Source organism: Cnephaeus nilssonii, assembly GCF_951640355.1.
Source record: "Cnephaeus nilssonii genome assembly, chromosome: 9".
NCBI lineage: Eukaryota > Metazoa > Chordata > Mammalia > Chiroptera > Vespertilionidae > Cnephaeus > Cnephaeus nilssonii.
Window position 1 is genome coordinate 70,809,913 of NC_137080.1, and position 72,089 is coordinate 70,882,001.

Below are 72,089 nucleotides of genomic sequence, written 5' to 3' on the forward strand. Positions count from 1 at the left end.
CAGGTGGCTGTGGTGTTAGAAATGTAAGAATCTGATATTTTTAGTTTGTGTAGTGAGAGCCAGTTTATTGCTTCCTCTAGGACTCTCAGCATAGGCATCCTCTCTCCTCCCCCCACCCCAAACACAGGAAGGGGTTTAGATGCTGGGCAGTAAACAAAATAAAACAAACAAAATAAAATGGCACCACCATCCATAATAAGGGGCTCATTATGAATCTAGTTGAATTGTTAAAGCAAGTGGTAAATTAAATATTTGTATTTTTAATATTCACTGATCATAAAATTTTAAATGACCCTAAATCTAAAAATTAAATTTCTATGTGGGATATTACACCATATTTTGAAATATCTTGGTTGTTTCCTTTTTCTTTTGGGTTTTTGAAAAATAATTGGGCAACAGTGAGGGCCTGAAGAGCAGATAGTTGCTATCTGAAGGCTCTGCCCTCACCCCCACCGTCTCAATCATGGTGATGTAACAGTACCCAGAATGCCACCTTCTTTATTTTTTTTTGAGATAATTTTGAACTTACAGAAAAGTTTCAATAACAACAGAGTTCCAGTATGCTCCTCTCCAAGCTTCCTCTTATGTTAACATCTTACATAATCATAGAACATTTATCAAAATTAAGCAATTACTCCTGACACAGTACTAGCAACTAGTTTTCCACTACTGTCCCGTTTCTATTTTAAATCTCACATTGCATTTAAGAAGGCCATTATTTAAAAAAAAATTATTTCAGATACTCTATACTCAGAAACTTTGCAATTCCTACCTGGCCTAATCACTAAAATAGGTGCTTAGTTGGAATTAATTTATAAAGTCAAATTCCTATTACGACAATTACAGCGTGGGAGTAGAAGTCACATAAAACTTGAATACCGCAAGGAGCATAAATAAGTGAGGGAACTGAGGGGAGTCGCCCTTTCTTTAATATTTTACAGACTCACAGAATATTAAAATTAGGTGGACCCTGAGAGATCATCTTTACCCCAAACCTCGTTTTACACATGAAGGAACTGAGATCAAGAAAATTAGGTGATTTACCCTTAAGGAGCAAGTTGTCATTTAGAACTCGGGCTTTTAATCTGCTCGCTGTTCCACTACAGCAGCAGTTCTCAGTGTCCCCTGGAGATCCCCAGACCCTTTGAGGAGACTGTGTGGTCAAAATTATTTTCATAATAAGACATTATTTGTGCCTTTTTCAGTTTCATTCTCTCGTGAGTGTACAGTGGAGTTTTCCAGAGCCTGCATGTCATGTAATGTTGCAAAAGCAGATATGAAATTCTAGTGGTTTTCTATTTCTAGATATTTAAAACAATTGTAAAAATTTAAATGGCATCAAGCTTCTATTACATTTCTTTTATATTTTGAAAAATGTAGATATTTTTCCTTAAAAATATGTTATTTATGATAACATGTTCTATGTTTATTGTCATTCTATTTTAAAATATAAGTATTGATTGATATAACCCACATAAATGAAAGGTTTTGGGGTTCTCAATAATATTTAAGCCCCGTGCCAGTAATTAGAATGCTGTCATCAGAAAGAGAAGAAAATACGGACACCAAGCATCAAATCTGTTAAATCAGTGATGTTATAAAATGTATTCCGTGGCACTTCCCTTCTTTTCCTAAGTATAGCACTAGCTGTTTTGGAATAATATTTAACTCATTACATGTGAGTGCAAACTCCTTATATGCCTTGGAACTCAGAATTTCATGCTTTCACAGTCATGACTGATTTCATTTAACTTCATGAAGTTTGTGCTAAATATATGAATGCTTGTAGATATGTGCCAATAATTGAAATGCTAAAGTAAGGTGACTTGAACTAGTTATTTATTTTATCAACTCTGCATAACTGTCATGTACTTTTTTCAAGGAGTTACATTGTTTTCTACACGGTGCTTAAGTTTATTGAAGGGGCAGATGGCAGGAGAAATTCCCCTCCAGAACACATGAGAAGGACAAAACACATGCAGGTGCAAACACACACACATACCAAAACAAGACAAAACAGAAAAAACTTCTCATGTTCTCTGCCAATGTGTATTTCTGTTCATCTATGAGTTCACTGATACTCTACTCAGTCCCATCCAAGCGTCTTTTTACCCCCCAAATAATGGGTTTTAAATTTCAATCTTGTAGACAGATCTACCGTTTCCTTAGAAAATGAGCTGTTTTTAGGCAGAATTGGGGAGAGGTGGTGCTGGGTATGTGAGGGGACATCTGGGAGCTTTTGTTATTAGCCATTCCAGAACCACCAGGAGAGCTCAGTTACTCTTCACAATTTTTTTTTTTTGTCATATTCTCTACAATAAAGGCTGTCAGTCGCAGTCTTCCGGGTGTCTGTCACAACTGGAAACATGTGCAAGAGAAGGAAACCCATGCAGCTTCCAGAGCAAGCACATGTCTGGAGAAGGACAAAGTGGGAGCATCCTTCTGTCACTGTTGTCATGGCCTATGTTGACCTGAAATCATGCATCTGTGATTGATGGAGGTGGTGAGAAAGACCATTCTTTTTTATGCACTGATTTTCACAAATCGGTTTATGCCCTTAGTCCCATTGGGCATGTGTTATCCTTTTGAACTTTGCGTCTCAACATATTGTTTTGTAACATATAATATACATAAACATGAAATAAAACCAGAGTCATTATGGTTTTATTTTCTCCCACTGTTTCTCCTACAATGAAAGAAAAAGTTTAATCTTCATCCTTTGCTCCTCCAATCCTGTTAAATAATTCATTAGAAGGCAGTAACTTTGTGTTAAACAACATACTGTTTCCCTTTGTTGGTACTTAGTAAACTTTAGCTTGTGCAATCTGTTCTCATAAAATGAATCCCATCATTTGTTTAATCATTTTAGTCACTCTTCTTTGGATCCATTCAATTAGATTACATATTCAGGCAAGAGAAGTACTTGAGTTTAAGAGTCTTCCCATATGCTATCTTGGGAAGTGATAGGGTAAAGACTTGAATCTTATATTCATGGCTCAATCATTTTGACAGACAGCCTGAATATGCTTGTGAATGAGAAATGTTGAATATGGATTTATTGACAATTTATTCCGCCCCCCCACAAGCCTTTTACTGACATTTGGTGTCTTGAAAACTGATTTTAAATAACAGTAAGACTTTTAATATATCTCATGTTAATATCATGGATTTGGTTATATACCATATGTCTAGGCACAACCAATGATTCTAATAACTGATTGTGTAGTTTATGATGCAGTTTTAAGCCATGCATATATTGAACTGACAACGTTGACAACATGAATAAAGCAATGAAGAATAAACTAGGAAAGTGGCAAGAATTTTCCAAAAAGTCATAAAATATATGCACATAAATGTGTAATAAAATAGTAGACTTTATTATTCACACGATTTGTTTCTACTTTAAAACTTTTAAGAGTGAAATTTAACATTTTATAAACTCTTAATATAATAAAATTCCCTGGTTAAAATTACAATTGTTCTAGAGAATTTGATTTCTTGGACCTTAAATAATACATTTTTAATCAATATTTTAAAGAACAAATCATAAATCACTCTGAGGGGAAAAACGTATAAACATTATAAAAGACACAAAGCATATCAGAAGAAAGGAAATTGCATTTAGCATAGTAGTTACTCTTGTTGCTGACTCTAAACAGAATGCGAGGCAATGTGTTAAATAAGAATTCTATAAGGCCCTAACTGGTTTGGCTCAGTGGATAGAGCATTGACTGAAGGGTCCCAGGTTCGATTCCAGTCAAGGGCATGTACCTTGGTTGCGGGCACATCCCCAGTAGGGGGATGTGCAGGAGGCAGCTGATCGATGTTTCTAACTCTCTATCCCTCTCCCTTCCTCTCTGTAAAAAAATCAATAAAATATATTTTTAAAAAAGAAAGAGCTGTTAAAAAAAAAAAAAGAATTCTATCAGGAATATGGACCTTGATGAAAGGAGATTTTATAAAAAAACAAATTTAATTTTTTTTATTCATGTATCTTCTCTAAACATTTTACATTTATTTAAAAAGGGTATATAATATGCATGGGCTACATTACATACTTTTAATTTAATAGAAATGAAAATAGAAAGTCTCAAGGGAGAGATAAAGTGTAAGTGTATATATTTGTGGATCAAGTCCTCTCTATCAGAGGTTGGCGGCCACTGGTTAGTCTGCTGCCTATTTTGTAAAGGAAGTTGCATTGAAACACAGCCATAGTAATTTGTTCACATATTGTCTATGGCTGCTGTCATCCTCCAACGACAGAGTTAAGTACTTGCAATGGAGACCACATGACTCACAAAGCTTAACCTTTTGCACTTGGATGTCGAGTGTGACGGTTATTGAATGTATCAATAATTTGAAATATAAAAAAATCCAAATAAATAAGTTTGTATGAAAAGAAACGCCAGTTTTTGCTTCTTCATATTTCAAATCTTTGACTTGATTCTTGGGATCCTCCATTCTGCAGTTGAATCTCTGTATATTATTCTTTATTTCAGTCAGTGCATGATTAATTTCTGATTGGTCCTTTTTCATATCCTTGAGGGTCTCACTAAATTTCTCGGAGGTTTCTAGAAGATTCTTGAGTAACCTTATAACCGTGGTTTTGAACTCTATATCCAGTATTTTGCTTTCATTCATTTCTTTCATTTGTGACTTGTTTCTTTGTCTCCACATTTTGGCTGCTTCCCTGTGTTTATTTCTATGTACTGGTAGCTGTTAAGTCTCCTTGAGTTGATATAGTGGCCTTGTATAGTAGGTGTCCTATAGGGCCCAGTGACTCAGCCTCCCCAGTCACCTGAGGTGGACGCTCTTGGTGCATCCCTTTGTAGGCTGTTTGCGCAGTCTTGTTGTAGCTAACACTTGATTGCTGTTAGTATCACTGGGAGGAATTGACCTCCAGGCCAATTGGCTGTGATGACCAGCTGTGTCTACACTGGAAGAGCTACTGTGAAGGAGACACCCTTATGGGGAAGGACTTGCCTCAGTGGGGTTTTGGTGCTCACTGAGTCTGCCCCTTGAGTGTGTCTCTTATGGATGTGAAGAGTTGTAATCCGGTATGGTCTCACTCTGACTATTGGATACACTGGCTCTTGGATCTCCAAGGAGGTGCAAGGTCAGGCACTGTCTGGGGCTGACCAGCAGGCGCTACAGAGACATCTGCAGAGTCCTCCTCTTTGTATGGGGTTTAGAAGTGCCCAGACGAGGCCCAGCTGTGAAGCAAGACAGGTTGCTGCTGCTGGCCCTTGGGCGTTCTTTTGGAAGCTCTGGGGCTCTCTGACCCAGCTGCAGTTTGATAGGTTTTAGGTAGAAAAAGGACAGGCCATTCATATGCAAAAGCTACTGTGCACAGCTTGGGTGGGTTGTAAATTGGGTGGGGAGGGGTCTCTGGGAATCACCAGGGCAGAACAAACAGCAATGGCTGCCAGTCAGCCCTGCACCGAAGAGGTCCCTGGGTCTCCATGTCCTGTGCCCCCGTGCAGGAACAATGATTGCTGTGAGCACCTCTGAGAGAAAGCTGCCCTCGTGTTCCTGTCCTGATGCCAGACAGTCCAGTTTCTACCCGTATGTGTCTGGGTCCCCCAGAGTCTCGACCGGAACTGGAGTTCAGAGCAAACGGGAGCTTGTATCTCCCTCCCAATTAAAAGGGCAGCACATCCAGGTGCCAGCACTTTCTGCGCCTCTGCACCTCTTACCAGTCTCAATGCGCTTTCTTCACCTCTCTAATTGTGGAACTTCCACTCAGCCAGCTTTCCTGCAGTTCTGGGTGGTAGTTGTTTTGCCTTTTAGTTGTAGTTTTGATGTGGTTGTGAGAGGCTGCAAGTATAGGTGTTTACCTTTGCCGCCATCTTGGTTCTCCCTGATGGTGTTCTTGGTTAAAAAACACACACCTAGGTTTTCAATCAATGTATCTCTCTCACATCGATGTTTCCCTCTGTCTCTCCCCTCCCTTCCACTCTCTCTAAAAGTCAAGGAAAAAATATCCTCAGGTGAGGATTAACAAAAAACAAACAAAAAACAAATATAAACAACAAAATAAAAAAACCCAGGTTTATTAATTTATTTTTAAATTAAAAACATTTAACTACAGTTGGCATTCAATATTACATTGGTCTCAGGTGTACAGCATAGTGGTTAGACATTTACATAACTTACAAAGTGATCCCCAGATAAGTCTAGTACCCAGCTGGCACCATATATAGTTACTAGAGGCCTGATGCATGAAATTTGTGCAGGAGTAGGCCTTCCTTACCCCAGCTTCCGGCACTGGCTTCCCTCTGGCACCCAGGACTGGGGCTTCCCTCCAGGTGCCGGTAGGCACCTGGGACCTGGGCTTCCATCGCAGCCCCGGCTTCGTCTGGAAGGTCATCTGGTCTAATTAGCATATTATGCTTTTACTATTATAGATTATAATATTATTGATTATATTCCCTATGCTGTGCTTTACTACCAATTTGTATTTCTTAATTCCTTCACCTTTTTTACCTATCCTCCAACCACCCCCTCCCATTTGACAACCATCAACTTGTTCTCTGTATCTATGAGTCTGTTTCTGTCTTTTTGTTTGTTTATTTATTTATTCACATATAAATGAAATCATATGGTATTTGTCTTTCTCTGTCTGACTTATTTCACTTAGTATAATACTCTCTAGGTACATCCATGTTGTTACAAATGGTAAGATTTCATTCTTTTTTATGGCTGAGTAATATTCCATTGTATATATGTACCATCTCTTCTTTATCTAATCATATATTGATGAACACTTATTTCCAAATCTTGACTATTGTAAATAATGCTTCAGTGAACAGGGGTGCGTATATCTTTTTGAATTTGTGTTTGGATGAATACCCAGAAGTGGGATCGCTGGGTCATATGGTAGTTCTATTTTTAATTTTGGGAGGAACATCCATCTGTTTTCCATAGTGGCTGCAATAATTAGCAATTCCACCAATAGTGCACAAGGGTTCCCTTTCCTCAGATTTATTTTTAAATTCACATGTGCATGTTAATTATATTTCAATAGCTTCTTTTAAACATTCTTTTCCTTCAAGGATTTTTTCTTTCTCTTTGAAAAACTGAGAAAAAAAAATCAAATTAACAATTTTTGAAGAAGATGAGAAAAATATGTGAAATACATATTGGTCTCAAATTCTTTATAAACATCATTCTAAAGTTTTTCCTATTTCCTTGTATCTTCAGTTATCACTCACTTTCTACAGATGAAGGACCATTATTATTATTAAAAAATATATTTTTATTGATTTCAGAGAGAAAGGGAGAATGAGAGAGAGAGATAGAAACATCAATGATGAGAGAGAATCATTCATTGGCTACCTCCTGCACAGCCCCCATGTGTCCTAACCAGGAATTGATCCGTGACCACCTGGTTCATAGGTCGACATTCAACCACTGAGTCACACCGACTGGGTGAAAAACCATTATTTCTTTTATTTGAAGTCTTCAGTATTTAGGAATACTAAATATATGATATCAAACACCACTCCAAAAAAACTATAAACCACCTGTGCCCTCCTAAAATAGATTGACAATTTGATTTTTGTTGCAAGTGGTCACATAAGTTCCTCATTCACATCAGACAATTTTAGACCAAGCAATAAGACCAACAGAATTTTCTTTATCCTGTGTGGCATCAGATAGGTTCTCACAAATGCAAAGGGACAAGGGTTATTGAAGTTTCCTCATATTATTTATGCATATATTTATGTTTTCTTAAGTGCTGCTTTTTTTTTTTTTAAAGCATGAATTCCCTCCCATCTTGTCCTTCTGGTTGAGAGTATGGACTTTGTCCAGCCTATAGGAGTTCAGATCCTCATTTGTCCACTTACTAAGTTGTGGGGTGTCAGCAAGACATTTAAGGTTTCTGTGCCTCTGCTAGCCCATCTGCAAAATGGGAGTATTAATAGTAGTACCTCATTGATTTTTGGGAGATTAAATGAGCTAGTACCTGTGAAGCACTTACAAGTTCATTTGTACACACAAACCACATAAATGTATACTATTTTTACCTACTACAATAATGTAGTAGTGCTAAATACTTGTAAATTTTGTAAAGCTTTTGTTGTAATTACAAATTTTACAAGTAGAACAGAGGAAGCGGTGTGGACATTCCAGCTTTATCTAGGTCACAGTTCAAAGTGAAGAGATTGATACACATTGTCTTGGCACAAGGACTTTAATTGAAGAAGCTCAATTAATGAGGCAAAGAAAGTTATTTTTGAAAAATTTTTCATTTCTTTTTCTAAAGTATATCTGCTTAACAAAGACATGTTACTTTAAAATGTATGCTGTCAACAGAAGTTTATTTATTTGTGATGGAACATAAAACATACCAGTGGAAGTGAGATATATACCATTTAGATTATCACCCACCTACCCTTATTATACCCAGTATATAATAGAAACCAATTTTTCAAATGAGCTTATGCCTTATTATTCTAGTGTCTAATATACTTATTAGATTTATTTTATTTTGTATATAGATTATAATTTTCTCTGTTTTACAGAATAAAATTATTCATAAGTTATCTAGAATCAGGTAGAAGATACAACTTATCTTTAATTTTGTCCTTGATCTAGGAGTAAATGTGGTGGGAATATTGTGTTTAGTTTGTGAATCTTTCTTTCTTTCTTTTTTTATTTTTTATTTTTCAAATCTGTTTTTATTTTACAAATGAAGAGTCACATTCTGCTTAAAAATTCAAGAGGCGTTTTTCCAAGATACTAACAAGAGGAAGTAAAGAGACACAATGAAGGAAGACCACCAGGAGGTTCAGAGATTACTTACAACTTCTTCTTAAAACATTATTTAAAACTATGGGCAACATTCATGTTCATCCATATAAAAAGGCTAGAATAATGGATGGTGCAAAACTCAGACACTTTCCTGACTGTTTTCTCAGAGTTTCTATTGTGCCTTTCCCTTCCATATTCTTTATGTATTAAGTGCTCCATGTGAATCATTCTGAATTGAGCACCCCTAGACTGATTCTCAACAAACCTGAAATAGGCATAAATAATATAGATTACGTTCTGAAATCAGCTATGTTTGGTATATAAATTGTGTGAAGGGCTCTGACTTTACCTAAAAAAGAATCATGAATATAAATTGTTATTTATGGGTGAAGATGTCTGACAAGAGATGTTTCAGTCCTTTATCTAATAGAAAGAAAGCACTCATGTTAGCTTCAGTGGCTGCGCTGATTGACAGGAGCATAGCGGATATCACTTGACTCTAAGCCATCATAAAAATTTGATTTAGAATGGCATAAGAGACTATATGTTCTTTGGCAATACATACTTAATTCTTATAATAGAAGTCTGGGCATTTTTTCCCAGATAATAAATTTAATCTCTCCCAGATATCATTCACTCATTCAACAGAAGTATATTGATCTCTTATTATGAAACAGGCTGTGTTCCAGGTGCTTGAGTTACAAAACAGAATAAAAACTCTCTAGGCATTCATAGCTTAGGTGGGAGATATAAAGACAGGTAAAAAACAGTACAACATGGTAAGCACTGTGTAAAGTTTTGTGAAAGCCAGAGGATAGAGTGACTAACTGTATATTAAGAAATTAAATATGACATTTAAAAAAGAAAGAAAAAAGAAAAGATCAAGTAAATACAATAATATAACTTTTTGAAGAAAGAATATAAACAATTCATGTCACTCCTTCCATTTTCATGTTTATTAAAGTTATATATGGCCCAGCTGGTGTGGCTCAGTGGTTGAGCAATGACCTGTGAACCAGGAGGTTGTGGTTCCATTCCTGGGTAGGGCACATACCCAGGTTGTAGGCTTGATCCCCAGTGGGGGCATGCAGGAGGCAGCCAATCAATAATTCTCTCTCATCATTGATGTTTCTAGCTCTCTCTCCCTTTCCCTTCCCCTCTGAAATCAATAAAAATATATTTAAAAAATTAAAGTTATATTTGCTTATAGTTTAAATAGTCAAATTTCCCCACTCTACTACCCCCCCCCCCCCAGGCAACCCATTCTCAATTTCTTTAGCTGGATTTCTTTGTTTTAACTCAATATCTCTAAAAATGATACCTACATTACTATTATTGACTTTTCACATTGAATTAATGAGGCTTTAACATGCTTTCCTCCCTCTTCCTTGAATGCACACTTTCAATTGTCCTAATCCTCCTAATAAAATAATATTGTAATTTTAATATGATCAATATTTAGTATTTACATTATTATGATTATGTAAAATTATTCACAGTTGAGCCATGTAGTATTATAATATTATTTTTCTTGCCCATGTCATATTTTGGTTTCCATGGAGTTAAAAATTACCTTTTATGCAGTTACTTAGTATCCTATGTATATATTAGAAAGTTAGTCTCAATTATTCCCCAAACATTCCAACATAAGAGTTATTTTATTAACTTATTTTTCTTGAAAAATATTTCTTGGGCCTTCTTTCCTGAAAATACCTGACTACTTTTCGTTTAGTATTCAGCTATTGTTCTGAGCTCCAACCTTATCAATTTCTGAGGGATTCTCTTTAATCTCCCCATGTTAGATCTTCTGGTACTTGGATCTTTGGCTTCTCTTTGTATTAGTTTCCTATTTTGGAGAACCATAGTCTTCATTAGTTTTCTGAGAAAGGGTTTAGGATTGGTATGTGAAACATCTCTCTCTTTTCACTTGATTGACAGTTTTGACTCAGTATAGAATTATGTGCTAAGTATTTTCCCATGGGATTTTAAAAACTTTTCTCTGTTGTCTTCCAGCTTCCAGCTTCCAGTGTTGACATTAAGAAGTCTGAGTTCATTCTGATTCCCCATTCATTGTATGAGTTAGTGTTCTAAGGTTTTATGATGGCAAATCTTGATGTGTATTAATTTTAATCTTTTCAGTTAGGCACTCAATGTACCCTTGTGTTCTGGAAACTTGTGACTTTCAATTCTGGGAAATATATGTATTTGAATATTTTCTCCTCATATTTGTCTGAAACTCCTATTATTCATATGTTGGATCTCCTGGACTGGTCTTTTGTTTTCTTTTCTTGTTTAATCCCTTATTTTGGACCTTTATTCTTTTTCTTCTTTTTTTTTTGGTCTTTTTTTCTCCACTTATTTCTGGGAAGTCTGTGATGTACACTGCATTGGTTCTTGTCCACCCCCCCCCCCAGGGGGTGGGGGAGCAGTCAAAAGTTAGTGCATGTGTTAAAATCTGATACCTCTCCCCAAAGGGCTCATCCACTTTTTAAAGAAAATTTTATGAAAGTAAAGAAGCTGTTCTCCCTTAAATAATCAGGCAAAAATTGATTGGTTAATCAAGAAATCCAGCTGAAATAGGAAATCATAAAAAAGAGTACATCCTTTACACATATTAGTTTAAATTAAGTCATATAATTTGCATTTATTGGCCAATCTATTGATTTTGAACAATGCCTTTTTTGAGCATGTATCCATTGATTTACATCCCATATTGTCCTTTTTTTATAAACCATTATCATAGGGCATCATATAAGAATAAAATTTTTGTAATGCAAAATCATAAAGACCATTGTAAGACAATCTGAAAGAATAAGCCTTAATTAATTTTCTTAAATTTTTATGATTGTATCATCTAAACTGAATTTAACAACAATTATTAGACATGTATGGCTATAGACTGAATTCCTCATGAATGGGATTAGGATCCTTATAAAAGAGACTTCAGAAAGCTTCCTCACATGTTTCCCACATGAGTACACAATGAGACACTGAATCTGATAGCACCTTCATCTTGGACTTCCTCACTTCCAGAAGTATGAGAAATATATTTCTGTTGTTTATAAGATACCCAGTCTATGGGGTTTTTGTTATAGCAGCTCAAACTAAGACATGCATCATTTTTAAATCTTTTTAAACATTAAGCTTAGTTTTAAAGAATATTAAATATATATTTTACATTAGTTTACATAATATTTAATTAAACTTTTATTTGCAATAACCAGTGTGACTAGAATAAACACTTTTGAAATAAGTGCAACTGATTTTTAATAAGTATACAACTAGACTGGTGGGAGAAGGTGGAAACTTATTTAAAACAGCTAACCTTGAGGTTTTGAGTCAGGAAGAAGTCCAATGATAATGAGGAGAGGCTAAAGACAATTGGATTAGTAGGTTAGGGATGATGGAGTACAGGTCCAGGGAGGACCACAGAATTAGAAAGATGCTCAGTGAGGAGGTTTACTGGAAATGAGTATCTCTGACTTATGCTGTGCATGCTGCTCATGCCACTAATATGTGGACAAAAGTTTTGTGACATGAAAATTCTTCTAAATGAATAAGGTCTAACAACTTAGTAAGATCTAACTGTTTAACTGATTTGTTTGTCGGAAAAGTACCAATCCCATGTTACATGACACAACAATTTTTCCATTTCATTTTGAGTATTAGAATTAGGATTCATTATTAATTTAGGGATTAAGGAAAGAGTGTGTGGCTATGGATGTGAACTGCATTTAGATTACATAAATAATGCTGATTATCTGGAAACTTCAGCTATAATTTTTTACTTTGTCTTAATTCTATACAATAAATAGATGGGTTATTAGGTTTATAAAAGAATCAGCGTTTGAATTTTGATAAAATTATGAAAAAATCAACTGAGTGAATAGGTAAATAAGGCCAATTTAATTTTTCAGGTTTCAAGAGAGAAATGAAAACTTTATAGATACTCAGTTTTGGGATTAAAAATAGAGAACAAAATGGAGAACATTATGCTAAGTGAAATAAGCCAGTCAGAGAAAGACTAGTACCATATAATTTCACTCATATGTGGAATTTAATGAACAAACTAAACTACCACGCAAAATAGAGACAGACTCATATATAGAGAGCAGGCATACAGCTCTGGTGGAAAGGGGGTGTTGAGGTGGTGGTGGAGGGATTGAGCAAAAAAGAAAAAAAACAACAACCAGAGAACTCATGGATAACCACTGTGGTGATTGTGGTATTTGTGTGTGTGTGTGTGGTGGTGGTGGGGGGGAGGGGGTGGAGTGTAAGAGGGCATAGAGGGGATAAATGGTGATGGAAAAAATAAAATAAAATCCTATTTAATAAAGAGGAAATATGCTAATTGACCCTCATGCCATCACAAAGATGGCAGCACCCACAGCCAATAAGGAGGGAATATGCTAATTGACTGCCACACCCTCAAAGATGGCGGTGCCCATGGCCACAAGATGGTGGCGCCCAGTCCCCTCAGCCCTGCCAGGGCAGCAGGCGTACGGCAAGGCCAGGCCAGGCCCTAGGTGGGCCCAGCCACTCCACGCACCTGCTTCCGGAGTCCCCCAGGCCCCTCAGTCCCCCAGCCGCCCAGGGCCGGCCCAAGGTGCAGGCAAGCCTCAGATGGCACTGCCCAGCTGATGCCCGAGGCACAGGCAAGTCTCAGATTGTGGCTGCTCAGCCGCCCAGGGCCTCCCGAGGCTCAGGTAACCAGGGCCGGCTGAGGCTTGCGCTGCCGGCAGTGGCAGCAGCAGAGGTGTGATGGGTGTCACCTTCCCCTGATCGCCAGGTCGCCTCCCGCCCCTGAGGGCTCCCGGACTGTGAGAGGGGGCAGGCCAGGCTGAGGGACCCGCCCCCTCCAGTGTATGAATTTTCATGCACCGGGCCTCTAGTTCTATATAATAAAAGCCTAATACGCAAATCAACCAAATGGCGGAACTACCGGTGGAACGACTGGTCACTATGATGCGCACTGACTATGAGGGGGCAGACGCTTAATGCAGGAGCTACTTCCTGGTGGTCAGTGTGCTCAGCCAGAAGCCAGGCTCACAACTGGTGAGGGCAGCTGCGGTGGCGGGAGCTTCTCCTGCTTCCACAGCAGCACTAAGGAGCAGCGAGCCAAGTGGTAAGGAGTGAGGTGTCCTGGACTGGGAGAGGGTGCAGGCCAGGCTGAGGGACCCTTCTCCCCCGCCCCCCCAGTGCACAAATATTGTGCACTGGGCCTTTAGTAATATAAATAAAAGTGAAAGAATAGAGAACAAAATTTGTCAGCAATATAGCAACTGCTATAAACAGTATATTTGAATTCGATATTTTGGTTTGATTAGAAGGAGACATGGAGGGTAAACTGAGAAGAAATTGAAATCCACCAGGTAGAAAAGAGGGACAAAGGGAGAGACAGGTAGAAAGTTGAACAAAGAAACAAAGGAAAAAGCAGTCATGTTTGTTGATTACAACAAACATAAAATAATGACTCGGCAATTGCAGAAATAGAACAAGACCTGGCTGCGTGGCTGGAGTGTTGGCCTAGCTTCCTCAGGCCTACAAATCCCAGACAGAAATGACCAGCTATGGCGCCTGTGCACTCATACATGAAAAATGCTTAGAGGATTTGATTTGATTCAGGAAAAACACCTCTCCCCTCTCTCGACTCTCTCCCCTCCCCTCCCCTCCTCCATCATTTGTACTTGAAGTCACAACTGAAGGCAGCAGAAGCATCATTTCAAACTCCCTTTGAGAAGCTTCCCCTACTTCCTCTGACCGAGTTAGGATTGTTAATGGGACCGTGTAGGGCAGCCTGTAGATAATCCTATGCTCATTGTGGCCAGCTGGGAAGGGCTGGGGTTTGTCAGAGACTAACATATGGCGGATTGGAAAGGCTACAGAAAGATGGCTGCAGTTATATAATGAAGGGCCAGAATTAATTTAGAAGCCGGAAGGGACCCTGAAAAAGAAAATAAAAAAGGGGAATTACAAATGAGTAGATTTTTGCCGTTGGTAAAAAATCTGGGTCACTGACAGCTGTATTTTTCCATTTGTGCTTTTGTCTGGGACTTTGATTGCACAATTGTCTAACAATAAGTGTTCATCATCCGAGTCTAACAATAGATTTCATTCCAGAACACAATTGTTATATAACAAAAATCCAGTGTGTTGGAGGAAAAGTCAGTCAACACAGTGTTAGGCTTTGTATGCCTTTGTTTGTAGGGAGTCAGGCATAAACGAGCCTTTGTCATTAGACTTTTCTAGTGCGGTTCCAGCATACTGTGCCTTGGGCATGACACATCAGAGTCTGGTGTTCATCTTTTATTACCTGCCAGTCCCCTCTGGAAAGAGCCTCCATGGAATTCATCATCTGCAGTGTTTGTTTCAGGTATACATATAAATACACGTGGAATGCATTGGTTGGGGATATTGTGGTTTCCAGGGGCAACTTAAATAAAAAAGTGTGAGATGAATAATGAAGGGGACCCTCTGCAGGAGGTATGAAGTTAATAATTAAAATGTTATTTACCACAATACTGGCAGCAAAGCTTTCTGTTGTTGTCTGTCAGCTATCTGAGTATCAGTATGAATAAGGGCAGCATGGTTATTATACTTGTTTTATGTCTGCTTCGGAGAAGTTTGTGATGAGATGCTCTTCTCTCCTGCACACTGAGTTTATAAAATATAATAAAAAAAACCTTAATTTAGAATTTGCATTTAGAAAGCTCACTTAGTTTTAATAATCATTTCAAATAACTTCATTAGGCACTGAGTTTCAGAAGCGTGAGGATGCTATAAAAATTTTATGCCTATTTTGATTGTTATTAAGAGCATCATCTTTGTTTTTCTCACAGTGTTTGTCTCATTCTAATAAAAATGTTTGAGGTTAAGTGATTAAGATTGAGAGCTGTGGAGGCTAACAAAAATGAATACTCTTCCTCTCACCTTCTAAATTCTTCTAGCTGGGCTAATAATCAAATGGACAGAGAGATTAACAGGAGAATATCAAATTTTAATACATACACATGGGGAATTCACGTAAGCATGAAAATTCCCAAAAACAGTGATGCAAAGTTGGGTGTATATGACATTTTGGACAAAGAGAAAAGGTGGAAAAAAGGGGTATTAGTTACAAAAGTGAGAATGGGCTGGAACACACTTGGCAGGCAAGTTATTGTTAGGTAACTCAGAAACAATGGAAGAAGGGCTTATCTAGCTAACTGGCCCCTGCCTGAAGCCCTCCTGTTTACTTAATTCAAATGAGGCTAAACTGAAACCTGAAATCTCTTTGTGAAGCAGGTTTCCTTATCTGACTCTCTTGGGCAGGAAAAGGGGAAGGGCCAAGGTTCTTTCTGAGTCTTTTTTTTTTTTTTCTTTCTTTTTTGTTTCCTCTTAATAAACAGCTTAAAATCAATATATTAAAAAGACAGCTTCAGAGTGGCAAAACTTTGGTCCCTTTCAAGCCTCAGTTTCAAATGTTTAGCATTTTAAATAGGACAGCCCACTCATCTGCTTTAGAATACATTAAAATACTCAGTTGTCAATATGCAGCATTCTCATGATGTGTATGTATCCAAGTCCTACTCTTGTTTTTCAGACAGATTATTCTGAAAAGCTGAAATGTAGACTGGGAGGAATGCTGTGTTCAAGTCTGGGAGAGTGTCAGTTTTCTTTAGATGCAGTTAAGAAAATATAATGTAAGAAGCACACCTACTATGTGTAAGGCACAGTGGTAGACCTATACACTGGAATAGTGTCATGCAGAGAATATGCCTGGTCCTTACTCCTTCTTCATCTAGTGCAGTGATCAGCAAATTGCGGCTCGCAAGCCACATGCGGCTCGCGAGCCGCGGTTTGCCACTCTGTTGACTAATGAGTTTGCCGACCACTGACCTAGACTCTCAATTCCAATAATTACAGGCTGTTGTTCTTCCTTGTGATTAAGCCCCTATCCCAGTGGTCGGCAAACTCATTAGTCAACAGAGTGGCAAACCGCGGCTCGCGAGACGCATGTGGCTCGCGAGCCGCAGTTTGCCGACCACTGATCTAGTGGACTGATAAAAACCTGAGGAAGTCTGTAGGGAGCGGTTATAGGGTTAAGCCTCAGACTGACCTGTTGGCAAAGCCAAAAACAAGTCCCAGCTTAGAGGGCACAGCCCTCTTAGCATAATTAAGCTTGACCTTATGATGCTCCCTAGATCCTTCCTGAGTAACTAATGGGCTGTGGGAGGTGCAGCAAGTGCTGCCAAAACGAGTGAAACTCACAAGAACATTGTAACTATGGTGACCACTACCTTGTTTACCTCTGGCTATAAAATAAAGGCTCAGCTTGCTGTCTGGATCTGTTCTGTGGTCTCAGCCAGGCACAGAAGATCCACCTAGACCCAGCTTATTCTCTTTATCTGTCTTTTCTTCATCCTTCGCTGGCCCCCCTCAGGCTCGCCGAACCCTTGGCTGTGCTGGCGCAGCACAGAAGCCCTGGCCAGTGTTGCTCAATTGGTTGAGCTTTGTCTCATGCACCAAAAGGTCTCAGGTTCGATTCCTGGTCAGGGCACTTGCCAGGGTTGCTGGGCTTGATCCCCAGCTAATTGATGTTTCCCTCTCACATCCATGTTTTGTTTTTGTTTTTGTTTTTGTTTTCCCCCTCTCTCTCCCCTTCTTTGTCTAAAATCAATAAAAACCCATATAGAAAAACCTAAGGAAGAATGAGGTCACTGACGTGTACACTGAGTATAAGCAGTGTGCTTTGGTATGGAGACCAGAACAAGTGTACTTTCCATGAAGAAAGTGGGTAACTATGTGAAGAAGGGATTCACTGGAGTGATAAGCTGTGGCTTATCAAGTAATGACCTATCACCGTCAGAGGCATCAAATGATGGATATGTTTGTGTAAGACAACCAATCTATCTGAAAGTAAATTTGTAGCTGTAAATGATGGCTTAGAGAAAGAAAGTAATTAGTATGTACATCATCAGCTTTTTGAAATTTTGGTTTCTAATTAAATCGGAGTAAGTTTTGTTACTCCTGAGCTTATCTCCCTGACCTCATACAATTTTAGCCAAGGATTCTAGGCGACCCAGCTTTTGTGAAAACTCTTAAGAGTCACTCTGTCTCTAGATCAGTCTAGACTAGACCAATGGTTCCCAATGTGGGGCACACGCCTCACGGTGGGGGGGTGGGGGGATTTGATTTTTAAGGGGGGCAATTAGAGAATGAGTTATTAACAGTGAATTTTTTTGCATTTCTTATGGTTCTAGGGGCCTCATATACAGTATATAAATATATATTGTGACATATTTTATACATTTCAGTTCTCTATTGTGTGTTTTGAAACTTTATTTGCTATTTTTTCATATCACTTCATATTATTATTATTATTTTAACAATTTCTTAGTGATTTCTTCCTCAGTACTTCAACTGTCCTTTTGTTCTTTTATTTTTCTCTTTCATGGATGCCATGTTCTTTGGAAGCTTGTTTAGACCAAGTTAATGGCCTTTTAGGCTTGCTCCACGTGACTAGGAGTTCACTTTTTGAATACTAAGAATTATATGTCACAGGGGAGGCATCAGAATTTTAGAGATGCTTAGGTGGGGCATGGCTCCCACCCTTCCCCCCAAAAAAAAGGTTGGGAACCACTGGTCTAGACCAATGTTGATGAACTCTTAGGAGAATAGAAAACTAACAATATGTTTTTAAAGTACACAGATTTTCACAGCAAGAGACATACTCTCTCTCCGTGATAACTGGGATGGAACATTATATTTAATAGATGTAGTAAAGGTGAGCCGTGGCGCCCACTTGATCTGACTCTCCCCTGAATAACCTCCTTTGTGCTCTCCCGAGTCGGGCCATATTCTCAGGAAGAGAAAGTACATGGGAGGAGGGAAGGAGATGGTGTGTGACATTCTTTCCCCAGTTAACTAATGTCTGGAAAAGGACAAAGATTGTGTTCCATGCCAGATGCTCTGGTAACGTGAGCAGCAGTAGCATGAGCTTAACTGCAAAAGCACGGCAGCTGAACAAAGGCTCGGTAGATTCAGAAGGGCAGATTGTGTGTGTGAAGAAAATCCGCTAGGATGATCACTTCCCCAAGCAGAACAAATTCGTCGGCAAAATCTTCTGTAAAAAGGAACAGTTATTAATCTTAGATTTGGTATTTCCCTAAAGAATATTTTACTGAGCTTCCCTATGCAAAGCAATGTCATAAAGGCATGCATTCAGCCAAATTCTTAGCAGCGGTGAACAGAAAATAGATTAAAAAACACATTCTTATCACCAAAAATAGACCTTATGGGTGTATGAGGTTGTGAAATTGAGGGAGATGGCTACCTATCACAATAATTAAAATCTAATTATCAAAAACCTTGCATGTGGCACTGAGCTTAGTGGTACTAGTATGTCAAGCATGTTGAGTAAGATTTGTTCTCTGCCCTGTAGATGCTTATGACTCACCCAGAAAACACCTGCACAGGTAGCCACAGAGCTGATGCTTCCACAGTGCAGGGGGAACGGATGCCACGTGGGGGGAGGCCAGAGGTCCATCCTCTCTGCAGCCTGTATCTGTCTGTGTGCCAGGCACGAATGCAGCCCTGTGGGAGGCTATGACCCCAACTTACCCGACCTTCCCTGCTTCATGCTATTTTCTGTGCAACTCTACAAAAACTTCCCGAGTCTATTTTTATATTGTAAATGCGTTTTGTCTCGTAGGATTCAAAGTTTTGTTTTCAGATCTCAAGGTTGTTAGTTCATTTCATATTAATTGTTATTTACCTTAAATCCACCCTTTTCGAGTTCAAGCACCTCTCTCGATGTTAAAAATAGGTTCCTGTTTCATGCATGGTGGTTAAGAGACTACTCACTGAAACCAGAATGCCTGTGTGTTGTGTTGTAGACTCGCCAGTAATATCTCCACTAAGTTTTCATTTTTACAGTCTTAAAGAGTTTTATACTTTTTCCTTTGCATAGTAGAACTTTATTTGCCTTTGGATATAATAATGATAACAATTATATGTGGTATACATTTATATAAATAAATACATCTGTATCCTTTTATAGCCCACTGAAGTTTTCCTGAGGTATAGTGACTGGAACTATATTATTATTCTAGTTCTGAGTATATTATATTTTTAAAACATAGAATGCCTTCTCCTATCATATTTAAAATATTCTTTTTGATGAGGCCCAGTATTATTTATTTATTTATGTATTTATTTATTTGTCGTTTAAAGTATTACAAATAGTAGTCATATGTCTCCCTATTTCCCCCCCATTGACCTTCCCCCGGCCTCCCCTACCCCCTGGCACATGCCCTCACCACCCCCAGGGTCTTGTGTCCATTGGTTATGCTTATATGCAGGCATACAAGTCCTTCGGTTGATCTCTTAACCCTCCCCAATACTCCCCAGCCTTCCCGCTGTAATTTGACAGTCTGTTCGATGCTTCTCTGGGGCCCAGTATTTCTATCTGCAGCAGCCCATTAGTTGATCTCTTTTCTATGTTTTTGGATCTTATTTCACAGAACCCATTCTTATAAATATATATCATGTACTTTATGTATATTTAAAAATTTCTGCAATATCTTAACCAATGTCACCCCAATACATTCAATAAAAATTAAAGAAAGAAATTTGCAAGTCTTCCTTACCTTTGAAGTATATTTGTTGCTTTCCTGCTTATCCACAAAGCTTTCAGAAATCACTTTTATCCTCTCTATACAAGATAAATATAATTTTAGCTGCAAAATCTTAATTTCTCTTAAAAATATAAGGATTTATTATTCAATTCACTTATGAAAATATTAAATAAGACCAGGACTAGTACCAAGCTCAGGGAATTCACCAAATTTTTAGCATCCTTTGTTATTTAGGTTCATCTTATAAAAATAACATGGTGCTATATCTGTAGCAAATAAAATTTTTTTCTCTGTTGTGAAACTACTGGTCAGGCACATTTTCTAATACAGAATGTTCTGTGGCAGTTTTTGCATGGACTTGCCCCAGTGGTGGGATTTGCTTTGTGCTTGGTGCTGCTACTGTGTATTTTACCATCTTGCTGGGATGGACGAGAAGTCCATCACATCATTTACCACGTGGCACTTCTTTCACGCAGAGGCTCTTTATAATGATAGTTTCTCAATAATTCTCATGTGGATGTGGGTATATAGGTGGAGCAGGGTCCCACTGAATCTCCCAGCTTGGATCTGGGTTATTTTATGGTAAAATAACAGAGGTTCTGAGCATCTCTGGTGGTAGATCTGGAAACTCTCTGGTGATCCCTGACATTGGACTATCTCACCCCTCCACAGATGTGCTTGAGAATGAGAAACATGGCACTTTTCCAAGTAGCCCATCCCTTTAATTTCATTTCTTAATGTTTAGAAAATTCTCTTGAAATATCATTATATTAAGTAAAATTCTGATTTTCTGCAAGTTCCAAGAATTTTATCTGTATTTTCCTTGTGTGCTTAGTTTCACATCAAAGGACATAGATTCCACTGAATGCTAAATTGAAGTGTAAAGTTAAAAGACAAAGGACTTGAATTTCCTGCTGCATTTTATATAAAACTGCCCAGCATTTAGTATTCCTAAAGGTAACATCTTTAGTTTTTAGTGTCTGTAAAGTTTGTAAGTAGCATGAAGAAATGAAAGAAGAATTTCAAACCCATCTGTTTGGATTCTGTACTTTCTAGGTGTGAAATTAGGTGAGTTACTGCATCTTTTAGAGACTTAGCTGTCTCATCAGGAAAATGGTTCTAACAGTACCTTCCTCATTTATACAACACATGCTAACACACATTTAAAAAAAATCATTTATACAACACATGCTAACACACCTTTAAAAATAATTTATATAACACACGCTAACACACCTTTAAAAAATTATGTATTATATTATGTTCCATGAAACAGCAAGTAATTCATCTTTAGTTCTCCAAAAGCATCTAGTATTCTAGGTATTCATTAATTACTTGTTGAATAAATGAAAGTAGAGTAGTCCCAGTAAGTCACTTGTCAATAGAGGTGTGAATGTACTATAGATATTCTCTCCAATTTCTGTTTTTGGTATATTTTAAAATGTGTGTGGTCCCAATCAGTATTGACACATTAAACAACTACAAACAACTATTAAAGAATTTATATTAAAAAATGAGCCATTACAAGAATTATTTATAATAATAAGAATCAACTCTTTCTAAAAGTATTTACTTGTCAAAAACCAAAAGGTTATAGGAAAATAAAGAACTTTTATTATTTTATTTTTAGTTTTCCATTTTACTTTATGAGTTTCTGTACCTTAAAATGTTTTTTTCAATGAGGATTATTACATTTGTAATAAAGAACAAAGAACAACAAAAATCTTCAGAGATTCCATGTATTCAGATGGAGCCTCCTAAAATGCAATGGACTTTAAGGATTACAAGTCTTTAAAAATATACAGATGAAGGTCTAGTTTTCAGGATAAGTAACTCTATGGGTAATGGGTCCCTAAGAATATCTCATTTTCTGTAAGTTGGAAATTGGTGGTCTTTTGGGTCCTTGTGCATAATGATCTCAGAGATTTCCTAATTTTGTATGAGACTAAAGGGACTTTGCAGAAACAGCTTGGTTGAATCACTTACTAGGCCATAAATAAGTGTTCTATGTTTTCAAATAAGCTCCAAATGATGTTACTTATCTGGCTGGTGAACTAGATATGTAAAAAGGAGAATATTTTGGTCAGGGTCTTGAATAAGATGTGGAATAGATGAGAGTTTACAAACATAGTTAATTGCCAGGACTGAGTAAATATTTTGTATTTGGTTCTTTTCAATGTTTCTGAATTTTCTTTAATATCATTCCTTAATGTTTAGAAAATTCTCTTGAGATATCAGCATGTTTTAGTTATGCTATGAGGAGGTATAGGAAATAAGATTTTGCCCATGTCTTAAAGGAAGTAATCATCCCTGGTGATAAGTTGTGGTTTAGAGGATAAATAGAGTGAGCTCCCCTCCTCCACTAAGGAAAGGTGAAATTAATGAGGTCAAGAGACAAAGTTGTTATGCAGCAGCTTGTCACCAGCAGAAACTTTTTTTTTTTTTTAAAGCCCTTCCTGAGACAAGTTCGAAGGCGTCCATGCAATATTTTCTCTAGGAAAGTTGTTTTGATTACATCAGCCTATTGGGTTATCATCAGATCCTGTTGGACAAAGAAATCTCATTTGGAATCATTTATGAAGCAGAGATCAGAGTCAAATGTCCCTTCTGACTTTGTATTTCAACATGGTAGGGTTTAGTTGCCATTCATTCATTAGAAAATATTTATTAGCCCTAGCTGGTTTGGCTCAGTGGATAGAGCGTTGGCCTGCGGACTGAAGGGTCCCAGGTTCAATTCCGGGTTGTGGGCTCAAACTCCAGTAGGGGGTGTGCAGGAAGCAGCCAAACAGTGATTCTTTCTCATCATTGATGTTTCTATCTCTCTCCCTCTCCTTTCTTCTCTGAAATCAACAAAAATATTAAAAAAGAAAATATTTATTAAATTTCCATTTTATTCTAGGCAATAGATTAAGCACAAGGATACATTTAAAATGCCACCTTCCAGGAATTTCCAGTCTGTTGACTAGGTTTGCCTTGTCAGTCTTTCCTGATTTCACTTCCTCGTCCACCTAGCTTGGGTTTCATATTTTATTATTCTAGTCTCTTAGTTGCCAATATCTTCAACTTACTTTGTCATTGTCTTCCTGAGTTTGTATCTTCACAAACCTCAACCCTGTGTTTTTAACATCTCAAACAGAGCTTTGCTGGAGAAAAATTATTTACCTGTGCGGTGCGGATTGGTGCCACCACAACTTTAAAGTCTCCAGTTCCTGTGGGACACTCAACAGTTTTGTTTCTTGAGTTGGCTCTTTCTCATTCTCTGCTATGACTATATCAAACCAGTTCCATCCTCCTTAAAACTTTAGTTTTCCATATCCCTGCTGTCTGAGCCTTTTCCACCTGAAAGACAAAATTGGAAGCTCCAGAACTGTCTACCATTCTTGTCCACCACTTAAGGGACCTTAATCTTCCTGAGGCTCAGTTATGTCATTTGAAAAGTGATCATTTAATGTTGACAATTTCCTTTTTCCTAATTCCCCTCTTCCTCCTTATTTTTCATCTTCCCTCCTCTTTCTTCTAACATTCCTCTTTTCTTTCTCTTAGAGAGGAAGATATAGTAAAGTTCTATATCTAGTTAAGCACCAAACCGCCAAATCTACCTCACAAATATCTGGAATATCCACATTTTTTTGCCCAAGTGGATACTGGGGATCCTACCTAGTTCCTTGCTTTATTGCTGCAGTGTTTGTTACCTCTAGAAGGGGCACCTAAGTATACTGTACACATGGTATTTAAGGAATCACAGTACTTGAGTTAAACTAATCATTGCCTTTTGATGTGGAGGAAAAAAGTATGTAGATGAAAGAAAGCTACATTAATTATATTGATAATTATTTTACAAAGCACTAAATGAGATTTCTAAGAGGAGACTAAACAGTTTACCAATTGTGACAAAAAAGACAATAATTATGATTTATTTGAACAGGCTACAAAGTTTAATAAGAGATCTACTTTCACTGGGGATTTAAGAAAATTAATCATCTTCGAATAGGGTGGCTATACCAAATTGTCCAGAGAGTTAGGTTAATTTTGAGGGGTGGTCAGAAGAGTAGATAATCAAAAATAGCCTAGGCAAGAAGGAAAAAATGTTGGCCACAGAAATGATAAAACCAGTTTTGTCCAGATGGAGATAGAGTTTGTAGGTGAAAATGACCAGTTATGGAGCCTGGAGAGATTGGGGAGGCTGGGTTATGCAGCATCTCAGATAATGCTAATTTGAATTTTTTCAGAAAGTGCTGGGAAATTGTGGAAGTAGTCTAAGCAAAGAAATAACAAGACTAAAATTGTGACTTAGAGCAGTAACTTGGAAAGTAGTCTAGAGCAGTGGTCGGCAAACTGCGGCTCGCAAGCCACATGCAGCTCTTTGGCCCCTTGAATTTTTAGCAAAGGCCAGCTTAGGAGTACCCTAATTAAGTTAATAACAATGTACCTACCTATATAGTTTAAGTTTAAAAAATTTGGCTCTCAAAAGAAATTTCAATCGTTGTACTGTTAATATTTGGCTCTGTTGACTAATGAGTTTGCCAACCACTGGTCTAGAGGATAGCAGGAGAATGGTCACGCTGAAAGAGGGAGAACAGTTTGGTAATGGCTATGTTAATCCAGGTGAGAAGATGGGAAGTGGCAGCACTCAATTCTAAATGGTTAATTCACTGAACAGAGTTACCACAATGTATTTAACGCATCCTACTTTAATCTATGCTGCTTTCAAGTCTTCACTATTATAACAGAGGTGGTAACTTTACATATTTTGATTTATTTTCCTAGACCAGGTTGCCAGAGTAGGAATAGGAGTTAATACGCATGGATACTTTTAGATTAGTTGATGCAAGTTTATGATATGCTCTTTGAAATATCTCTTCTGTGAATATTTTAAATACATTTTCCTCCCATTTTCTTTGAAGAATATATTTTAAGAAAACTGAAGACACATTCTTTTCAGTTTGACATATTCTTTTAAATTTGACAATCATTGATGCCTTTCTCCCCATGATTTCTAACAGAGGTTAAAACTTGTGAGATTTTCTTGGCTTGCTTTCTTTTTTCGTGCACCTTTATCTTTAACGAAATCAAAGTGTATGAAGGATTATTCCTCACATTATAGCCAGTATACAGGGGTCAAAACAAAGGTTTAAGTATTGACATTAAAAAGCTAACTGTTAAAGAAAATTAAAAGTAAATGAATAAAATCAGTGATATTTAGAATGTAAATAACACTGATTACTTTATTAAAAGGAAACTTATTAGGTCAAATTAGGGTTTATATTTAATGCTTGGCAGAATCCCTTTAAGTTAAGCCTCTTTTAGTTAATTTGATCAAACCATGGATTTGAAATGCAAAATGATAACCTTATATTAATCCATATAAACAACTTTCAAAAGAAACACTGTGATGAGAAAAACATGAATTATGAAAATATCTTGTAATAGAAAACATTCTGTAAGGCCATTCCTGTGTATGAGACAACGGAGCCATCTGATGGAATGATAGCAGAAAAGCTTCTCTGGTGGAAATGTCAAAAGAAATCAGAATCAACCTGTTGTAGAATTTTGAGATCGTCTACATTAAGCATGAATTAGACTTGCATATTTATGCTATGTGACCAAAATAAAACTGAATATCTGTGCTTATGCTCATGGTTCCTCCAAACTGGTTTACTTCATCCCTCTCTATCTTCGGCTCAGGTGCCCCCTTTTCCGTTTAAGCTTGGCCTAGTTTCTCTGGCTATCTGAGGACTCTATTTATAAAGTATCCTGCCTGCTTAATAATAGCAGCATTTAGAGTCCAAGTATGAGAATGTTGGACACACTGCCCTCTCTGAGGACCCTCAGACTACTTGACATAACCTCACCTGAGTGGTTCCTCTCATTTATTGAGTTCAGAATCTATAAATTAGAGTCTAACTCAATGGGAGCCATCTCCTGTAAGTTAGGGGCCCATGAGGTAACGTAACATAAGGTATCTTCCAAACAGAGATCCCCAGTAATGCATGGTGCCTGGGTAATAACAATCAGGACTAACATCTATTTAGTACTTACTATGCACCAGGCCCTGCTTGTGCAGCATAAACGTGCAACCAGAAGACCTGTCAGCTGCAACTGCATTGCTGACTGCTTGAGAAACCTTTCCAAACTCATAGGTAAACAGCTGCAAAGGGTCCCACCCAAACCCTCCAAACTTCTCTAGCTGTCCTACTATTCCCCTAAGGCCCTTGGTCCTGTCTACAATCCATGCACTAAAGAGTTAACACCTGGCCCTGCAGGAGCTCTCTTGAATTCTGCTCTAGCCTCCCAGCACCTCAGCACCCCAGGGGGCAGTCTTACTGACAGTATTCATTTAGAACGAATTAAGTACTTGTGCTTTAGTGCCAACTGCCTGGGTTCAAATCCTAACTCTCCTACTTACAAGATATATGATTTGAAGCAAATTAATATATATATATATATATATATATATATATATATATATATATATGTATTTTTTTCTCAGTTTTCTTCACCTCTAAAATGGAGATGATAATGTATCTATCTCAAGGGATGGTTTTGAAATTAAATGCATTAATATATATAGAGCATTTAGAAGAGATTTGACTCATAGTAGGTATAATAAAAGTGTTATCACCCGAGGATATTTTTCCATTGATTTTTAGAGAGAGTGGAAGGGTGCGGGAGAGACAGGAAGAGAGAAACATTGATGTGAGAGAGACACATCGATTGGTTGCTTCTGCCTGCTCCCCAACAGGGCCTGGATTGAACCTGCAACCGAGGTACGTGCCCTTGACCAGAATCGAACCCGGGACCCTTCGGTATCAGGGCTGACACTCTATCCAGTGAGCCAATCCAGACAGGGCTACAATTGTATTTTTTTATAACTCTTTCCTGTGTAGGGATTAAAACCATTTTAACTCTCCACCAGCTTAAATTTTATCAATCCAAATAATGAGGACTATGGATAACCTGCTATGGATGAGGCAAAAACAAAGACATAAAAACAAATAAAACATGATCCCTTTCATGAAGAATCCTATATAATACAAGCCTAATATGCTCAGTGTCTGGTTGTCTATTCAACCAATCAAAGTGTAATATGCTAATGATATGCTAAGACTGTTCAACTGCTCGCTATGATGTGCACTGACCAACTGCTCGCTATGATGTGCACTGACCACCAGGGGGCAGATGCTCCAACTGGTAGGTTAGCTTGCTGCTGGGGTCTGGCCAATCGGGACTAAGCGAGACGGGCCAGACATGCCCTGGAGCCCTCCCGCAGTTGCTCCCCAGCTGGCCAACCTCCCGCGTCCCTCCCCGGCCCTGATTGTGCATCGGTGGAGTCCCTCGGCCTGGCCTGCGCTCTCTCGCCATCCGGGACCCCTCAGGGGATGTTGGACAGCTGGTTTTGGCCCGATCCCACAGGCCAGGCCAAAGGACCCCACTGGTGCACAAATGCGTGCACCAGGCCTCTAGTCTTACAATAAAGTACTGTGATGGAATTGAAGGCTTCCATGTGGTAAAGAAAGTGATTCAGGTTGTTCAGGGCAGATAATGAAGAGACACCATGGGCTAGATGGTGAACACCAGAGCTGACACCCTTTTCCAGGAAGGAGCCAACATGTGGCTCTAGCCAGTCGTTGCCATGACAAAATGTGGCCCCAGTGATGCCAGTTTTCCAAATCTCCTAAGAATGCCAGAAATCTGGATTTTTATGTTAAATTTTATAATTTTAAAATGTTGGCAATTAAAGTATAAAGTAGAGAGTAAAGAAGAAAAGAAAGTTTCTCAATAACCACATAGAAGATCTCAAAAAGACTGGAATGCTGCTCAGAGTACGCAGAAGTTATAGAGGGCCCTGGGCAGAGTGATAGCTGCAGTGACCCTAATTTTTCCCAGCAGTGGCATCTAGAATGGTATTGAGAGATGTTGGTCAAAATATGTAACCATTAGCCCAGCTAATAGAAACAACAACAACAACAAAAATACAACTGTAAAAGAATATATAATTGAGGAAGTTGAGTGAACAAGTTTTTATGAGTCACACAGATAACATTAGAATTGGAACTCCATCTAGTTCAACTGTCAGGCTGTGGTGATGTGGGAAGTTCCTTAAATAATTCCCATTCTTCCTTGGCTGTTATATGACCTTGAACAAATCACTTAACTCCTGTGGACCTATTTCTGCCTTGGCAAAAATGTAGGTAATAGCAAATGTTCCCTGCATGTTTTGTAAGTGCTAAATGAGACATAATATTGTCTGGTTATGAAATACTTATAAAATGGTAGTGATTCTAGATGAAAATACAAAGGCTCCAGAAGGATTTGCTACTTAGTTGAAAAGTCAGAATTAGAACCCAAACCACATGAATCCTGGATAATAAGTTTTTTAATGAAACATCATTCATATTGTAGCTGACTGTAATTAGGAGATTAAGGAGAATAAAAATACTCTATTGGAGGCATGATAAACCAGGGATTTGCCTAAATTTGTTTCAGTTATTATATCTATGTTTATACTCTGATTATCCTAGTATATAAGAGAAAGTAAAAAGGCTGAACTAAAGGTATTCTTCATCTGATAAAAACTTTTGATTTGAACATCTATTATGGAGTTAGAGGCATGTACTGTGACTTAGTTCTTGGGATTTTACTGGTGCAATTCTCAGGTTAGTAACTAGGTGAATTGTCTTTGTTGTTCTCTTAAGAATCTTTTCTTTTTGGTCTGGATTATCTGAAGACAGGTGAATGTTACAAAAATAAAAATTGTACCCCCTCTTTCCGTCTCCAGAAGCTGACTTGCCCTGGCTTTATTGATAAATGGGGACAACTGAGCCTCAGCAGCGACTCTGGTCATGTATTTATATAACTCGCCCCCAGATATGAAACTTCTCAGAACATGCTCTTCAAAAAGACAATAGCTTAAAACATTTTGGAATGTAGTTTGTGACCCTGACCCTGCCACTTTTCTTTCCCCTGAAACATAATGTTTTTGTATAACAACATTAAACATACCAGTGTCAGCTTAAAAAAGCACAACGCTTTAATTTTTTTGTTTTAGTATTGGTTTTTGTGTCCTGGGACTCAGGGGTGATTCTGTCCTCCGCTGGTATGAAGACCCCGAAGCTCTTCACCTCTAGCCCCTGCTGGAAATAGGCCCTGTCGAGTCTATCAAGGGATCCTTTCAAAGATTATAACTAGAGTGTAAGAGGTTTGGTTATTTTGTTTAAAAAATGTTTTTCTTTACATATCAAGCTATAAGACAGCTTGGGGATGACATTTGTTTTATACTGTAAAACACAGTTACAAAACAGTATTAATGCAGTGCTTTTTTGAAGTAAAGTAAATATGGATACAATAAGTTTGAGGTAAGAAAAAAGAGAGAAGAGTCAAATCTCAGGTAATTATGCTTCTGGTCAAAGACATTAGAGATGCTAAAAAAGATGACTTTTGGGCTGAAATGCCTTTGGCAAAATTATTTAGGAATAAATAATGTAAAATACCCCGGAGTATAAAGTAAGAATAGAAATCTTGACTAGTTGGACAGGATCTTAATTTATTACATGATATTTCCCAAACCACATGTGGAAGGTGATACAGACTATCCAGCCTGTGAGCGGAATGTTGGGCTTTGTAATTTTGAGTTATTCCATTGGATGTGGAAATGACAAAATTTACCTCGTTATAAAAGTCTCCTGTATTAATTTTAAAATTTAGCTCTCCAATCATCATACTTTCTTGACAACCAAATTTGGTTGTGTGCATGATCTGTTATTGGACTTTTTGTTTATTAACTATTATAGGATTCAAGAGATGAAGGTAATGAGACGGAAGGCACCAGGATGAGAAAATTAAGAAGGACAAGAAAGAAAGTTACTAAATCACATATTTCTTCAACTGAAATAGGAGAAATGGATATGCCCAACTCAAAAGGTATCTTGTACAACTGCTTGGCTAGCTCAGTCTGTAGAGCATGGGACACTTAATCTCAAATATCTTGCTACCATTATCCCTCAAGAATATGTCATCAATGACAATCTCTATTTGGTCCACGTTTTCATAATAAATTTGCTTTTCTTCTATGGAAGAAGCAAAAACAAATAAAATTTATTTGTACGAAGTCAACATAAAAGATGGTAAATACAGGGTTACAATTGTAAATATATTAAAACAATCAGCCAAAATATTCAGAATTTAAAGGGGGAAGAATAAGGAGATAGAGTGGGAAAAAAGAGAGAACACAAAAGAAGAAACATATAAGTAAGAAGAGAAGCACATTTCTGTTCTGAGAATGAGTACAAAGATCATTACTGAAGATTTAGGAGGCCACAATAAAGGTGGGGGCATGTTTTCATACCACATGTTGGAATTCCAACTAGACTCTTAGTCTAATGGATCTGAAACAGTGCTGAAATTAGGAGTTAATTTGGACAACAGACTCCATTCTAGGAACAGTGGTGTTTTCCAAGGCAGGTCAGTAGGAAAGGGCAGTGCATGGCACCAATCAAAAGCAGCCAGACTTTTTATAGATTTTTAAAATTATTTTTAAATTCTCTAGAGACATTGCACCTCCTTATGGCCTACAACCAGGGTGTACTATGCTCACTGCCCTTTATTTGGTATTTTACCGCCTAGGAATAAATTATTTCCTCAAGCATTTCTCTCCATATCAATTGGAAGACAGTTGAAAACAATGGCATCGTCCCTTAACATTTTTCTGTATTACTACAGAAAGGATCAAAGAACAAACGGTGTGTCACAAATTAGGGGATACGAGCAAACCAGTTGTGGGACCTGGCTCTGATGAATCTCATCCACAAGATGACGAGGACTCCCAGGATCATACAGCAGAGATGAAACCCTCACCCCTCAAAACATCAGCCCGTGCTCCTGGTAGTGAATTCAACCCAGACTCCAGCTGTACTGGTAAGGACTCTGGGACAAACGGGCATATAGTTCCAGCCACTTGTCCTAAATGTGTATGTGAATTAGAGATAATGTGATGTTGGTTGAGGAATGCTAGCCTGGGAGTCAGAATACTTAAAAGAATATCAGCTATCATTGATAAAGTGCTTTACAGTTTTCTTTACACACTAGGCTGCCCATCTAGAAAATGAAAAGGTTGTAATGGATGATCTCACAAGTCTTCTAAAAGTGAAATTCTGTTACTCTAAATTTATGGCTTATTAAATTAGTGATACGGCTATTTCAGACTATGAATGTATTGGTTAAAAATCTCTGAGATCCAAATGACAGAAACTAGTTAAAAAGAGGTATTTTTCTCCCCATGAGGGAATGAATGTTGAAAGGATTGAACGAACAGGTTTGGAAAGTAAGAAAATAGCAGTTTGTGACGTTAGAGGTACAGTATCCACCAAACAACGTTTACTTCTGACACTAATTGCATGTTTGGGAGTTTCCCAAGATTAGTTTTGATAATTCACTACAAGGACTCACAAAACTCACTGAAAGTGATTATACTCAAGGTTATGGTTTATTATTGTGAAAGAATACAGATTAAAATCAGCCAAGAGAAGTAACTCATGGGGGGAGTGCAGAAAAGTTCTAAGCATAGAGCTTCCACTTGCCTGCTGCCAGTGGCGTCATGGACAACACTATTCTCTTGGCAACAATGTGTGAGTGTTGTAACCAGGGGTGCTCACCTGAGTCTTGGTGTCCCGAATCTTTATTGGGGTTCCAGAGCCAACTGGCCATGTGTCTGACCTGAGTCTTCAGTCCCGCTGGGGGTCAAGCTGATACCACATGACTCAACAATAAATGACATTGCTAGATATTCTAGTGGGGCCAGAAGCTCCGGTAAACTAAGATACTCTTGTCAGGCAGGAAAGTCCGAGAGCTTAGAGATGACTTCCCAGGGACCAAGGGTAGAGGCCAGTGCTCTCCTTGGGCAAGGTGAAATTCTTTACTACACACAGGGCCTGAGGAGGAAGTAGAGCCTGGGAGTGAACGCTATCAGGACTCCATAGACATTAGTTTTCTATTGCCAGCATAACAAATTACCACAAACTTAGCATCTTGAAAGAACACAATTCATTACCTCAGACTTCTGTATGTCCTAAGTCTGGGTTGGCTCAGCTGATTTCTTTTTTATAGGTTTTGCAAGGTCAAAATCAGAATGGTGGACCTCTAGGTTCTTAGCCAGAGACTCCAGGGACTATCCACTTGCTGTTCATTCAGATTGTTGGGAGAATCCAGTTCCTTACAATTGCAGGACTGAGGTTCCTACTTCTTTGCTGGCTGTCAACTGGGGTGGCTCTTAGCTCCTAGAATCTTCTCTCTGTTTCTATATCTCTCAGCCAGCAATGCCTCAAATCCTTCTCATGTTTGGAATCTCTCTGAATTCCCCTTTTTCTGCAAAATAATATTTTTTTTCCTGCCTACAGTTGGAGAAAGTTCTCTGCCTTTAAGGGCCAACCTGGATAATCCATAACAATATTAATTTTTAAGGTTTGTACATAACCCTAATAACATCTGCAAAGTCCATTTTGCCATACAGTTTGATGTAATCTACAGGTTCCAGGGCCTGAAAGTCTTTGGGAGGCCTATCACACTGTCTCTCATCTCTGCGTTTCTCTGTGCTTTTTGGTTTCATGACTTTCTCCATGAAAAGCATGAGCACTGACAGCCCCTAAGCACCAGGGATTATCAACACAAGTGCTACAGGGGCCAGGCAAATAACACAAATGCTTGAGGTGGGCTGGTCTAAGAAAATAGGAAGTGGTGCTGGCTGTGAGAAACTAGATTAGAGGGTGACAAGCTATAGCCCATGGACCAAATTAGCATGCGAGCTGGTTTTTGTAAAGAATCTTTATGTATTGTCTATGGCTGTTTTTGTGCTACAATGGCATAGTTGGTAGTTGGATACCATATGACCTGCAAAGTTGCAAATATTTGCTATCTGGCCCTTTACAGAAGGTATTTGTCAATCCATTAATTAGAACATGCATGCACCATTCCAGGCTACCTCAGAGCTCCAGCCAATGGTTGCTATGAAGACATATCCATCTAGTATTTCAAATCTAGTTTTATCAAGAGAAGCTTGAGCTCAGAACTTTTATATGAAATTTTCTGATATTGGAGTGTCAACTAATTCAAAATATTTTTCAAATATTGGGAAGACTAATACGAAAACATCTGCGCCAGCCCTATTAGCTCTTCCACGAGCAATTTGTAACCTTCAGCCAAAAAAAAGAAGATGGAATTTTCCATTTCTTAGTCTCAAGTAAAAAAATCTGAGGAAAGAATTTGTGTCATGAGCTGTCTCTGCACAAATCAACCAGGTGCTTGAGTACCATTTTTGACTCAATTTAGTTAATTCAGGAGCTCCTCTCTGGCCCAGGGCAGGATTAAGTTTTTTTTAAGCCCTAACCACCAAAAAGTTTACAAACCCAAACGAAACACTTACATGTGTATTTTAAAATATGTAATTTAAAATTAAACATAAAAAATACCCCCCCCCCCCATACTAGTAAGTGCAAGGAATTTCAATATTGTCTTTTCTTCTCTATAATACTTACTCTGAATTTTCATATGTATACGAAAAGCTCCTCCCCCTCCCTCCCCCCCCCCCCTCCCCCGGCCACATTTCCACATTTTATTGTTTCTGTCCCTGCTTTGTACCAGGTTATTCTGCAACCTGGGCTTTCCAACACTGCGGGGATAGCAGGAGGGTGGGGTACCTTTGCACTGGCAGGGTGGCTCTCAGAGGGGACATGTGGATAAAGAGGGGCAGGCCCTGGGAAGGAAGCGTGGCAGATTATCCCTGGCATGCCATAAACTGAGTGCTTATAGAGTGCACTTTCTGAATCAATATTTCTGAAAGCCCACATGCCCAGCTAATCTGCCTTTTATAAGTGACTATGGCTTGCTCTCTGCAACTGAACTATGTCCTTGTTGTCACTGAACACAGCCTTCTAGTTGCTACAGAGCTTGGAGGTTTTATGTTTTTTGTGTTTTTTTTTTTTTTGTATGTATTTTCTGATTTCTTCCCTCTGAACATTCACACTGGTAAAACTTCCTCTATAAAAACACATTGCTTTAATTTATTAGTCCTCTGAGGGGATGGAAAAGGAGAACACCTCCCAGGAACCACACTGTAAGAAAAACAAATGAGACCCTGAACTGGCAATTATCTGCCTGCTATTCATCATGGGCATCTGGGAAGGGCTGACCAAAAGGTTTAATTGTAACTAACAAGTATGATTTATTTGAAGAAAAGAAATTCAGACAATGATGCAGCTAGATTAGTTACTGCCTTGAAAATGAAATTAGATTGGATAGGGTTCTCATAGTTGGTGAAAGAAATGAACTTTTAAATGAGAAATGGATACTTAGGAAACATGCCAAAATATGTGATGTCAATTTTTGCTTCTTAATTAGACAAGGTCAAATCACACAGCATGTATTAATGAATGAACGAATGAATGAAAGCCATCCAGTGCCTATGATATGCCTGTACTGCTACAGGTACTAGGGTTACAGCAGCAAGTGAAGCTCAGCCCCTGGCCTCTTGGAGATGACATGCAAGTGGGAAAGACAGACAGTCACGTGTGTCGTAGAATATGCAGGTGGTGATGAGGACTCTGAATGAAATTAGAACAAATTTGTTATGGACTAAATTGAGTCCCCCCCAAAAAATTCATATGTTGAAGTCCAAGCCCCTAGTACCTCATAATGTGACTGTACTTGGATATGGGATTTTAAAAAGGGTAATTAATGTGGAGCGAGCTGTGTAGGGTCTCCCCTGAGTCCAATATGACTGGTGTCCAGTATGACTGTGTCCTTATAAGAAAAAGAGTTTAGGACACACACATAGAGGGAAGACCATTAAAAAGGACACCTGTAAGCCAAGGAGAGATAGCCTCAGAAGAAACCATCCCCCCTGACACCTTGATCTTGGACCTTTACCCTGTAGAGCTGTAAGAAAATAAGTTTCTGTTACAGCTACCTGGTATTTGTTATGGCAGCCCTAGCAAACTAATACATATACTCATTATCCAGCCATAGAGAAAGTTGGTGATCTTAAACCGAATCAATGGTTGGACCTGTGCACATTGTGATCAAATCCCATAGAATTAATATTCTAGGTGATTATGTTTTATTCATTTTTTTTCAGCACTTTTCACCACAAATTATCTCAGCTTTGCATTCAATGGCATGTTTATTGTCTACAGTTCCCTCATTCAGTAATATAAAGCTGTATGAGGGCAGGGATTTTTCTGCAGCTCTCTAGACTATGTCCAGAAAAAAATAGTAGTGGTAACTAAAAAAAAAAAAAAATCTATCTTGAGTGGATCAATATTTTTTCTTTTTAAAAAATAACACATATTTATTGTAGAAACTTAGAAGATACAGATAAGGTAAAAGACTAATAGGATTACCTGTAATCTAACATTCTAACTTTTTATGTTGTTAAAATATGGGAGTGGGGAGGAGGAGGAGTCAATGGGGAAAATGAAGAAAAAAAGAGGGACACTTGTAATACTTTCAACAATAAAGATAAATTAAAAAACAACAAACAAAATTTGTAGCTTATACTAGTATCTAATTGCTTATGATGTTTAGAATACTGATTATCTGAAATTTTCCATATTTTAACATGCTTATAAATTTTATTTTCTTTAAGGAGAATTATTTAACTTGGGCCGAATACCCAATAATTCAGAATAGGTTGGGAACACAGCAACTGCTAATTTAGCATGAAATACTGTAATTGCTACAGCTTAATTGTTTGTGTTAAATGGAAGGTAGTAAAAAACCCTCAGGAGTCTCAGTGTAGCCAAATGTATCAGTAACAGGACATTATCTCTAATATATTTGCATAGGTGAAACCAGTAATTTGTTTTCCTCATGCTTCATGTACTTTAAATCTACTTAATCTATATTTTAAACTGTCCATCTTTATGCTTATTTTTAAAGCCTAATTATATGTCACAAAGGATACTTGGGTATTACTTTAAAATTAAAGCTGCTGTGACAGGGATGTGACAGATTGATGGGTATTCAATTCACATATGATCATAGTACCGTTACTAGACTTACAGTAATGGTGCTCACTTTATGCATTTATGTGTTTACTGTCTCCCAGGAACTGTTAAATAACTTGTTTAATCGTCATAACAAGCCTATAGGTGTACTGTATCAATGAGAATGCTGAGGCACAGAGAGCATACGTCTTTGGGGCAAAGGCAGCATTTGGAGGTTGGCAGATGGTCTCCAGTGTTTGTGCTGAATCCCTACAGTCTACTGCCTCTCCAAAGGTGCGGACAGTAGATAACATTGGTGATGGGTACTACGTGCCTGACCCTTCTATATGCTTTATAACTCATCACCATAAAATTATATATTCAGTCATTTTATGGTGATGAGTTATCCACTGGAAATCAAAGGTTCAGATTTTGGTTTCAATTTTGGCAATGAACTGAGAGTGTGATTTGGGGCACCTCGTACCTCTCTGGGACTCAAGCTAATGAGTTCATTGGATTAGATTACTTATCCTCCAAAGTCTCTTCTAATTGTAAAGTTTTAGAATTTGAAGACTATCTCAAACGTCTTGAAAAGAACATTTTTTTTTTGGCTTCTAATTTTAGTGATTATTGGTATCTGGGGTCTGCCTATACCCATTTTGTCATTCCATCTTTTGTTTTCTGGTTGCTTTAGGTTTCTAATGCTAAAATTGAGTACTCAGTCTAGAGCTTTCATCTCCTACACTCTCATTCTTGAAAAGTTATTTTGTTTGCTTATTTACACAAATTTTAAATTTGACAGAAAGATGTAGATGCCTTAGATTCAGATGACACTTTAAAGATAAAAAGTCTTTTGGCAAACAGAACAAAACAAAAAAACATACCAGAACTTTTAATTTAGATATTACCAGTTCAAGGAGCTCAAAGTGTTTTCTTTTCAATGGTAGTCATCTATATACAGATTTATATGATGCCAAAGCTGTCTAATTATGCAAATATATTCTAATTTCCATAAGCAAAGGCATTTTCAGTAAGTATTTACATATGATATTGCTATATACTTATGCAAATGATGTTAACTTTCACCTAGTCCCAAGTGATAAACAATCTCCTTGGCCCTTTAGAGACAATGTTCTTGGGAATACGTAAGGCTAAGTAAGAAAGGTAAGATTTCTAGCTCTAAGCCAATGACATGAATGTCAGAGTTAATAATCATAAAGAATATTCAGCCTCCTTTTGCTTCTCATTTCATCATGGTCTAATGCTTTAGAACCATTCTCTGTTTTACAGATGACACTGGGGACAACACACAAATTCCGAAGGTACCTCAACTCTCCTCTAGAATGAAGCACATTAAACAAGAGATGGCCAAAAATCACCTTCAGTTTGTGCGATTTGAAGCAACAGATCTCCATGGGGTGTCCAGGTCTAAGACTATCCCTGCACACTTCTTCCAGGTGAGTTTTACAAGTCGAGTTATGACTGAATGTAATTTCATGACTATTAGCAAGCCAATGGTCCTTATTACTCTTTCTTATTTTATTGTAATCCACACAGCAACTTTAGCTGAAAACCAATACTTTATTTTGTTTCTTCTCTTGTCCCTTCCCAAACACATTATTGCTCCCCAAGGAGCTGAACACATAATTTCAGCTCCCAAACAGCCATTCCTTTACCCAATAGAAATATAAAACTAATTAAGACTGGTAATTTTAGTCCTTCTGCTTTGAATAATTTCCCTCTACAGAATTATCTTTTCTCTCTTACTGCAATTATGAAGATTATATTTTGTTTGACATGAGAAAATTGCAACAGAAGACCCAGGAGCAAATATAATAGGGAAAAAAATAATTAAATAGAAAGAAATTTGCTAGATAAAAAGCATATCCCTTTTAGCTTCTATTTCTGATAAGAAAATACTCTATTGTTGGATGACTTAATGACTATTAACTTCTCTAAAATAGTGATATTAAGAAATATTGTATTTTTGGATATGTTCTAAGATCGTAAGATATTTTTCAATTTATATTATGTCTTCATTTTAATGACAGGTACACTAGTATTGTACAACTGAAACATGACTTTTTAGGAATGAGACATCAGTCATATTATTTAAAAATATAATAGTTAAGCATGCTTTAAATTAAAATATATAATTGTTATCACTGTAATATCAAATTGTAGTTTTTTTCATAGGTTTTATGCTGGAAAAAAACTGGGCATCTTCAAAACACCTTTTAAAACAATGCTAACAGATTCAAATTTGTTTCTTAAGAAATTCTTTAGATCAGCCTGCAGGTATTGTTTCCTCTTTATCCAGGCAAGAGCACATGTTGGTTACTTTTGATAACAAAATGTGAAATTTATTGTGGATAGGCCCAGGATCTAATTCACATGACTTTCTTTCAATCAATAAGAAACCATTACTGGCACTTCAGGCACTTGCCAGAGACCTCAATATAAAACTTTTTGTTATTCAGTTTTTTCCAACTTCTAATAATTTAATCTACTAATGACATCTGAAACTACATTTTTAAGACCTTACTCTAGTTCCTCAATGGAACTCCTTTATGAAAATATAATTTAATATGCTTCCTACATTTGCTGAGCACTGATACAATTGATGTACAGAGAAAACTTCTGCATTCTATTTTTTTATTGCTATTGAAAATATTTTCCATTATCTTATTCAATGTCCCACATATAAGAACCACTTTTATTTTTCTGGAATTTAGATAGGGCAATTGCTGTTTATTCTTAACTACAGTTTCCTAATACATTTCATTATTATTATTATTTTTTATATTTTTATTGATTTTTTACAGAGAGGATGGGAGAGAGATAGAGAGCTAGAAACATCGATGAGAGAGAAACATCGATCAGCTGCCTCCTGCACACCTCCTACTGGGGATGTGCCCACAACCAAGGTACATGCCCTTGACCAGAATCGAACCTGGGACCCTTCAGTCCACAGGCCGACGCTCTATCCACTGAGCCAAACTGGTTAGGGCTACATTTCATTATTATTATTTAATGATTATACAGTAGCTATATATTTTTTAACAAAACAACTCAAATTTATTTTGGAACTTTTGAAGGTATAAATAAGAATGAGTATTTATTTGCAGCATGAATATTTATAACTTAAGATTAAATTGATTTTGGAAAATTTATCATGACTAGACATTAAAAATAGGTTAATCTGTGCAGACCAATCTAAACATTGTGTGTCTGGCCCAGGTGGCATGGCTCAGTGGTTGAGCATTGACCTATGAACCAGGAAGTCACGGTTCAATTTTCAGTCAGAGCATATGCCCAGTTTGCAGGCTCAATCCCCAGTGGAAGGGCATGCAGGAGGCAGCAGATCAATGGCTTGTCCTATTGTAATCCCCAGAGTTAACTGCCTCTCAGAAGTCTACAGTAAAGAATTGGAAGTCTTTTTCAGTCCTATAACACACACCTGAGCAGCCAGGTCTGCTCACCATTGATGTTTCTATCTCTCTCTCCCTCTCCCTTCCTCTCTGAAATCAATAAAAATATATTTAAAAAAATAAACATTGTATGTTTGTATATATATCTACCTATATATGTATAGACATACAATTCTGTATGGGAAATTCATTAAACAAAGAGTGGAGTCAGTAATTTAAATTTGCCAATGGCTTAGAGAAAAGTAATTTTAATCTTTATAAAGTAATTAAAATTTGATTTTTCTATTTGGGGAAAATAAAGTATCAATTTGAAAATTATTGTTAGACTATGGAAAGATATAACATAATTTAATCCATTGACTTCATTATAGATGAGGAGAGTAAGGCTCAGGGAAGTTAAGGAAAGCTTTTAAAAAATAGTACAGGCAGTTAGTGGTGGAGCTGGGACATTAGTCAGTTAGTGGTTCTTCTCTTCCATTTCCACTGCCTCTTTTTTTTTTTTTTTTTTTTGTTAACTGCACCTTCTGCCTTCAGCTCTGCTTTTATATTTCCTTTTATTGTTAATTTGAGCTAAATGTTCTTTCTTATAAAATTGAAAAAACATTGATTTTTTAAAAACAAGCCATCTACTAAGACTAGAGGAAAAGACTTATATAATTGGAAAAGGCCAAATGGGGAACCTCTGAAAATGACGGTATCCACTTTTTAGAGAAAACTCACCATGTGCCCGGCATTATGCTCAATATTACAAATATTAGTTTATTTAAACCACACAACCAACTTATACTATCTGTTCTATCAAAAAATTAGTTCTTTATTTAAATTATATGCAGATTATTTCTATCTTTGATTTAATCAAAACATGATATAGAACTCATGACTAATTCTTTGGTTGTTTCAAAAGGTGACCTTTAATATGGCCCAAAATGACAGTGATCATTGAGATTGGAGCTATTCTGTAAGAATTTTTATTGATTCTCTGGTGATTTATATTGCAGTGTGAAATTGCCCTACTGTTTATATTTTTAAACATAAAATAAGATAACAATTGTCATGAACAAGGTCTGTGTGTATATATTTATGTATTTCCCACTACTAATAAAGAGTAGCTTGCATTCTGAATGTTCATAAAAGAATAAAGAAAATGACAGTTAAAAAAGAGTGCTCAGAAAAACACAGATTAAATAACCTGAAGGGTAAAGTGTTAACTTTTTACTATTCTTTAAATTCATGAAGAGTAAAATGGTAGCAAGCTGTTCTCTATTGTTCACAATCAAGTGCGTGCAAACACAGATTTAAATTGTAGAAACTCTTGGAAGTCTCATGAATAAAATACATCACTCCTCATTTTAGATACAGAACTAACGTACAGATTTTCAAACTAAAAAAAATGACAAGTTAGGGAAATCACATTATTTCTTACAGTGAAAATTTGAATGAAAGGATTTCATAGTAAAGTACTCTAAAATCCCATAATGTGTGTATGTGTGTAAAGTGTATATATACAAGTCTATGAATGAGTTAAAAAATCAGGCAGCAGATGAGTAGTGCTCACCTTACTCCCCATTATTACTGCTAAAAGCACATTTGGCTCAGCCAAGTCAAATGGCATTTGAAAGTATGTGTAGAGACAGTGGAAAGCGAAGGAGGCAGTGGCTCACAGTAGAAGGCAGAAGAGTGGACTAGTAGATTGTGTCTGCTAGCACCAACACCTCCCTGGTAGCCATGCTCTTGGGGTTTGGAGGTAATATAGGAAACTATCTGGCTTGCAGAATGCCAGTACATTTTATTAATCTCATAAGGCTCACTGGCATCATGGGAACCACACTTTCTAGTCGGCTTCTTCTCTGTCCATTAATGTAAACTTCAACACATGAAGCCTTGTTGATATTCCTATTACACCATTTCTAGAAATTGTGTTTTTGTATGTGTCTGCTTGACTTTATCACCTCATCACTTTCCTGTTGTTTGGCACATAGCAAAAGTTAAATAAATGACCAAATCCATTGAACGCAAGAGGGTACATGGATAAAAAGTGCCTTAGCTATCACCTAGTTTAGCTTCTGTTTCATAGACATAGATGCCGAGGTACATGGTCCGAGTTGCCTAACTTCACACAAATAATTAATGGAAGAGCTCCAGTTCATGCTTACAACATTTTGGAAGCGGTAACCATGGAGATATAGGTTCACATTCACAGGCAAGGTTTTTGGGACTCTGTGAGACTGTGAGGTAGCTCATTCTTAGTGGGTGTAAAGTGAATGAAGAGAGGAGTGTAGCTGTCCGCAGACCTGGCTTCCCGGGTGTGTGTTGTGGGACTGACTACACTCAGCTCTCTGAGAAGAATTTCCAGTTCTTTACTGTAGACTTCTGAGAGGCAGTTAACTATGGGGATTACAACAGGACAAGCCAAAAGAAAGCCTTATCCGAAGTATTAGGAACGATGCCATAAAACAAAAAGAGCTTTGGAAATTATTTTTGGTCATTACCATCCTATCTAATAAAACAGTAATATGCAAATCATCACTCTGCTACACTCGCAAGCCACACCCACCAGCCAATCAGAAAGCAAATATGCAAATACACCTAATCAAGATGGCTGCAGCCTCAGAGAGCGGCGGTTGTTGGAACTGGGATATTGGAGCCGAAGATCAGAGGGGAAGATCGGAGCCAGCAGGGGTCCCCTGCCGGCGATTGGAGCCAGCTGGGGGTCCCTGCCAGGGCCCGAGCCTCAGCCAGAGGCTTGCAGCCTTGGCTGGGGGTGGAGCCCCACGATGGGAGACAGCTGGGGGTCCCTGCCCAGAGCCCGAGCCTCAAACAGAAGCTTGTGGCATTGGCTGGGGGTGGAGCGGGTGATCAGAGCCAGCTGGGGGGTCCTGCCCAGAGCCCAAGCCTCAGCCAAAGGCTTGCAGCCTTGGCCTTGGATGGAGCCGGGCGATAGAGCCAGCTGGGGGTCCCTGCGGGCGATCGGAGCCAGCTGGGGGTCCCTGCCCAGAGCCCAAGCCTCTGCCAGAGGCTTTAGGCCTTGGCTGGGGGTGGAGCCCACGAGCGGAGCCAGCTGGGGGTCCCTACAGGCGATTGGAGCCAGCTGGGGGTCCCTGCCCAGGGCCCAAGCCTCAGCCAGAGGCTTGCAGCCTTGGCCGTTGGGGCGGAGCCTGGCGATCGCAGCCAGCTGGGGTCCCCTGAGTGCAATCGGAGCCAGCTGGGGGTCCTGCCCAGAGCCCAAGCCTCTGCCAGAGGCTTGTGGCCTTGGCCGTGGGTGGAGCCCGGTGACTGCACCAGCTGTGGGTCCCTGCGGGCGATCTGAACCAGCTGGGGGTCCCTGCCCAGGGCCCGAGCCTCAAACAGAGGCTTGCGGCCTTGGCTGGGGGTGGAGCCAGCTGGGGGTCCCTGCCCAGGGCTGGAGGCTTTAGGCCTTGTCAGGGGCGGAGCCGGAGATCACAGGAGATAGGTGTGAACTACAGAGGAAATACCTTTTCTGACTGCTCATTGGCTAAGCTCCCTGTATGCCACTGGTAATATTCTTAGTAACGTGGGTATAAGAATCCAAAAAGGTGATCTAGGGTTTTTCCACCACACTCCTGGAGAAAAAAACGAAGGTCTACTGCTGGAGGGCTAAGAAATGTCATAACCTGCCCTACAGGGTTTGGCTCATTGGATAATGCCTAGGTTTGCCAACCGCAGGGTCCAGGTTAGATTCTGATCAAGGTCATGTACCTAAGTTGCAGGCTCCTCCCTGGCTGGGGCCCAGGTCAGGGCTCATGAAGGAGGCAAGCAATCTAAGTATTCCTCTCACTTTGATGTTTCTCTCTGTCTTTCCCTTTCTCTTCCACATTCTCTAAAAGTCAATGGAAACATATACTCAGGTGAGGATAAAAAAAAAAAAAAGTAAGAAAGAAATGTCATATTCTATGAAAGACACATCTTGAAAATGCCTAAAGAAAGTTGTCATTTTTTCTTGGTGAAGGGACTGGAGTCCGTGTTGATGAAAACACCTTGGTGGCTGCGGTGACTTGCAGTGGCTCCAGCAGCGGGGTGATGGGGCTGGTGCCTTTCCCTGATCAGCCTGGTTGTCTCTCACAAAGGGAGGCCAGACTTCGGCTTATGGGGAGCAGGCCTAAGCCATCAGTAGGACATCCCCTGAGGGCTCCCAGTATGTGAGAGTGGGCAGGCTGGGCTGAGGAGACCCCCCCCCAGTGCACGAATTTCATGCACCGGGCCCCTAGTTTCAAATAATTCCGTAAGGCTTTACTTTACCTTTGTCATTTGCTCAAAAGACGTTTTCTTAATCACCATACCTTTTATTTATGACGCCTATTTTCAGATTCGAGAGCCTATGAAGCCTTTCAAGGCTAAAAACAACGAGTTGTTTATAAAAGTTCCATTGGGGTTTTCTTTCAAAAAATTAAGTTAATGTTCACTAATTGATGTTAAACACACTTTCCTCCCCTCATCACCCCTTCCTTCCCCATTTATGTTTGTCTTCAAGTTTCAAAACCTAATTGCTCTATCCTTCAACTTTAGGAAAAAGTGATCCACGGCGTTTTCATGCCCCGAGGTTATCTTGACTTGATACCGAATCCTAAGGGCAACGAAGTGGATCACCTCAGAGCCACGTGCTTTAACAGTGACATAGTCCTGAGGCCCGAGCTGTCCACCTTCCGAGCGCTGCCGTGGGCCGAGGGGACGGCGAGGGTGATCTGCGACCCGTTCACGGTGACGGGCGAGCCCGTGCAGACGTCCCCGCGGTACCTCGCCCGGAGGCAGCTGGGCTGGCTGCAGGCCGCGGGCTTCTCCCTGCTCTCCGCTTTCCTCTACGACTTCTGCCTTTTGGGGGCGCCCCAGGTCATCAACTCCAAGGCCATCTCCTTCCCGGCTTCCGCCCTGGTAGACCACCACGCCCAGCGCTTCCTCCAGGAGCTCGTGGGTGGCTTGCGTCACACTGGAGCCGAGGTCGAGAGCTTTTCCTCCTCCACCAGGCCCGGCCAGGTGGAGGTCTGTCTGCTGCCCGCCTTTGGCATCCGCTCCGCCGACCACGCGTTCACCCTCCGAACAGGCGTCCAGGAAGTGGCCCGGAAATACAATTACATCACCAGCTTCTTCGTCGAGACCGGGCTCTGCAACTCAGGGGTTTTGTCTCACAGTCTCTGGGATGCGGGAGGGAAGAACAACCTGTTCTGCAGCAGCCCCGGCACCGGCGCCGGCACCGAGCCGCTCACCACCGCCGGGAAGCGATGGGTGGCCGGGCTCCTGCAGCACGCGGCTGCGCTCAGCTGCCTGATGGCTCCCGCCCGCAGCTGCCGGAGACGGTACTCCCGGGAGAGCCCGGACCGGAGGGAGAGCGTGCCGACCACGTGGGGCTACAATGACAACAGCTGTGCCTTGAATATCCAGTGTCACGGGGAGAGGGGCACCCGGGTGGAAAACAAACTGGGCTCAGCCACGGCCAACCCTTACCTGGTGCTGGCCGCCACCGTGGCAGCCGGTTTGGACGGACTGCAAAGCGGCGACGGGGCCCTGCCCGGCCCCGAGGACAGCCCCGCGCTTTCTCTGGCCCGGCCCCCCGAGATCCCTTTGAAACTGGAAGATGCCCTGGTGGCGCTGGAGGAGGATCGATGCCTGCGACAGGCTCTCGGAGAAACTTTCATTCGGTATTTTGTTGCCATGAAGAAATATGAGCTGGAAAACGAAGAAACAGATGCGGAGAGAAACAAATTCTTGGAGTATTTTATTTAGAAGGGATCCCTACACGATCCCTTTAGGGATGTGGCTTTGGGGCTTACGTAGCTGAGCTAGCAGAAAGGGAAGACGGCGCTTTCGTAATTAACAAGAAGATTACAAGGGCTGTCACTCTTTTATTTCGTCGCCGTGGAATAGTTGGCAGATGAAGCGGGCTGCTGAGAGGACTCTGATAACAATAAAGTTGCCGTGGAGCTGTACTACGCAAACTTACCATGTCTTGTCCGGGGGTCATCATTTCCTGTGTCTGTTGACCTCGATCAAATATTCAGGGTTTTTTTTTTCTTTCAGGCAACATGTATATTCACACAATAAAAATGTCTTAAGAATGAGAAAGCAAAATTTACATCACTTAAAAAAAAAAAAAAAAGAGCCCTAACCGGTTTGGCTCAGTGGATAGAGCGTCAGCCTGTGGACTCAAGGGTCCCAGGTTCGATTCCGGTCAAAGGCATGTACCTTGGTTGCGGGCACATCCCCAGAAAGGGAGTGTGCAGGAGGCAGCTGATCGATGTTTCTCTCTCATCGATGTTTCTAACTCTCTATCCCTCTCCCTTCCTCTCTGTAAAAAAACAATAAAATATATTAAAAGAAAGAAAGAAATAATTTCAATCATAGATAGGTTGTGACTGCCAGGGAGACAAAAAGACTTGCTAGTATAATCTCACGAATCAAGACACACTGGGGATCTATTTTGCAAGCATCATCGTGATGTTTCTAAATAAGTTAAATAAGTTTTGCAAAAATATTTCATGATGACAGGTCAGCAAAAGTGTTCCCACATGTCCCTTCTCCATTTACCCTTCTTCATTAGCAACTCCTGAAAGGCCGAGGAACTTCAAGGCTATAAGGTCCACAAGAAAAAAAAAAATCCACAAGAAATAGAATTCAGGCTGGGAACGAAGAGGCCAAATGTTTAAAACCATATTTTAAAACAAAGCCAGCCCAATAGATAAAGTACGGTGGAATGGGTATGTGTGTGGGCGTGGGTGGGCTCTGTGTGCTTTGCTCCCTTCTTTGAAACTAGAGATTTCAAAGATACCGCTGGTGCTTTGTGAAGCATGAGAACAACTGCCTAGATAACGAGGGCTATGTTTGCAGCTTAAATTTGTATTTCAGTGACTGATTCTGCTGCCCACAGAGGTCTGTGTCTCTCCAGAGAATATTTGTTCCGGACCTGAATGAGATAATACTGTAGCTATCACTAAAGGTTAGCTTCTTTTGGGAAAAATGCCAAAATCCACTTACCAGCAAATGAAAACCCTATTCTAGTGCTCAGGATCAAACAGGAGATTTGTGTTCAATTAAAAAGGACTGTGTTCTCAATTTAGATAGCAAACACACGAGCCGAGGATTAGAATTTGGCTCAGATTCTCCTATTCAACTTTGTAGTAGAGTAGTCCTTTCTTATCTGGGGGATTACATTCCAAGACCCCCCAGTGGCTGCTGAAACTGAGGATAGGCCCGAACCCTAAATATATTGTGTTTTTTTTTTTTTTCTATACTTAGATACACACTTTTTCACTTAAAGGAAGCACTTTATGCTTCTCTTTAGCTTATCCAAATTACAGCATCACTACTCTTGTGCTTTGGGGCCACTATTAAATACAATAAGGGTGACTTGCACGCAGGCACTGTGGTACTGTGACAGTTGATCTGATAACACACAGGGCTGCTGAGTGGCCAATGGGTGGCTAGCATGTGCACCATGGATATGATGAACAAAGGAACGATTCACGCCCTGTTCGGAGAGAGAGGGACAGTGTGGGATTTCATCACGCTACTCAGAAGGGTGTGCAATTTAAAACTTATGAATTGTTGCCCTGGCAGGTGTGGCTCAGTTGGTTGAACATCATCCTGTGCACAGAAAGGTCAATTCTCGGTCAGAGATAGATGTTTCTCTTTCTCTCTCTGTCTCTGTCTCTTTCTTTCTCTGTCTCTGTCTCTGTCTCTATCTCTGTCTCTCTCTCTCTCTCAAATCAGTAAAAACATATTTAAAAAAATAAATAAAACTTACTAATTGTTTATCTTTGGAATTTTCCATTTCATCTTTTCAGATTGTGGCTTGGATAACTGAAACCATGAAAATCAGAACCGCAGATGAGGGGGGACTACTCTACTCATCAGCTTAAATAGTGACAGTTGGTCTGCCCTTCACTAATTGCTCCCCTCCCTTCTTCTTTTGTTTTTTTTTTTTCCTCTTAAATATATTTTATTGATTTTTTTTTTTTTTTTTTTTTTTTTTTTTTTACAGAGAGGAAGGGAGAGGGATAGAGAGTTACAAACATCGATGAGAGAGAAACATCGATCAGCTGCCTCCTGAACACCTCCCACTGGGGATGTGCCTGCAACCAAGGTACATGCCCTTGACTGGAATCGAACCTGGGACCTTCCAGTCTGCAGGCCGATGCTCTATCCACTGAGCAAAACTGGTTAGGGCTCCCTTCTTCTTTGAGCAGGAATGTGTCTGTATACAGAAGAGTAAGGAACTTTGTGGATTAAGTGGTGGAAAGGAAGGTAGTGTAGGGTGGGTAAACAAGGAAAGGAATCTTCCCTGAATCCTCCGAGAATGAGATCCCACACACTACATCATGTCAGGGAGAGGAGGGAGCAAGCTCATGGCAGCTTGCTAGTTGTCTGCCAATGTTCATTCTCCCCTCTCTTTCCAGTAATAACTCCTAAATATGTCAGATGGGAACACAGTTTGAAAAATCAAAGTGGCATTTCTGAGTTCCCATTGTGGCTGAGTATGGTCATGTTATGAGGTTCAGGCCAAGAGGAATTAAGTAGAAGTGCTGTATGGACGCTCTGAGGAACTTCCTTAAAGGACAGATGAGCTGCTCCTGGTCCTTTCTCCATCTTTCTGCCTTTACCCTTCCTGCTGGCTGGCCTCAGATCAGGTGGCTGGAGTAATGCTCCTGGGGATGGAGGCCACACAAGGCGAAGTAACAAGATGGAAGCTCTGTTTTGTGGGGCAGAACTCGATTTGCCCACATTCAAATTGTTATCTGAGAGAGAAACAAACTTCTATCTCCTGTAAGGAACAGTGATTTGGGGTCTTCATTACTTGTGACAAACTTTATATTCTGTCTTACTTGTCTGTGAGTGTGACTGACTGTGTGTGTATGATGATATGTCTGAATGTAGTAGGTGTGTGTGGGAAATCTGAGAAATTGGGGCTGAAAGAATCCTATATAATAAAAGCCTAATATGCAAATCAACCGAATGGTGGAGCGACCGATTGCTATGATGTGCATTGACCACCAGGGGGCAGACGCTCAATGCAGGAGCTGCACCCTGGTGGTCAGTGTGCTTCCACAGGGGGAGCGTCACTCAGCCAGAAGCCGGGCTCATGGCTGGTGAGTGCAGCAGCGGTGGCGGGAGCCTCTCCCGCCTCTGCTGCAGATGGGTGGTAAGGTCCCAGACTGAGAGAGCCCCGGACTGTGAGAGGGATGTCTGATTGCTGGCTTGGGTGGACATCCCCTGAGGGGTCCTGGACTGTGAGAGGGCGCAGGCTGGGCTGACGGACCCTCCCCCCTCAGTACACGAATCTCGTGCACCAGGCCTCTAGTAAGGATATAAGAAGTGAAAGCCTACTTCCTCAATCTTTCCACTTCCGAAGAAGAGAATCTGAGTTAGAGGGACCCACACATGCAAAAAAATTGTATTGTCTCTCACCCTAACAGAGTTCTAGAGACCCGTTCAGAGTCTATGGGCCTTTGTGAAACACATCTCATAGTTTGGCTTGGTTTTACGTCAATGGGTTAAAGATGTTATAAAAAACCCTGCTAATCACAGTGTTTGTAGCCTTTATTTTTTTCCCTTATACATTTTATTAGCATTTAAAAAACATAACATTCAGGATGCCAGTGTGAGGAAATTATGGGAATGTTATCTTCAGGGTTTAATGTAGCGAGGTGACAGAAAATAGTCAGCCATGTGCTACCAGTCAGTTTATAGCATAAGTTGGTGTGGCCATTTTCCCTTAGGCGTGGGCTGATGTTCATTCTTATTGTATAAGGCAAACCAACACTAAATATTGGCCTAGAGAGTTCAGGCTAAAGAAAAATTGGGGTAGGTGTAAAAATTCAGTTATTGGTTTCTATTTTGTAGGGGACTTTCTGCTGATGCTTCTAGGTGCCTTAAGGCCCGACAGACACTCAGCGGCATTTATTGGGCACCTTTTGTGTGCTGAGTCTTCTGCTGGGACTCATAGCACTAGGAGACACCAAGACAAAGAAGATGAGCAGACAATGGAAGAGTTTAGGATCTGTGTGTCTTAAGCAGAACAGAAAGAATTTGTTTGTACCCCTAATGCTGAAAAAAACAAACAAACAAAGACCTACTTCGAAGGCTGCTTTTATGGCTTGAAAAGGATGCTTTATGAATCTCTTTTCAGAAATTACTTTCTTATTTTCATTCACTATAATTGTTCTAATCAAAGCTTAGGGGAAAATGTGATTACTGAATTTAAAGTTGGTTATTAAATGAGTATACATGAGAAATGTAAATTAAAAACGATAATATTTTAAGACTGGAAAGTAAAACATTAGTATCATAGTAAGAAGTTTCTATTTTCAAGGACATTTTATGATCTAAAATTTCATTTTACAGTGAGTGTCTGAATAACAATGAAGCTTGAAATGATTTGAAGGCACTGAAAGATCTAAAAACTAAATATGAATAAAAATTGAAAGCACACAGTGCAGTCTGAACTTATCAGCATCACACACCAGCCTATTGACATATCTCCAGTCACCTGTATAACAAAACAGACGTACCAATATGTTTGTGATATAGGCATTATCGAACGATACCTTTAACCTTGGGTTTTCTATTACAGGTGTTGGAACCTGTATCTCTAAACATTGCATATGTGCACAGTGCCTTTCATGTTCCCTGTTCCTCTCATGTTGCCTATAATTAGTGGTTTACCTCACAGCTTTCCTAATTAGGATGTGGGTCCCAAGAATGAATGGCACAGATCTTACTCATATTTATTGTTATATTTTTTGTCCCTTGCCGATGTTCTGGAATTCAATAACTATTTAATTAATCAATTGATGAATCCATCGTCCTAGATACTACATGCATAATACAGTTCTATCCTATGATAGTATAATACTCTCACATACCTTCATATACCCAGAGAGAGTGAGAAATAGAGATGGGGACAGCTGAGAGAATCAATATTTTGTGGTTTGTTATTGGCTACAGCTTCTCTGTTTCTAGAAACTCCTGAGGAAACACAATTTGGTCAGCATGATGGGGATCATAGAAAACAAAGAGCAGGGAGAAATGGCCATGATTTTGGGGGCCATGCGAAACCCTTCATTAGCTTTTTTATGTTTGTGGGATTCCTCTACTTTTGTCTCCTGCCTCCTGTCCAGAAGCTCACCTGTCCAGTTTCTCTTGCAGCCACAGTGCTGCAAAGACTGCCAATCAGGTGCAACCATTCAGCCCTCTGGGGACTCCATTCGTGTAGGCCTGAGGGGGCAGCAGTGACAAGCGTCCCAGTGGCAGTGGCTTAGGTTCTCGCGGGAGCAGTCAAGCCTGAATTTTAGATCCTCCCCAGGTTCTGTGAATTACCTAATACCTTTTTTATAAATTCATTTCCTGCTTAAACTAGCTAGAATTTGCAAAATGAAGACTGACTGAAAAGGAGTATATAGAAGATACACAGAGAGCAAGCAACTTGGGTAAGTGGGAAGGGGAATAAGGCAAGGAGTGCTCCTTCATCCGAAGAGTAGAACAATTTAATGTTTATATGAAATTTAAATGAAACAAAGATCTATTAAGCTCCCTTTGTAGAGCATACTTCATGCTGATACTTTCTCATTCATTGCATTTTTGGATGCTCTCTACAATTTCATGAAAAGGGCATGCTGTTTATTTTAAAAGTAAGAGAAGTAAGATTCAGAGATATTAAGTGTTGAGACAAATGTGGGTTTCTTCCACCTTTTGAGCCTCATGGTTTCTGTGCTGTACCCAAAAGCCATTCACCATACAGTTCCAGCTGAGTACAAAACTGAAAATTATGCTGCGCATTACATTTCAATTTTAAGGCTTCTGGGCACCAAAATGCAGGTAGATAATTAAATAATGCGACTGTCCCTTTTTGCTAATATGCAGTTCAATTTAATGTAGTTTCACCGAGTTTTAGTTAATATGTTTGATTACAAACAAATCTCAGCAAACCAGATGTGGAATTCTTCAGGTAATAGCTACCTGCCAGCTACTCTATCCAGGCCAGGGAAATCTCATCACAAAAGAGTATCATTCCATAACAGGATTTATTTCAGAACATTTCTCTGAGAAGAATAGTACATCAAGCCTTAAAGAATTTTGTAATTTTTCTTTTAATATAATAGATACCTGGTAAAATTTCTGACAGTCCTTGGAATTGGAACTGAAATTATTTTGTTCCATCTTCAAAAATATCCTTTGACAAGTATTCGCTAAGCACATTCATCAAGCACATAAAAGATTTGATACTTCTCTCTAGATGCTTAAGGAATAACAGATAGGAAAGCACGCTGATTTAAAAAACCCCACAAAAAACAGGCAGCTTACCTGAAGGAAAAAGGTATAAATTATGGTGAAAAAAGAATCTGTTGAGAATACAAAACACAATGAGAAACAGTTTTTTGTTTTTTTTTCTTCTCCCTTTTGAGGATTTTTCTTTTTAAGATTAGTATGATCAGTTGACCAACTGATCATATTAATCTTATCTGGAAAGTAAAGAGATGTATACTTTTAGTTAATCAACATACAAATTGAATTTACATAGAACTGCCAATATATAATTCATTGAAAAAGAATAGATATCTATTTATTGGGCATATACAAGAGATTATTGAAGAAATTGTTACATTGTAAGGAACTTCTCAAACATGAGCTAGAGGGCAGCAGCGTACCATTAAAGAGTCAGTACTAGTGGCTCAGAAATCATCACAAAAACCTAATATTAAACATGAAAGTAACCAGATCTTAAATGAATAGAAATTCAAAAAGTGTATTAGAAATACTAACAGCAGAAATGCACTTCCAATCACATGACTTATACTTGAATATGTTTTGGTTAACAGTTATTAAGTACAGGCTCAGTATCAGTGGAGAGAGGAGAAGGGAGCGGTGGAAGGATATTACTGATACTGAAGGGCATATTTGAGAGCCATTAGAAATATGAAACCATGGAAACATTAGCTGCATTATGTGATGTCTGAAATTAATCCAGGTTTTAAAAATTCTGGATGACTCTGCAGTGGATTTGGAATAAATACTTCTGAAAAGAAGTAAAGAAGAAATGTTTAACATTAAATAAACTATGAAAGGAATATAAAAAAATCTATAATTTTTTACTCATTTGGAGGTTCATTTAAATGAATCAGATGATAAAAGCCTCTAGAGCATCTACAAATTACATAATTTCTACAAAGGGCTAGTTTTCCTTCTGAGCTCACCAGAAAACACATATGCCAATTCAGTTTTTTAAGAGGTAATCAGAAATGATAATGCTTTGGTGTCAGATGTTAGAAAGGATGGGGAGATTTTAAGTTGTTATTGATGTTAGATACTAAGTACTATTTCTATTCAATTTATTAAATAATTGTTTCTGAGAAATCATTTGTATGTTGAGTACTGAAGAGGAAGGTACTGTAAATATTTCTCTCTTTTCTGCGTCCAGCGAGGCTAGAGAGCAGTCCAGTTCCTGAGTAGGGGCTGCTGGGGCTTGAAAAAATGAAAGAAAGAGACAGACACAGAGATAGAAGGAAAAAGCTGGGGCCGGTGGGACAGCTGTCCTCTGATGGAGAGACAGTGACCCAGAGCTGATACAGCACATCTATTTTATACAGCAAAATACCAGGAAGTTTTACTAAAGCCCAAGACAAAGGAGATTATGTGCATTCTTGTGGCTTCTTTGTAATAGTCACTTCTGGGTGGGCCCAGATAATCGTGTTTGTTCCTGGTGCTTGGCTGGATTTAGATAATGAAACCCACCCCCTGGCGCCTGAGCTGAAGGTCAAGCTGACAACACACCTGCCTCTGGCAAGGTGTGTTTCCAGGACGTGGCTCTGCCAACGCCACTGGATTCAGCTGACAAAAATTAAAGAATGCTCATGTGCCTTCCCAGGTGCTCTCTACAAGGTACAAAACTAGATAAGACATGTTTTTCTCCCACAGAGAGATTCCAGTTTAATTGAGGGAATTAGGTATATTTATAAATTTATGGGTTGAGGACAGACTATACGTGTTGCAGAAGAGAACAAAACAGCATAGAGGAGGGTGACACTGATTAAATAATACTAAGGTTTCATCTGTATCACAGACTTCCTGGGCTCCAGCCTCCTTTACCCTGGGGTGGCGGGGGTGTCAGAGCTCATGTCTCCAGGACTTGGGGAGGAAAAAGAAGTGTGTCTAGAAAGGAGAGAAGAAAACCACTTCCTCAATTCTCTGATGGTAAACTAGCATCTTACCTCACCTCACCATGGTTCCCCCTTCCTTCTGCTTTCGATGCAAGAGGTGTCCCTGAGGTGTTCTCAGGATCCCACCCTTTCGACCTCCTCAGGCCCTAATGCTACCAAATGCCCATTTCTACTGTATCTCTAGTGTATCAGTCTCTGATGTTCCTTTCCCATTAGAATTTAACTATGTTTCCAATGTGTATAATATACACACATGTTCCAAGAGTGAAAAAAAACAAACCCTATAATAATCCCAAATACCCTTCATACTCTCTCTCCTTCTCTGTAAAATCAAATGTACTGATTGGGTTACACATATCTTTGTTCTTTTGAGTTACTCTTACTGTTTACTCCTCACAGCTCCACACCAAGCCACTTCAACTGTCCTCGCCAAAGCCAACAGTGACCTCCCTCTTGTTAAACACATTGGCCACGCCTCATTCTTTATAGTTCATGACTACTAGACAGGCAGAATTTGACCCTTTGTTGAAATGGGTTTCTCTTGACTTGTAAACAATATAGTCTCTAGGTTTTTTGTTTTTTTTTTTCCTTTCTCTGATCACTTCTCAAACTCCTGCAAACTTCTCTCTGATATTTAATGTTGGTTATTATTCAGGGTCTCTTTTTTTCTCTCTAAAAGTCTTTTCCTCATTTTAAAATAAAATGTGTTCCCATTAAACTTGATTAAATAAAAAATATATTTTTTTGTAGAGATAGAATGTTGCCTCGTGGACTCAAAGACCTTTGACTCAGCTATGTCTCTGACTGTAAATAAACAAAAACATATTTTTCTCTTTGTTCTTATCTTTATGCTTGTCTGTATGTGTTCTCTTTTGTGGTAGACTGGCTTTCTCTGTTTCTTCCTCTACACATTGGGAAATGGTGGCTAAAACCACAGACTAAATTTATATCTTTTATAATCATCAACCTGACTGAAGTTGGACTTTTCTAGTTCCAATTCCAACTTGCCTGGTTCAGTTTGGGCAGTATTCCCTCTCCTCACCCAGTAAACTGTGGCCTGGAAGGGAGAAGCCACAGAGTACAATCACGGCTACTCTCTCTATTACAGTGCGGCTGGGACAGAGCAGGGGAACCCTTGTGGGGTGATGTGAAAACCCAGTGAGTGTCCATGGTACGTTCCATACCTTCAATTTCCATCTACAAGCAGGTGATTGCCAAACTGGCTTCTCAAAATGCACCTCTACTTGAACGTCCCCCAGGTATCTCAAATTCAATATTTCCACTGTTTCACTCATGACCTGTTGGCTGCAAAGTCTACATACTGGTACTCTGCTATTTTTTAAGTTTCACTGGCCTCCTTCTAAGAAAAATCCCTTGTCATACCTGGTCATTGATCATCTGCTGCCATCCACAGTTCAAGCCTGGAGGGTTGGCGAGACTTGGCGTCTCTTCTCTTCACAGAGGTGGGGCATCTCCCAGGTCCTTCTCATCTGCTGCCTTGGTCCTTCAGCTCTTTCTGGCACGAGAGTTCCTCTAGGTCAGCCTGTCTGCTATCCACTGAAGGTCCTACATGGTTCACTAGCAGCTTCAGCTATGGCTTCATCTCACCCTCCACACTGTGGCCCACACAGGCCTGATGCTCTTGACACATAATCTTGGACAAATAACCTATCTATTTTTAAGATGTTCAATTACAGTGTACTTTCATTGTTATTGTCTTGTACTGATTTCATGCATACAGCATAGTGGTTGGACAATCATATACTTTACAAAGTGATCCCCCTGCTATTTCAAGTACCCATCTAACACCATACATAGTTATTGCAATATTATTGACTATATTTTCTATGTTGTAGTTTACATCCCCAATAACTTAATTTATTTTAACCATAATTCCTCAATCAATAAAATGAGGATATCCTTTTTATCTACAGCAGAAGACTTGTTACAATAATTCCTCCCCCACTTTTTACCTTAAAAAAATACTACATATAATGTTATATCACCTAGATAAGGAGCATCTAAAATGTATTGTGATGAGCTCCTTTGGACATACCTTTAAAAATGTAACATTAAATGGATGATTATAGGATTGAATCATCTAATAGTTACTGAAAATTTTGCTATGAATTGGATCAATAGTAACCTAAAGCTGAATGAAGAATAAAGAAATGTCTTGACTGAAATCTGCTGAGAACATGTGAATCGCACCCCACATGTATTCAACTTCGAATCTTCTTGGCTTCTCTTTATAGTGTGAAACAACACCCCAAGGATTCAATCGGCAAGGTCACCTGCCACAGTTGAAGCTCTGGAGGAGGGTGAGATAGAATTGTTCCCCCCTGCAGCGATACTCATTTTTCACACTCAGGTACCCAGCTGAGGAGGCCCTATGCTGCACGGTGGCTGTATGGTTTGTTTTTGTTTTGTGGTCAGGGGACAGAGATTGTTTTTGCATGTCCTGTGGTTGCCAGAACTGTTTCTCTGCCTCTCTGGTATGAGAAGAGAGAATAACATAGTGAGAAAGAGGCAGTTCAGGAATCACCGTGGTTACAGGGATGCCCTAACTCAGTGCAAAGCTGCTCAAAGGGGTCCTTGCAGCAGCAGAGGCACACCTCTGGGCTTTTTAGAGCTGCAATTTCCCAGGCCCAGGAATGTGTGTTTTCACAAGTGCTCCGGGCAATTCCTCTGCAGGCCTAAGTTAAGAACCACTTTTCCTCAGGATCAAGACCTGCCTGGATATTCACAGAGATTTCCATAAGCCCTGAATCTATGGCCAAACACACACACACACAAAGGATTTTCTCTTGTTTTGAAGATGCTACTTCCATGCTTCTGGTTTCTTGTGCCCCTGGGGCAAAAGTTTGCTATTCTAAACTGCTGCAGAAGCCAAACAGCTGTTCTCACACCTAGGCTATCTTCTTCATACCCAAGGAAGCTTTTTACACGCTTCAGAAAAGTATGTTATCTGCTGTGCTATTAGGTTCAATGTGATGACTATTAATCAAGTTTACAGCTAAGACAGTTAAATGCTTCTTGACATGTGAATGATCTCACTTCACTTCATTACTTACTCCTTTAAGGAAGGAGAAAGACTACAAAATAGTCTCTCCCTGGCATGTGTGGCTTACATGGCTGTGTGCCATCTTGTGTACTGAAAGGTTGCCGGTTCGATTCCTGGTCAGGGCGTTTTCTGGAGGCAACTGATTGAAACATCGTTGTTTTTCTCTCTTTCCCTCTCCCATCTCTCTCTATAAAATCAATTAAAAAAAAAACACCCCAAAATAAAATAAATAAAAAAAGTCTCTGATCGAATTAATGGCTTGCTACTTATTGGTTTGGGGATATTTTTAAGAATATAATTTTGGAAGCACACTTAACCTTATGGAACTATCTCATTTCTCAGAATGCAAAATTCTTGCATGATCAAAAAGTCATGTAGTTTTTGTTTAGTACTGGTTAGGGTTATGAAATTCCTCTTAATTCCCTTAATGCCTCTTAATTCTCTCTAATAATAAGCTCATCCCCCCCCCTCCCATTAGGACAGAAGCAGATATATCAGGATATATACTAACAATAGGAAAACACATTATACACATTGCATTTGTCACATTCTTCTAAAGGATTCTTAAATTTCTGAAATGCCTTATTCACACACACACTTATACACACACATGGTAATAGAAGAGAGTGAAACAATGTGTTTAACGACAATAGGGCTAACTCTTTCCATAAGAACACACACACCTGCACAATTTGAAAAAGGATGGTCATTGCCCCTATGGAGGCAGTGCAGTGTAGAGTCGTATACAGCACAGTCTCTGCGATTAGACTGCCTGGCTCGGGGTCCTGCTCTGCCACTTACTATCTCTGTGTCCTTGGGAAGGTTGTGTATGCTTTCTGTGCTCAGTTTCTGCATCTGTAAAATGAGGTTCATAATAATGCCTCAAAAGTCACTTCGAGGATTAAATTAGTTAATGCGTGAAAAGCCCCTAATATAGTGCCTGACTTTTGTTAAGCATGCAGTAGATGTTGGCAAGTGAACTACAGTATTACTCATTGTTTTGTGACAAGGGAGAACATGGATTCCCTTTCACCCTGTCCATATGGTTTGGGATCTCCCCATCTGGGGGTTTATAGCTTTAAAAAGGAGTTTCCTTGGAGACATTTATGAGGGGGGTGTGCATAGAGGAAGCAAGTGGAGGGACCAGTTGCAGCATTTAACCCTAATGTCTTCTGGCTTCTCGGTTTGTTTTCCTTCTTCCCATTACAAATAATTTTCATCACTCTGGACAGGATAAGAGAGCACTTTTTTTTTGGAGTATATATTACTTTTAAAAATTTACTTTATAACTTACTAGGGGCCAGTGCACGAATTCATGCACCTTGAAAGGAACTGTGGGCTGCGAGGCTGCAGTGGGCACAGGGGTGGGTCTCAGCCCATCCTCCGCACCCCCGCCTGGCCCCTCCTGCCACAGCCCTCAGTCCCCTATCTCCTGGCAGCCGGCTCCCACCGCTGCTGCTCCCACATGCTGATGGCGCCGGCCCCACTCGCACCTGCTGATGGTGTGGAGTCATTGGGGTCAGTGCCATCAGCGGGTGCCAGTGGCAGCTGCTGCCTCGATTGCCCCTCAGGAGCAGGGGCAAGTGGAAAAGCCCTGAGGAGCGATGGGGGCTGGCAGCTGCCGCTAGCACCTGCTGATGGTGCCGAGCGATTGGGGCCAGTGCTGGGTGCTGGCAGTGGGTGCGAGTGGGGCCGGTGCTGGCAGCAGGTGTGAGCACTGGGTGGGACCGTGACACAAGGGAGCAAAGAATTTTCAGCTTGACCCGATGACAGCGACCAGCGCCCTGCCTTGGTCTGGCGCCCCTACTCACCTCCACCATCCTGCTGTGGTCAATGCCCGCCATGTTCCCTGCACACCCCCTGGTGGTCAGCACACATATAGCAGTCAGTTGTTCGGTTGTTCTGCAGTTAGGTCTATTTGCATATTAGCCTTTTATTATATAGGACTAGAGGCCCCATGCATGAAAATTCATGCACTGGAGGGGGAGTCCCTCAGCTCGGCCTGCCCCCTCTCACAGTCCAGGAGCCCTCAGGGGTGGGAGGCAACCCAGCAATCAGGGAAAGGTGACGCCCCCATCACACCTCTGCTGCTGCCACTGCCGGCAGTGCAAGCCTCGGCCGGCCCTGGTTACCTGAGCCTTGGGTGGCCCTGGGCGGCTGGGCAGCCACCATCCGAGACTTGCCTGTGCCTCGGACCAGCCCTGGGCGGCTGGGCAGCCACCATCTGAGGCTTGCCTGTGCCTCGGGACGGCCCTGGGCGGCTGGGGGGCTGAGGGGACTGGGGGACTCTGGAGGCAGGCACGCAGAGTGGCTGGACCTGCCTGTGGGCAGGCCCGGCCGTGCTGCGTGCCTGCCGCCCCAGCGGGGCTGAGGGGACTGGGAGCTGCTATCTTGTGGCTGTGGGTGCCGTCATCTTTGAGGGCATGACAGTCAATTAGCATATTCCCTCTTTATTAGACAGGATAATACACGTCAGAGGTAATTAGTCTTTGACTGACAGAAAATATAATAGTATATCAGATTCAAGCAGCCCCTCAAACATTGTTTTCAGAGTTACACTCTATATTCACCTAAGAAAAGAACATTTGTAAACTAAAGTTTCTGGAAGAAATCCCATGTAGCATGGAGTTTCATCTGCCTGTGAAGTTGAAGGAGTCTTTGTAGCATATTAAATCACAATGTGTTTCTTGAACAGTACAAAGGACTGAAATGAATGACTATTCACTCATTTTCTTACTAGTAAGTACATTTTTATGTTAAGTCAAAGAAGAAATATGCAGGGTTAAGAGAAAGGCAGATTTGAATAATTTATATAAAGGACATAAACTTAACATACACAAAAAATTATGTTTGACACTGGGGTTTCTTCTGAAAAGAGCTTATTTTATTAGATTTCAAGGAAATCTAAGAAGCAACAGGTTTATGATAACCTTTGGAATAAAAATTCTTTCCCAATGAGGAATATTTATAATTAAATTTAGAAATAAAATGTTATAAGTTGATAGCAGAATTTAGACCAAAAATATCATACAATTTTATACATTTTATGACTTCTCATATAATTTTCAAAATTGAAAATCTTGGAAGACTTTAAAAAAATCTTTAGAATAATAATCTATTTTATGTTGTGTTACCTTGTTTAGTTGTGCATGGTTTAAATAATGATTAACAGAATTTTCTAAATAAAAAATAAAATTAAAATATTCACAAGCAATCTCAACACATTTATAAAATATAGCTACTCTTAAAGTGAATGATCACTAAAGATGATCACATTGTTCTTTCTCGTCATATTTGGCATTTTTATGCTAAGAACTCTGATTAAATTATTTTTGGCGCGAGTAGAATCTTCCTCCTTCTTACTAAGGGAAAGATTAGTAACACGCATGTCTTCTGCCAGAAGCTGTTCTCCCGAGGTTGCTTTTTCATGAATTAGATCCATAGAGTAAGACTGTGCTTGCCATTGTTCATGGTTGGTTGGAGCCGCATCTCAGGGTACAGAGGGGCTTCTAATGAGAAATTCACAATGGATTAATGAAAGTTCAAGTTTTGTTGCCATAGAGTGACATAATTATGTCCTCTGAGATCCATACTAAACCAGAGTTTCACTACCGAGGGACTCCGTTGTTTCATGCTACACTGCGGTGAATAAGAGCCTCCCAATAAGGCCACACCATGAGCTTCTATATATTGTACAGTAAATCAATAACATTTTACAACTGAATTACATGGTAAGTTTCTCTGTGCCTTACTCAATCAATGGAGATTCATAATAGGATTCACCTTTTAGCATCTATGAATTGCATGGTAAATCAAGTGTCTTTATTTATTTTAAAACTGGATAGTTGCCCATCACATTAGGCAATAAGCTTAGAGGCATACCCTTTCTGATAAGAATAAAGTTTTATTTCTAAGATATGCCTTAAGATTGATATGAACTTTTCAAAAATAAAAGTAGTACCTTCTATGATGTCAAAATATTAGAGTCACTTGGAGGAAAGGAGCAAAACTTACTGGAAGGAACAAGACAATTTTCTGAACCACAAACTCATGAAGAAACTGAGGGCTAAGGGAAGTCTTCCTATTGGTTGGAGGTGAGATGATGGTGGGATAAAGGGCTTAGAGAGCATGAGGAAGTTGTGGGAGGAAAGAAGATGGGATACTGGCCAAGCATTGATTGAAAAAGTCCACCCATCCTTTAGTAAACATTTTATTCTTTCTTGCCAGAGAGAAATAGTTACTTTATTTCATAGTCTCTTTTAATTATAATGTTTTGGGGATTAAGGAAAAACTATTTGAAGAAAAAATATTTTACCAACCTCAAAATATCTTCTCATACAAAACTATTAATTTTCTATAAACTAAATTTACATAGGGTGAGTTGAGGTTGGGTTTTAGTCTACTGCAAGGGGAAGGAATTATAAGTATCAAATTGAATTTTAAAGCAATTTCACTTTATAAGATAATCAAATGGTTTCAGACAATTCAAAGTTCGAGGTTACCAAGTAGATACAAAACCAAGCATTTGAGGGTGTGAAATATATCAATTATCTCTCACCTTTCTTTCAGCAATGAGGAACCTAAGGATCAGAAAATTTTATATGAATAGCCCAAGGCTGTTAGTTATTGGCAGAGCCAAAACTCTATCAGGATCTACTCATTTCTAGTCTAGTGCTTTAAAAATAAGCTGTACAATATCAGCTTCCTACTATCTTATATTTAAATAGCACTTTTGTGCTGTCACTGGAGCTTGTAAAATATTTTTACCCTTGAATCTGCCCTTTTATTTGCATTTTACCATGTTTTAAAGTCCCATTGGTTTTCTGCCTAGAGGAATTTTGAATTAAATTGCCTTTTGGGTTCTAAATTTATTTTAAAGCTCATTTTGAATTGGCTCATAAGACTATGAGCTTGTCCTGCTCGAGTTTCGGCCCATCTTCTGATTTAAATCAACTTAGACATAAACCGGAGATAATTTCCAATTTTTCTCTACTTCCCAATCACCCGTCAGACTCTTGTCTTGTTTTACGGTCTTGTGACAGGAACTGAGGAAAGCATCCCAACCCTTGAGGTGATTTTAGAGTACCTTGGACCAGATTCAAACTCATAAAGGAAAAATAAAAAGAAGAGTGGTGGTGGATTTTAGATAATAAGTGGATTCAAACCTGTTCCAGAAAAAATGCCAGCAGTGGTTAGTGACTCATAGTTGTCCAGTCCTTTATCACCTCGTTAGCTCTGGATTGCCTGACCCTGGATGCTCCCAGCTCCTCTGCCTCAGCTACTGGCTTCCCATTTCCTCTCAGGAATGGGAATTATCCCCCCAATCAACTTAAAGCTTTTTTTTTTTAAAAAATATTTTATTGATTTTTTTTACAGAGAGGAAGGGAGAGGGATAGAGAGTTAGAAACATCAATTCAGCTGCCTCTTGCACATTCCCTACTGGGGATGTGCCTGCAACCAAGGTACATGCCCTTGACCGGAGTCGAATCTGGGACCCTTCAGTCCACAGGCCTATGCTCTATCCACTGAGCTAAACTGATTAGGGCTCAACTTAAAGCTTTTACTGACAATGCCTTTTGGAAATCAGAGTAGCAGAGAAGTGATATGTATGCATATTGGTTCTGTTTTGGGCAACTTTACTTCTAACTTTTGATAATCTTTGAGATTTTATCTTCTCTGTGTTCAGTCTTACTCAGGAGCTCATAACACTGCTGTCTTCTTTCTTTGGCCCACAGTCTTGTAATACACAAGTTTTAAGCAGGATTTTGCAATAGAGATTACATGAGTGTTTATGTGTTTGAGTTTGTGTGTAAGCAAGTAAAAAATATAAAATCATTGATGTTTCTTCAAGTGAATGAAAGGTAATGTTTACATTCAGCTTAAATGTCTGTAGGGTAGCCCTAACCAGTTTGGCTCAGTGGATAGAGTGTCAGCCTGTGGATTGAAGGGTCCCAGGTTCCATTCCAGTCAAGGGCATGTACCTTGGTTCAGGGCACATCCCCAGTAGAGGGTGTGCAGGAAGCAGCTTACCAATGTTTCTAACTCTCTATACCTCTCCCTTCCTCTCTGAAATCAATAAAGATATATTTAAAAAAAATGTCTGTAGGGTAAATGAATGAAATTAGGTTACTTTTTTTTTTTTTCACATTTCCATTTTGGACATATGGCTATTTTGATCCAGTGGAAGACAGGCCAACCGGAAGCTGCAGACCCAGTTCCCTGCTTCCTGTTGGAGCTGTACTCCAGCTGCAGACAGAGATGTCACACGTCATTTCATTCAGGTGACAACTCTGCAATCGCAGCCCAGAGTTTAAGAAGAAACAGAGAGAGGCGATCTGGGGGAAAAACAAAACAAAACAAAGTCTGGCCGATTGTTGATTGTTTCCACCCCTTAAAGCAGTGGTTCCTAACCTTGGCTGCCGATTATAGTTCCCCAGGGAGGTTTAAAAAACATGGAAACCTGGGTGCTCAGGTCCGGCCTTCCGACATCCTGAGGTGATTGGTCTGGTGTGGGGCCTGAGCATTAGTGTGTTAATAATCTCTCAAGGTGATTCTAATGTGCAACAGAGTTGATCTTGATCTTGGCCTTAAGGAATCATTGATTAGCAATTCTGCTTTTGATTTAGTCAGTAGTTCTCAAATCTGCCTGTGAATGAGAATCACCTTCGGGAGCAGTTAAAGATACAGATTCCTAGGCCTCATCCCAGTTCAACTAAGCAGAATTACTTAAGAGTGGGTCCCCAAAGATAGGCTTTAAAGAAAATACCTCCTCAGTGATATTTTATGCAGCCAGCTACTTCATAAACAGAGAATTCTTGATCTGCTCTGACAATTATTAAATAATTTTTACTGGCTTATATCCTTAGAGTTCCACAGGAACCTCTGATGACATTACTATTCATAGCTGAGGAGGGGGAGGGGAGTTTACAGAGAAATGGAAGTTATACTGGAAAACAGCTTCCGAGTGAAGAAGAATAGGAGGAAATATAGAAAAGGAGAAGAAAATTTGGGGTAAATGCAATACTGTTTATTGATAAACCTACCTCACCTAAGTATGAATCCATCAAGTGACTTTCTAATGATGTAAAGACTTGGATTTATATTCTGGAGTTTCACTCACCATATGTAAACTTGAGAGATCTGTGTTTTCAGCTATGAAAAAAAAATGGGCAAAGGACCTGAATAGACACTTCTCCAAAGAGGACGTACAGATGGCCAATGGACATGTGAAAACATGCTCAAGGTCACTAACCATCAAAGAGATACAAATTAAAACCACAATAAGATATCACCTCACACCTATCAAAATGGCTACCATCAACAAATCAACAAAATAACAAGTGCTGGCGAGGATGTGGAGAAAAGGGAACCCTAGTATGCTGTTCGTGGGAATACAGATTGGAAAATAGTATAGAGTTTCCTCAAAAAATTAAAAATGGAACTGCTCTTTGACCCAGTGATCTCACTTCTGGGAATATATCTTAAGAAACTCAAATCACTAATTTGAAAGAATTTATGCACCCCTATGGTCACTGCAGCATTATTTACAATACCAAGTTATGGATACCCAAGTGCCCATCAGTAGATGAGTGGATGAAAAAGCTGTGATACACTTACACAATGGAATACTACATGGCCATAAAAAAGGAGGAACTCTTACTTTTTGCGACAGCATGGAGGGACCTGGAGAGTATTATGCTAAGTAAAATAAACAAGCCAGAGAACGACAAATACCATATAGGTGGAATCTAATGAATAAAATAAAATGACGAACAAAATAGAAACAGAGATAAGGATGCATGGAACAGACTGATAGCTGTCAGAAGGGAGGGAGGTTGGGGGACTGGATGAAAGAAGGTGAAGGGATTAGCAAAAAACCATACATATATGTAACATATAGACACAGACAACAGTGTGGTGATAGCCAGAGGGAAAGGGGGGAAAGGAGAGTAGGGATTAGGTGGAGGTGGACAAGGGGAAGAAAATGGAGCTAGGAAGAGACTTTGCTTGGGGTGATGGGTGCACAATGCAGTGTGCAGATGATGTTTTATACAACTGTGCATTTGAAACCTGTATGGTTTTGCAAACCAATGTCATTCCAATAAATTCAATTGAAAACAAAGAAATGAGTACAAGACCACCTTTTCTTTGTGCAGTTATTATAAAAGAACATACGTAACGTGCCTAAAACAGTCCTCCTGTGGAAGGTACTTAGTAAGAGGCAGCTGTTTTCATAGTGTATACATAAATTATTTTCTGAGCAATAATACATGTAGAGAGGATAACAAGGAGAGAGGGATAATTAAGCAGAAGCATATCAAGCCTGAAACAATCATAAAACTTAATTACCATCTATTAAGAAAAATAAAAATTTCAAGGTTGTCTTTTATTTTAGTCATACTTATATTGCTTTTAAAAATGTAGGTGGTTTCAAAAATGCAATTTTATTTTGAAACATTTCCTTATGCTATCATTAGTGCCTTCAATCTAATCATCCAAGAACACTTGTAATTATCACCACTGTTATAATTATCATCCCCAGAATTATTATTTTTTATCTTAGAAATGCAAAAATAGCCTAAAAGACCAGTTTTGGCTTCACTATGTTGAGTTCTTTTTCTATTCTCCAAACCTGATAAGTTTCTTAAATTATAGAAAAACACAAGTGAATTTGACTCTGATATTTATTAAATATGGTATCTATTTGATAAGATATATCAATTTCAATATATTCAAGCCACTGAATAGTCTATGTGAATATGTGCAGCAGGCTGACTATATTTCTTTTCCTTCATTAAAAGATAAAGTCTGTCATTTTAAATGGCAGAAAGACTTAGGATATCTCCTTGTCTGGCAATAGAAAATCATCTCATCATAGCCTAGTTTGAGAGAGAGAAAGAGAATATTACTATTACAGAAGTTTCTTTCTTTGTTCATATGACCTCCACATATAATGCCCCCAAGTGAGTTATAATATAATCATCCCTTTTAAAATAATATAGTATTGGTGAACTATTTTTAAAGTGTCATTGGTAACTACCACAGGCCCAGAAAACACAAAAGAAGAAGTAACAGAGAGGAAGACTGCTAAGGCCCAGTGGTAATAGAGATGTGAGAACCACAGACTTATGCTCTTGAGGTGAGTAACTCCAGGGGGAGAAAGAACAGAAGATGTGGGATTCACACAACAGCTTAAGATTATGGGGAGAAAGCTTCAAGTTTCAAGAGACACTGCAGAGCAAACATAAGATTAATCATGTGAAAGATAAGGTAAGAAAAGAGGACTTTAAATGGACTTCTATAATGGAGGACATTTATACTATCATATAACATTATAATGTTGTTTAGGAATAGCTTATTAAAGGTAGTTTGTATTTGATCAGAACTATAGAATAATTAGCTTAAATGAGATATTTATTCTCCAGTGTTCGCACTACTTCTGAGAGACCACCAGAGTCAGATGCACCAGGGCAATTATGCATTAGGATATGCTAAGAGTACCAGGCATTCTTCTCAATAGCTGAGGAGCAGTTCTTGGTGGAAACTTTCCATTATTACATTTGCTTTCCATTATTCATGCAAAATAAAAACATCTCTGAGGATTGGACTCAGATAATTAACAAAAAGACAGATTCTCCCAGGCTGGAGGATTCAGGTCTTCTCAGTGGGTGGGTTCTCCAGAGGAATTTTCAGGCAGAATAATGAATAATCCAAAAGCCTATTAACATTTGCGGTCTCACAGGGAGGCACACACCTGGTCATTCATTTTAATCAGAGCAAGTAATTTAGGTAACCTATGCACAAGTCCTGTCCTACCTTCCCTGTTTTGGTTCTTGGATGCCAAAATAGTATATGTCTTCTTATAATGAGTTGCATGCATTATTGTGTTGATGTCTTATACACAATATCTTTTTCTCACTATTTATTTTTCCACTAATAATATGGATATTTAATACTTATTACATATAGATTAATCTTTCAGATATAGTCCAGATATTGTTCCCCCTGAACAAAAGGCATTAGTGGCTCACAGCTGCCTATAGAACAAACATTTATATTCCTTAGCTTTTATCTACTATTTGCACTCCCCTCCAAAACCTCATAGTCCTCCTGAACTGTTCACAGTCCCCCTTTTTTTTGCTTGCTATTTTTATACCATTGTGCCTGCTTTTTCTCTTGGTAGTCCTTTCACCTGAACTGCCATTTGTCCACATCTCTTCTGCCTGAATCTTCTGTCCTTCACAAACTAGTAGCTCCAACATTCTTTTGCTCTCCTTCCCTTATTTCCTTCAAGCCACACCCTACATCGAAAATATGCTTTATTTATTTATTTATTTATTTATTTATTTGAAATCTGAGTCTAGCTTGCACATTAGGAGATTTTATAGATTTCACAAACCCAACCAGGATCTTGTGAGCAATCAATGTAACATCCAGACTCAAGGGAGTGAACATTTTCTCACATCTAATATGAACAATCCCCATGCTAATGGCACGGTGTCTTTTCTAAAAGACTTATTAGTTCAGTTACCTTCTCATAACAGAAAAACCCGAGTCCTTGTTCTGACAAGGCCTGTTATTAAGAGAGTCATAAGGGGATGCAGGTTAGAGGAACCTTTTGACATTTCTCTTCCGGTATTTCATCTGGTGCTCTTATTTTTTAATGCCGTTTGTCTTAGCTCAGACTGCTATAACAAAATACCATAGACTAGTGGTTTAAACAACAGGCATTCATTTATTTCTCACAGATGAGGAGGCCAGGAAGTCCAAAATCAGGTGCCAGCAGATTCAGTTCCTCGTGATACCTCCCTTCCAACTTGCAGATGGCAGCCGTCTGTTGTGTGTGCACTTGGCCTTTTCTCAGTGCAAGACTGTGGAGAGAGAGAGTGCCCTCTGGCTCCCTCTCCTTATAAGGGCACTAATCTCATCATGAGGGCCCCACTCTCATGACCTAATCTAAACCTAATTATCTACCAAAGGCCCCAATTCCAAATACATTGGGGGTTAGGGCATCAACACACGAAATTTTGAAGGGACACAATCATTCAGTCCATAACACTTGTCTTCATATATTTGTACCTGCTAAGTTTCCAGTACGAGCTCCAGATGCTTTGGAGAATGTCTGAGATCTGGGCCTGAAGTGTTATTATTCATTCTCCTCTTGTCCACAACCCATAGATCAATTAGAACCCATCTTACAGAGACTCTGCAGAACAAATAGGATTCAGGTGATGGAAGCACTTCCAACGACCTGACTATAATTATAGTAAAATACTCCAAGATAAAACAGAATTCAGAAGGCCTTTCTTTTCTCAATTGATGAAATGGAAAAAATTAGGGAAGTTATTATTTATGCCGAAAACTTCCAACCAGGAATCACAGAAGGAGCTGAGATAGGTTGATCAGGATAAAGCTTAACGTCTCTGCACGTATAGCTGGATGACTCGATGGGTTCGAGTCCACATTATGAGTGTTCTCATTTAAAATCTATCAGAGGTTAAGCTCCTTGAAGACAAGCTCCACATTTTATCATCCTTTATAATTACTGCAGGCCCAGATCTCACTATGATGCTTGGTGTGTCTTAGGCACTCAGGAAAGAATTATTGAACTGAAGAATGAGAACTGATATTGCTATATGGTAGGTTGGAAAATGTTTAAGATTTTGAGTTCAGATTGGTTATTTACTAGCTATGTGATATGGGTAAATCATTTAGCCATCTGCAAAAATAAGTTAGTAATGTCATTTAATTTACAGTTTATTACAACAATTAAAGTATAATTTTAAAAATTCCTGTTTTTGGCTTGTCCCAGACATAGTTGTATGACCTTGAGACACATTAAATATAACAAAAATATAACGAACAAAAACTCCTGCCATCATAGAACGTGTATTACAGTGCAGAAGAGAGAGACAATAAAAAGACTCAATCAACCCATCAGTTAGTTATAGCAGATGTTGGAAAGCCACAAGTGCCATAGAAAGAAAGAAAAGAGTGGAGAGAGGGCATTGGGACTGTGTGGGTGGCAGTGCTGGGACCATATCCCAGTGTTGAATAGGGTAGTCAGAGGAGGCCTCACAGTCATGGTGAGATGTAAGCAAAGATTTGAAGGAGGTGAGGAGGTTTGCTAAGTAGATACCTGGAAGAAGAGAGTGCCAGGGCAATGTCCTCAGGCAGGAGCCAGCCTGATCAAATGGATGCGAGTGTTCTCTGCTGAGGCTGTAGACAGGTGAGCGGACAGATTGAGGATCGGTAGGGAAATAAGGGGGCTTGGAGGAGCGCAGAACATTTGGGGCCTTAGGCCCCTATAAAAAGTTCAGCTTTTCCTCTGGTTCACACAGGATGCTGTTGCCCAGTTTGAGCAAAGATGACATGATCTGACTTCTATTTTACTTGCTTTTAGTGCATAGAACACAGTGGGCATCCAATGTGCATTTGATGACGCTTGTGAAACAAAATTCATATTATAATTATTATTTATAAGTATTGCCAATAAACAGAAATTCTCTTGTCTATTGTTTCATTTTATTTTTATTTTTCTTGAAAGAATATCCATATTCTTTTTAAAAAAATATATTTTATTGATTTTTTACAGAGAGGAAGGGAGAGGGAGATAGAGTTAGAAACATCGATGAGAGAGAAACATCGATCAGCTGCCTCCTGCACACCCCCTACTGGGGATGTGCCCGCAACCAAGGTACATGCCTTTGACCTGAATCAAACCTGGGACCCTTGAGTCTGCAGGCCGACGCTCTATCCACTGAGCCAAACCGGTTAGGGCATGTTTCATTTTATTGACCACTTTGGTATACTACAAATACAAGCAAAATTTTATTCTGATTAAAGAAAATCATAAATAATCAATAAAAATATAATTAAATTAAATATTTGTATTTTCCAAAGTGTTAGTTCTTAAAAAGTGAACAAATTCTGGCTTTCATAAAAGTCAGTGTAAAATTTTCTATATCCTCTTCTTAAGTGCTCTGAAACTTATGAGAAATGTTTGGAGAACTTAAAGTACTATATTTTTCTTAAAAATAATACTCTTTCTGTAAGGCAGCATTTTTCTGACTAGCTGACAGAAAAGAGAAGTCAGACGTTAGTTGTCTAGTCACTGAAGTGATTTCACTGTGCTTTGTAATGTTTGGGGTTTCTTTGCACTGCTTCATCCTTTAGCTCAAACCCCTAATCCAGGCCATTCTGTTACCGTATTGCCTGTCACTGTCAGAAAAAAAAAAAAAAATTGTCTTCTCTACTAACATGCCACTACTTTCTCCTAGCAACTTCCTAACTTTAATCAGAAAAAACAATTTAAATTATTCTTTCTTATTTTCAAAGAGTCCTGAGGGTACAGTCACAACCACTATACTAGTTACAATATAATTAAATGCCATTCTTTTCTGAATAAATTACTGACATCCACAGACAATTAATCTAATCTTCAAATGGTCTTTAAAGACTCAAAAAGAAAAAGTCCTTTACAGATTTATCAAATGATCACAAAATAAGGTTTGAACAGCTTTAACTTTAAAGTTATTTTATGCACTTTATTGACACATCTTAGGTCCATCAAATAACAACATTCTCTAAAACTTATTTTATGTTATTTAAAAAAAATATTAACGATGTACTTGATTCAGTGAAAAGGTATTAGATTTTACTCAGCTGTCAATGAAGTTATAATATTGTTTATGTCTCTGTAATTAGCTTTATAGAAATAAAATACTAGTAAGTTATTTGGTAATAATTATACTGCACTATGATAGACAGAATAATGGTTCTCCAAAGTTATGGCTCTGGAGATGGTGAAATTATCTTGGATTATCTGGGTGGGCTAAATGTAATTACAAGTGTCCTTATAAGAGAAAAGCAAGATCAAAGTTAGAAAAGGTAATCTAATAAGAGCAGAGATTGGAGTGATGTGGCAACAAGCCAAGGAATGGTGGCAGCCTCCAGAAGCTGTGAGAAACAAGAAACATATTTCCCCCTAGAACTTCCAGAAGGAGCCAGCCCTGCCAACACTTTGACTCCAGCTCAGTGAGACTGATTTTGGACTTCTGACATCCAGAACTGTAAAATAATAAACTTGTGTTGTTTTAAGTTACCAAATTTGTGTGATTTGTTACAGCATCATCAGGAAACAATGTATAGCCATATAATTAAATATATGTTTTAAAAAGTTGATAACAGCCCCAACCTATTTGGCTCAGTGGATAGAGTTTCAGCTCACAGACTAAAGGGTCCCAGGTTCGATTGTGATCAAGGGCATATACCTTGGTTGCAGGCTCAATCCCTAGTAGGGGGCATGCAGGAGGAAGCTGATCGATGTTTATCTCTCATTGATGTTTCTAACTTTCTATCCCTCTCTCTCTCTATGTAAAAAAACACACAATAAAAATACATTAAAAAAATAAAAAGTTGATAAAACACAGATTTATGTTCAATATATTTGATAGTACAAAAAAGAGAGTAAGAAATATCAAGTTTTGTAGAGCTAGAGGACTACACATAACTTCTTTTTAAATACAAAATTGTGAGCATAGCCAATAGTTAAGCAATCTATTCAATTATCCTGGAGGTTAATATGTTTGAATGAGATGTCAGAGACAGTTATAATTAAAATTGGGAAGAAGCAAAACTCATTGTTGATGCCCATTGCTACACTTTTCTGGGGTTGTTCATCATTAGTGATAGTTCCTCCACCTAACTCTTATCTCTGCTCTATGTTTCACTCATCAAAAGTAAAGCATCTGGTAAGTTACTAATGTATTATTATGCTCAGTCTGATTTGTTGAAAAAAAACAACACAGAAATATTTAGCTTTTTGGAGAGGCATGTATATATTTTGGAAAAAAGCCATGGGAAGGACACACCAATGGGAGACTTTTAGGTATCAGGACAAAATTTTGGAAGAGAAATTGAGCAGAATCGGGGTTGGGGAGAAGTTCTCAAAACACGATATCAAGATATGTTACCATCTTTTGTATAGAGTAGAAATTCGAAGCTGATATATTCTGAATTGTTAAAAATGTTTTAATAATTTTTCCCTCAATATAAAAATTAAAAATATAGATAAGTACACA

At 39.1% G+C, this 72,089-nt stretch overlaps 1 protein-coding gene across 1 annotated transcript; it reads left to right on the forward strand.

Annotated features, from left to right (window-relative positions):
* Window positions 1–15,210: 15,210 nt before the first annotated feature.
* On the forward strand, window positions 15,211–45,516 carry LGSN (lengsin, lens protein with glutamine synthetase domain; the record flags this gene model as incomplete). The annotated part of the gene is made up of 4 exons (XM_079781071.1): window positions 15,211–15,240; window positions 30,167–30,296; window positions 37,640–37,806; window positions 44,305–45,516. The coding sequence occupies 4 exons, from the start codon at window positions 15,211–15,213 to the stop codon at window positions 45,514–45,516; spliced, it is 1,539 nt and encodes a 512-aa protein (XP_079637197.1).
* Between the last annotated feature and the right edge of the window lie 26,573 nt (window positions 45,517–72,089).